The following is a 56333-nucleotide window of genomic DNA, read 5'->3' as shown; positions in this document are numbered from 1 at the left end:
TGAATTTTTATTTATAAAATTTATACAGGGATTGAAATTATTTTCAAATTAATTTGTAATATTTTAGATATAAACTCATTTATATTCCGATTGAAAAATTATATATGTTTTTTTTTTTTTGGGGATATGGACTGAAAGTTTTTTTTTTTTTTGAGCCCACAGGATTGTAAACCAAGTTCAAAAACAGTTCAAGTAGCCAATACAAAAAGAAGCCCCTCAGCTCACTTGATAAAATAAATGATAAAATTATGGAGGAGAATTGAGATTTAAGTTGGTTTGGATCTCAAATTCATCTCAATATATCATTACAATTTTTTTAAATTTTAATATAAAATATAATAAATAATTTAATTTTTTTAAATCTTAAAATAATAATATTAAAAAATAATATTTTAATAATATTTTATTATCTCACCTCAATTCAGTTCAATGAATTATTTGAAATTTCTACTCGCTTGGCTTGTGTACTGTTTCATGGTTTAATTATATGGAGTGGCTCCTGCGATCAGTGTGTGGGTTAAATTTGTTGAGTATTTGGAGTCTGGTTCACGCCGCTCGAGCGAATACAAGTCAGAGAGCTTCGCTCGAAGAGAGCTCGACAGACTGCTCGAGCAAAAGCAAGTCAGAGAGGTTCGCTCGATGACCGCTCGACTCACGGCTCAAGCAGAGGGAAGTCAGAGAGCTTCGCTTAAGGAGCCGCTCGACTCACGGCTCGAGCGATTGCGGGAAACAGGTTCGCTCGACGCGGGCTCGACACGCCGCTCGAGCGAACATCATTAATTCTACTCTTTTAGGGTTTCCGCCGTACAACATATAAATTGAGTTGTTGTTTGACTTGTACTGTATGACAGTGAACAGTAGCTGTTCTACACCATTGTATTGTGATTCCTCAAGTAATACAAATCCTCTGCAGCTCCCGTGGACGTAGGCAATTTGCCGAACCACGTAAATACTGTGTCGTGTGTGATTGCTTGTTTTTCTCGTGTCTAGATTCACTTTATTGTCATCGTTTTTCATAACAATTGGTATCAAGAGCCAAGGTTAGGGTCTGAGAAATACGATGGCTGGAGAAGAAGTGAAAGTATCGGGGATCGAGAAGTTTGATGGCACGGATTATGGGTATTGGAGGATGCAGATAGAGGATTACCTCTATGGGAAGAAACTCCATCTTCCATTGTTGGGGAAGAAGCCGGATAGCATGTCAGTTACTGATTGGACTCTGTTGGATCGACAGGTCCTGGGGGTTATTCGTCTAACCCTGTCGAGATCCGTTGCACACAACGTCATCAAGGAGAAGACGACTGCGGATCTCATAGCGGCTTTATCAGGTATGTATGAAAAGCCGTCAGCAAATAATAAGGTACATATGATGAAGAAGTTATTTAACTTAAAGATGTCGGATGGTACGTCTGTTGCACAACATCTGAATGATTTCAATACTATCACCAATCAATTATCGTCTGTTGAAATTGAATTTGATGATGAGATACGTGCACTGATACTATTGGCATCACTGCCAAACAGTTGGGAAGCCATGAGGATGGCTGTTAGCAATTCTGCTGGTAAGTCAAAGTTGAAATATGATGACATCCGTGACTTGATTTTGGCTGAGGAGGTGCGTATGAGAGATTCAGGCGAGACCTCAGGTTCGAGTTCAGCTCTGAATGTCGACTCTCGGGGGAGAGCACAAGACAGGAACTCAAACAGAGGTAGATCAAAATCAAAGAACAGGGGCAAGAGCAAGTCAAGAACTGGTCAGCAGGCAATTTGTTGGAATTGTGGCAAAGCTGGCCACATAAAGAAGAATTGCAGAAATTCCAAGAAGACAGAGAATGATAGTGCTAATGTGGTAACTGAAGAATTACAGGATGCACTATTGCTTGCAGTTCATAGTCCAGTTGATGACTGGATACTTGATTCAGGGGCATCCTTCCATACATCTTCCCATCGGGAGATAATGTAAAACTATGTTGCAGGTGACTTTGGAAAGGTGTATTTGGCTGATGGAGAAGCTTTGAACGTAATTGGAATGGGAGACATTGACATTGCACTCCCTAACAAGAATAAATGGACCTTGCAAAAGGTCAGACACATTCCTGAGTTAAAGAAGAACCTCATCTCTGTCGGGCAACTTGATGATTGTGGTCACTCAGTGGTGTTCTCAGATAGCACCTGGAAGGTCACCAAAGGGGCATTGGTACTGGCTCGGGGTAAGAAAACTGGTACACTCTATATGACTACTGGTTTGAATAACACTATTGTCACTACCGTTGCAGAGAGCACAGCAGACTTGTGGCATTGCAGGCTTGGCCATATGAGTCAGAAGGGCATGAAAGAACTTCTGTCTAGAGGCAAGCTACTAGAACTGAAGTCAGTTGATCTCAGTATGTGTGAGAGCTGTATTATGGGGAAACAGAAGAAGGTCAGTTTCTTGAGGAGTGGTAGAACACTGAAGTCAGAGAGACTGGATCTTGTGCACACTGATGTGTGGGGACCTTCCCCAGTGGCATCCCTTGGAGGTTCTCGCTACTATATTACATTTATTGATGATCACAGCAGGAAGGTATGAGTCTATTTTTTGAAACATAAATCTGATGTATTTAATGTGTTCAAAAATTGGAAAGCCATGGTTGAGACTGAAACAGATTTGAAGTTGAAATGCTTGAGGTCTGATAATGGTGGTGAGTATATTGATGGTGGGTTCAAGGAGTACTGTGCAACTCAGGGTATCAGAATGGAGAAGACCATTCCTGGGACACCACAGCAAAATGGAGTTGCTGAACGTATGAACAGAACCATAAATGAGCGTGCTAGAAGCATGAGGCTGCACGCTGGGCTACCACCTACTTTCTGGGCAGATGCAGTTAGCACTGCAGTATACTTGATAAACAGAGGGCCATCAGTTCTTTGGATTGTGGATTGCCTGAGGAGACTTGGAGCGGGAAAGAGGTCAAATTTTCTCATCTTAAAATATTTGGCTGTCTTTCTTATGTTCTTATTGATTCTGATGCTCGTAATAAGCTTGAGGCCAAGTCAAGGAAATGTTATTTCATTGGCTATGGAGACGAGGCATTTGGCTATCGTTTCTGGGATGATCAGGGTCGGAAGATTATAAGAAGCAGAAATGTGATCTTCAATGAGAAGATTGTGTACAAAGACAAGTCTAGTACAGTTGCTGAAGCAGCTCCTCAGGAGTTTGAGTTTGTGAGTTTGGATGATCTACCAAAGGTCACAGTGCAGTGCAGAGATGTGAGTGACGGGGAGAGTGGGTCCAGCACACCCATTCCCATTATTCCGCAGTCAGATCCAGAGCCGTCCACTCCAATAGCTGCAGTTCGCAAGTCAGGTAGGACTATTTGTCCTCCACAGCGTTTTTCACCTTCTTTGAATTACATTTTGTTGACAGATGGTGGAGAACCACAGAGTTACCAAGAAACATTGCAAGATGAAAATTCTAGCAAGTGGGAGTTGGCCATGAAGGATGAGATGGATTACTTGTTAGGGAATCAGACATGGGAGTTGACAAAACTTCCATCAGGGAAGAAGGCATTGCACAACAAGTGGGTGTACCGGGTGAAAACTGAGCATGATGGCAGCAAGAGGTACAAGGCCAGACTTGTTGTAAAAGGCTTTCAACAGAAACAGGGTATTGACTATTCTGAGATTTTTTCTCCTGTGGTAAAAATCACAACCATCAGGCTAGTTTTGGCTATGGTTGCTGCTGAAGATCTATTTTATGAGCAGTTAGATGTGAAGACAGCTTTTCTTCATGGAGATCTTGAAGAAGACATCTACATGCACCAACCTGAGGGGTTTGTGGTACAGGGAAAGGAAGGTTCAGTTTGCAGATTAAAGAAAAGCTTGTATGGCCTGAAACAAGTTCCCAGACAGTGGTACAAGAAATTTGATGGTTTCATGTGTAGTGCAGGGTACAGCAGATGTCAGCCAGATCATTGTTGTTATGTCAGACAATTTGACAATTCTTACATTATTTTGCTGCTATATGTGGATGACATGCTCATTGCAGGGGCTAGTATTGATGAGATCAACAGTCTGAAGAAGCAGATGTCAGAGCATTTTGCAATGAAGGATTTGGGAGCTGCAAAGCAAATCCTTGGCATGAGAATTGTTAGAGACAGAGTCAGAGGCACTTTGAGACTCTCACAGGCTGAGTATGTGAAAAAGGTACTCAACCGATTTAGTATGGACAAGGCCAAGTCAGTTGGCACACCCTTAGGAAGTCATTTCAGACTCAGCAAGGATCAGGCACCAAAGTCAGAAGAGGAACAAGACTATATGAGTAAGGTTCCTTATGCCTCAGCTATTGGGTCACTTATGTATGCTATGGTTTGCACTAGACCAGATATTGCCCATGCAGTGGGAGTTGTGAGTAGATACATGAGTAATCCTGGAAAACAACATTGGGAAGCAGTGAAGTGGATTTTGAGGTACTTAAAAGGCTCCTCAGAAACGTGCTTGTGTTTCTCAGGAGAGGGCTTAGAGGTGCAAGGCTATGTTAATGCTGATTTAGCTGGAGACATTGATAGCAGAAAAAGTACCACAGGGTTTGTTTACACTTTGGGTGGTACTGCAGTTTCATGGGGTTCTAATCTACAGAAGACAGTTTCTTTGTCTACTACAGAAGCTGAATATATTGCAGTTTCAGAAGCTGCAAAAGAGATGGTTTGGATACAGGGCTTCTTGGAGGAATTGGGTAAAAAGAATCAGAATAGCACTCTCTACAGTGACAGTCAGAGTGCCATATTCCTTGCCAAGAACCCAGCATTTCATTCCAGGACTAAACACATTCAGATCAGGTATCACTTTATACGATCATTGTTGGATGATGGACAGTTGCTACTTGAGAAAATTTGTGGAAGTAAAAACCCTGTTGATATGTTGACAAAGGGTGTTACACTTGAGAAACTGAAGTTGTGCGCAACTTCAGTTGGTCTTCTAGCATGAAGACAGGAGCTGTGAGTTGCAGAGGTGGAGGATATCATGTTTGAGGCAGGGCCGACAATGTGAGTGTACCAGTCTCCAAGTGGGAGAATTGTTGAGTATTTGGAGTCTGGTTCACGCCGCTCGAGCGAAGCATCTAGCCGCTCGAGCGAATACAAGTCAGAGAGCTTCGCTCGAAGAGAGCTCGACAGACTGCTTGAGCAAAAGCAAGTCAGAGAGGTTCGCTCGATGACCGCTCGACTCACGGCTCGAGCGGAGGGAAGTCAGAGAGCTTCGCTTAAGGAGCCGCTCGACTCACGGCTCGAGCGATTGCGGGAAACAGGTTCGCTCGACGAGGGCTCGACACGCCGCTTGAGCGAACATCATTAATTCTGCTCTTTTAGGGTTTCCGCCGTACAACATATAAATTGAGTTGTTGTTTGACTTGTACTGTATGACAGTGAACAGTAGCCGTTTTACACCATTGTATTGTGATTCCTCAAGTAATACAAATCCTCTGCAGCTCCCGTGGACTTAGGCAATTTGCCAAACCACGTAAATACTGTGTCGTGTGTGATTGCTTGTTTTTCTCGTGTCTATATTCACTTTATTGTCATCGTTTTTCATAACAAAATTAACAAAACAAAAAAAGTGCTGGGCTGTTGGGTAAACAGATGACAAATGGTTTAGCCTTTCAATTTTTCAAGCTTATTTCCACGTATAAGAGAATCTCTTAAGGTGAGTTTGAATAAACAGTTCAGATAAGATTTTTTTAATTAAGATAAAATGAAGTAGTTTGTAAAAAAATATATTTGGATAGTAAGATGAGTAGAGATAATATAGTTTTGACTTTTTAGAATTTAATAAAGGGGTGGGTCCCACTGTTTTATAGAGTACTTGAATTGTGTATTGTTCACGCACTGTTCATTGTTCATGTCAGTTTTCATTGTTTTATATTGTTTATTTACTGTTTATTTAAGTATATGTTTTCAAAACTTAAGAGATGTAATATTATGTTTGAATAGTCAAAACTACTGTACAGTATAACTTCAGATAAGATATTTTCATCTGAACTATCTATCCAAATCTATGGTAAACAGTAAAATAGGTAAAAACATAGGGTAGACCCGATCACAGGATCATAGTATCGTCGAAGTTAAAAAAATATATGAAATTGAGTCGCCACCAGAGACACACTCGGTAGTTGTGGAGGGGTTTAAGGGGCTAGATATTATACCTAAGAGGACCAAGAATATAATGAAGTGGTGCATGTAGTGGGTTTGAGCTCTGATGATGAGTGGCATGTCGCGCTCACGTATCACTTTGAGTAGCACGGGAGACATGCTTGTCCAACGTTTTGAGACAACTTCTTGGACTTTGGTTGTTTGGTTTTAAAAATGGGTTGCGATGAGATGTAAATAGTAATAAAATTTGTGAGTTAAAATTAATGAATAATAATAAATAGTAATGAGATGAGTTGAGATGGATTGCGAATACAAACCTCTCCGAAATTGGTGGTGCATCGTGTGTTATTCAGAATAAAATATTATTATTGTTTTGAAATTTAAAAAAATTTAATTGAAATTTTAAAAAAATTGAATTAATTATTATATTTTATGAGAGAATTTGATAAAGTTGTAATAATGAGATGGATTGAAATGATTTCTCAATCCAAATGTGGCCAAGTTAAATCACCTCATTTATCTTAAAATTTTTAAATAAATATTTTTTCAATTTCATATATTTAACTTTTTTTAACTAATGATTACTTATTTATTATAATTTTTTTAAAATTCTAAACAAAACACAAAAAACCAAATAACAATTTCAAATTTTAAAATAAAAATAATATTATAATAATATTTTTATTTAAATTTTTCTTTTTCATTTCCTTACACTCTTAATTACCAATAAATTTTCATTGTCATTAATCTTTAAATTTTTACAACGTCTCTCGATCAAGATTTGTTTTTTAATTATTTGCATTTTGGATATACATGTGCGAGGCCTTCGTTGCCTGGTCGATGTCGGGTTGTGTCACACGTGCGGATCTCTTTCTTAACCTCACCGTCACAGTTAGAGGGACCCAGCATCAACCAGCGTGTGTGACCCAAATCGACGGCCACCAGCGCGCTTTCATTTTGACATATCCTGGTAGCTCCCCGTCATTCTAGCATTCACTTCGCATCCTCCTGACCTTCGATAATTCAATTAGTTCAATTCCCATTCAACGGAATGCTTCGCTAAAATGCGCCGTTCTGCGTGACTCACACTCTCTCAAATCTCTCTCTCTCTCTCTCTCTCTCTCTGAGAAAACTCGAAATCCAGTTGAAGCAAAACTGCCATGGCGAATTGGATCTCGTCCAAACTCAAAGCCGCTGAGAGCATACTCCAACAGGCAATTCTTTTGCCTTCTTCTCTCTTCGTTTCGAAACGTTTCTTATTTTTTCTTTGTTTTCTGTGTTTGATTCTTGAGAAGACAGAGAAAAATAAAAGCAGTTTAATTGATAGTGTCTAACATTTTTTGTCCAATGCATAATGGTGTTAGTGCATTTTTCTGATCCTAAACGAGGACTTTATTGTTGTTTTTGGCTTCTAAGTGTCGATATTCTCAGAGATCAGATGCAGCACTATGATATTGTTCATATATATATATATATATATATGTATATATGTTTGTGGATGAATAAATATATTATTCTATCTTTAAGGCTTTTTTTAATTTTTCAAAAATTTGTGTCTAGTAATTATATTGGTATTATTTGTGTTTGGGTCGATTCAGATCGACCAGCAAGCTGCGGACTCGCTTCGCAAGAACGAACGGCCTCCTGCGGACGAACTGAATTTCGATACGCCCACAAAAACCGGCGGGGTTTTGCCGCCTCTTAAGGATCAATTGAAGAAGAAAACATCAGAGGAGAATGAATATCAAGGAAAATTGGGTAGTGACCCAAATTTAAGCACATTTAATAGTAGGGACAAAGATATTTCTAATGCTCCAAAAATCTCTCCCAAACCTAAGTCTACGCTTACCGATACTGACTGGACCGAACTCCTTGGTACGGCTAATCAGAGCACAAATTCTGCGGCCAATCGCAGTAATGGGGGAAGTGCAATTCGTGGGTTGAAGAAGAAGGATGGTAAGGGACAGGGGAGTGCGGGTTCAAATTTGTTGCCATCGGATGTGAAGAGGAATCAGAAGGGTGGTAGCAATAGTTTGAAGCCAGGACGGAGGTTGGGAGAAGAAAGTAAGTTAAATGTGAAGGCAGGTGATGGGGAAGAGTGTAGCTCTTCAGATTCACCTGGGAGGACTTCCAGTGTTGATTTGCAAAGTGATGGTAAGTATTTGGAAAGGCAAGAAAGTGTTAGAAACGGAACAGCTGGGAAGTTTGTGGGAAAGCCAAATAATGAGAAAAAAGAAGAAAATGGTGGGCATTACCTTAAGGGAATTTCGTCAGAGAATTCGTCACGGTCACTGGGCAAGAATCAACCTTTGGAAATGATGTCGGTCTCGGGGAAAATTGATGGGTTATCTGGTGTGAAGATGGGGGGGCTGGATAATGCTCAAGATAGGTTGAGAAGCACCATAAGGGGGAAGCATGAAACCATTGTAGCCTCCAGAATTTCTGTCTCTGATGATTTAAAGAGAGGTTCATCTTCAACAAGTCACAGGAGCTCTGATTCAGATTCAGATTCAGATTCGGGTTCGGGTTCAACTTCTGACTCCGAAAGTGAACACGAGAAGGAGGAAAAGAAGAGGAGGGAGAAGATTCTGGCTGAGAAAATGGCAGCTAGAGCTGTGGAGGCTATCAAAGAAAGGGAGAATAAGGTTGCCAAATTGGAGGGGGAGAAGCAGAGCTTGGAGAAAATACTAGAGGAACGAGCTAAACAACAAGCACAAGAGGTAACCTTTCCCCATCTTTGTTATCGATATCATTCTTATACTTGTTGTCTTTATATTGGTGACTAGTTTCATTGATAACGTGTTTTGTTCTTGTTCTAGTATTTTTAGGTCTTTCAACTTATGGGCATAAGTATGAAAAGTGATGCACCTTTTTTCTATCAACCATTTGGCTTGTTTCTTATAAAGAAAAAAATACGCTCACAGTGCATCATCTCTTAAATGTAATTGTGTTATACAACCGTCGTATTTTTGTTGATAACATTATACTAAAAACAAAAGGGTGGAACTCTAGTACACACTAAGTATACGAGAGACACCGAAAAAGAAAGTGAACATTGTCAATCTAGAATGAACAAAAGTTAAAATCACCTCCCTACATGTCTTTTACAATTTCTTTTTGTTAATAACTCTTAATACAAGGCATCTTTATAACTTGTTTAGCTTCAACATAGAAAAAGAAAATATTGTTTTAAATTTTAAATCTAGGGGCTACATGGTTGAAGCATATTTTCCTTACAGAATCACACTTTAAAGAAACCTTTGTGGTGGCAGTTCCATTTGGAATTGGGGCAGTTGGGGGTAATCAATAGAGAGCCCGGGTGGATTTAGGATAGAGATTTCCCTGCACTGCACTGCCCACCTATCAGTTTTGTATAGTTAAAATACTCTGTAACCGTAATGTGTCTGTATTTAAGTGCACTGACAAGTCACTATAAAGAGCGTCTTCTTATGTCATTTTAGGATAGGGCACTGGCTTTGTTAATTAAATTTCACCCCTTCAAAATAGAAAATATAGAGATGAAGGGATAAGAGACAAAACGCAGAGGAAAAAAAAAAAAAGAAATTGTGCTACTTCACATAGAGGAACCAATAATTTAGATTAAATTTTTTTCTTTTTAACAAAAGCAGAAGCTGCCATTTTACTATAAAGTGAGCATTTCTAGTTAAGATACTTATGAGGGCAAAAAAGATAGGCCAGTTTTTGTTGAAAGAGTCTCTTTGCATATACCCACATGCATATAACAAGAGGGACTCAAATAATTGAAGTGCAAATTTCTAACTGAAAACTTACTTGGTTAACTATGTTTAAAGTAAGGACGCTATGTACGACTGCAACAAGGACAGCGTGTGCACAATTGGGTAAATTACAGTTTTCAGGCTTCATCTTGGGTTGAAAACTCTTAATCCAGCCCAAGATTCAGTGAAAATTATTAGGTACTCCCGAAGTACTGTCACATGATAGTCTCTTCCTATCACAACATGCCATGTAAGTATTAATTTTAATTGACATGGCATCCTATGATAGGATGGGTGTACCATGTGTCTGTACTGCAGGAGTACCTGCTAATTACTCCAGATTCAGGGCTTGGATTGAAATCTCAAAGACATGACCCTGGCCTTCACAGACCTTATACAGTGAGACATTACATACGCATAACTACACAGCCAGAAACGCACTCAAACACAGAATGCACACAGATATGCATGCCATTGAATAATTTGCCAGAAGCAAGTAATGGCATCACCGACAGTATGATGGAAGGGCCATGTTTTTTTTTTTTTTTTGATTGGCACTGCATCTTTGATAACAAAGTCCCGACTAATCTCGGGGATGTACAGGCCCTTGGGAAAGAGTTTCCCACAAGTGCACCTCTAGTAATTCAAGGGAAAGTCTCCCCAGTCCAGTGGCCCCTAGAAATTGTTCGCACACAAGAGGATTCAAACCTTAGACATGGAGGGAGTGTACCATCAAGACCAAGGCCTTTACCACTTGAACCAACCCCTAGGGGTTAGGGTCATGTTGTAATGAAGAAAGGAAGATGTTGGAAAGGACTTTGGACTTGAGTAATTTTTGTTGAATGAAGGCCATAGCCATACTGCAATCTTCCTCATATGTCTCTTTTTAACCTCAATAAACCTTTTACTTTTGGGATCCAGTATACTTGGATGCTAATGCAGTTTTGGAACTTCTAAAGAGAGTACTTTTTGGGGGTGTTGTTAGAGAGTTTCAAGCAGTTTGTTTTGTTTTTGTTTTTTTGTTTTTTTTGTTTTTTGCTTTTTTTAGAGAGAGGGGGGAGGAGGGGGGGGGGGGTGTAGGATAGCTAGAAACAAGAGTTGTAAGTGCTGACTCGAACTTTTAGTTCTATTGTCAATACCTTGCGATTCTCCAGTCAACCCATCTGATCCAACTGAATATGGCAAAATCCCAGCTCTAAGATTCTAGATTAATTTTGAGCTTGGAATGAGCAGGGCATCAAAATTAAGTTGCATTATGGGTGTCCCATTTTGAACTTGGGGTTGAGCTTGGTATGACCTCTGACCTGACAACCTGCCTGAGTTGCTGCCCCATTGATGAGGTCAGTTATGAAACTGATTACTAAAAGCTCATTTGTCTTGCAAAACAATGAAGCACAGAAACAGTGGTAAATCAAATCATGCTTGACATATTAAATGCATTGTGCATACTCCACTGCTAGTTACACAGGAAAACACCTCTTATGTTTTATCCTTTTTGTCTCTTTCTCAGATATATAAGTTTGTGAGATTTTTTAAAATGTCCCTTAAACTCATGCAAATACTTAGTTTTATCTTCTTTCTTGCTTCAGGCTTCAGAGCTGCAGACAACTATGATGGAAACACTAGAAGCTGTTGACTTTGAGAAACAGAAGCATAATAATACTAGAAGGGAAGCTTTTGCCAGATTGGCTAAACTAGAGGTAATTTAACCTATTTCGGTGTCTACGTTTTTCTGTCCCCCCTCTTTCTCTCAGGGTATATCTTCTAGATATCGTAGAAAATGTTCCCTGCTTTATTAAAGTTCAAGCACTGCAGTTATCAGGTCATAATCTTGTTACTAAATGTCAAAAGTTCATGCAGACTGCTAATGCTGATCTTGCAAGATCCCTTGCTACTGTGCAGTGGAATCTTGAGGCGCAGGTATGATGAGATTCTTGATTCAAATGAATGTTAATCCAATCCATGAGGTCTTAACCGAATTTCTTATTGGAAGAATTTTGATGATAGTGGATGAGAAAATGTTTTGGAAACTTTAATGACTTTGAATTTTTTGGTTAGCCTGTCTTTTAATTGTCTTCGAAGTTTTGTTATGTGTTTTGTTCTTAACTCTAACTACTCCCATAACTGTGTTCTTTGGATTGGGACTGCTTTTGTTGTTTGAACTCATATATCGCTCATGCCATTAAAAACTCAAGTATTATGCTTCAGAAATCTTATATGATTATTTTTAAAATCATAGGTTTTAGGTCCTTTAAAATTAATGCTCTAAGTAGCAATTGCTTGGGGAAATCTACAATTGCCATATAACTCTAGTTTTGGATGTAAATAAATATGTATTCACTAGAAAATGGAAATTGCTTGACCAGATACCAAAAAAAACTGAAGTTGCAGGTCTACAAATATCTTTTTTTAGAAGTAATAAGAGAAATTTATTGATAAGTAAATAGGCATAGCCCAAATACACAAGAAGTATAGAAACGAAAACACCTAAATACAAGCTAGCAACCCGAATAGGCTAAGGGCCCATTTGGGAACACAACTGTTCTCAGGTATTCTCAGATATATCCATTCCAAACATTACTCAAACACAAAACAATTTTCAATTTCAAATTTTCAGCTTTTTCATCTAATCATTACCTAATCTTTATAACTTTCCCAAACTTCCCAACAAAACACAAAAAATAATACAACTTTTTCAAATTTCAAAACAAAATAATATTAAAAAGTTTTATTCAAACAATTTTTTAACTTTATAATAATTTTGTTCAACCTTTTCTGTTTCCTTTCCCAAAAATTCAATAAAACATCTTAACTCAAACTATTTCACTATTATTCATAGATATTATGAGATATTCTTACTTATAAAAAATATATATATTCTGAGATATCCTTAGTATCCAAACGAGCCCTAAAAGCAAATCATGAAGATTATCTCTATTCAATACAAGAGCCTTTGCCCAAATACACAAATTACGAAAGAAAAATTCTCTAAGTTCTCCCATCGAGCATTATCTATCTTTATAGCACCGCCCATTCCTTTGACCCATCTGATGTAAAGAAGACTATTCATATAATTTAAATTTGCAGAATGTTGATACTGCCATGGAAGTGTTCTGAAAACTTTTATATTGTAACCATTAATTTGCAAGCTGAAAACAAGTTCCTATCTTAAAAGCATATAGTTGACTTCTTGCATGGCATTTCTAGGCTAAGGGGAGGTTTGGATAGTGAGTTGAGATGAGATGAGATGAGTTGAGGTGAAAGTTGAATAAAATATTGTTAGAATATTATTTTGTTTTGGGATTTGAAAAAATTGAATTGTTTATTGTACTTTGTTTGAAAATTTGGAAAGGTTGTAATGATTAGATGAGATGAGTTGAGACAATTTTGGTATCGTTCTCTTGCTTTTCACAATGTCCATCTGGCCAATAAAAGAAACCGAAAGAGAAGGCCTGATGAACTCAGATAAAAGTGACTCTTTAATGACAGTTTTTGTTCCCAGATGATTTGCAAAATATCTTAACACTTTTGAATATGAATCTATTGGATTTGCCTTAGCTTTAAAGTATTACATATATAGGGATGTGGCAAATGCTTGAAAATAGTTATACTTTTGCTTTGTTATTGTTTTTATTTCTATTTTTTTATTAATGCAGTCATGTTGTATATTTAGTGTGAGTTATTAATCTCTAAATAGAATATTGTTTCCTGATTTTTTTATGTCAAAGTCTTTTGTGTTTGATCTTTTTATCATTATATATATATATATATATTATATTCTAGCAACAACTGCCCATGTACTAGTATAATTTTGCTTATTTGAGACTTATCCTTAATGTTCTTTTTCTGATTATTGGCCACATATATCTTGTAACAAATCCATTTCATTTCAGCCTTTACCCATTGTTTTGTCATGGAAAACTTTCGCTTCAGTAATACATATAATGTTTAAGACCAATGGCCTTAGATATAATGCGATGTGGTGGGATTAGGATAGTCAGAGTTTCAAGTCTCAAGTCATGAACAAGCAAATCTATGAATAAGCACAGAAAGATTTATACTTCCTATTTGCATGCATTTGGACCAGGTTAATCAGGTAGCAGAATTACGTCGACAGATTCAACTGAAAGAAGCAGCCCATGAAGGTATGCATCATAAATTACAGTGCAAAAAACTGAATGAACTTCTTTTCCCTTTTGATTTTGCTTCTCTTTTCTTCAACTACAGAGAAATTTATTAGATTTGTGGTCTAAGGTTAGTTTTTCGTGCAATTCTAAGACCCAGGAAAAAAGTGGTTTTGGGGATGAACTGTGACCCATGCAAAATAATAGTGTCTAATGGAACAACCTAGGCAAGTTTTCCTTCGATAATGGTCAATGAAAATACTTGATTTTATTAAATTGGCACATAAAACTGTCAAGCTCGAAATACTTTGGCTTATTGATAGCTTGTCCCTTGGAACTTTTTTATTTTCCTGTAGAGCTCAGGAGAAGAATCTCAAATTCTCGTCAAACTGGAACTTCTCAAAAACAAGTGAGTTTATGTTCTGCCTGTGATGTAACTCCCTGTGTACTTGGGCTATGCCTTTTACTATCGAGTAATGCTACATACAGTCATGGAGTGCGCAAGTGCTATGCAATCGTTTTGAAAAAGAGTGGGGTCCACTATTAAAAATTAGTTTTTTTTTCTTGTGGATCCCATATTTACTCACTTTTTCCAAAGGGATTGTGCGGCGCTTGCACAATCCATGATTGTAAATATCGTTTCTCTTTACTATCAATAAAATTTTACTTATAAAAAAAATGTTCTGCCTGTGATGTTATTGACGCATAAGTATATGTTGGAGGGAGTAGATAGAGATATGGGGGGCACTGCCCTGGGGGTTAGGGATTTCTTGACTTTTTTTTATAATCTCTACTTTAATCTGAAAACATTGCAGTTAGCAGCTTCAAAAGGAATGGAATTTGAACGAGAGATACTTGAGGCGGAGTATTCTTTCATGGTTGATAAAGTTGTACAATTGCAAGATAAGGTTCGCTTTTCAAGTTTTTGCTATATTGGTAAAGTAATTCTGTTTCTAATTAAAATGCGCACACAAAAGTTCTTGGATACTAAGTATTCAGGACATGATCTGCAATCACTTAGGAAAGCATGCTAAGTAATGCTTAATTTTCATGATTTTATTGTTTCTATTCCTCCTTCCTCTTAGCTAGGTGTCTCTCTTGTATGCTGTCTTGTGTGCTCAGGCTTTGCCTACATTCTATTAAAAAAATTCTCTATTACTTATACATAAACAAAAAACAAGTAATGTTGTTTTTGAAATTACAACTTTTGAAATTGACCATCATCTTATGGCTCTCTCTTTTGCAGTATAAAATCTTAAAAATCTTGAGATTTGCTGCTTTTGGTTCTGAGGCTCAAATGCTAGTTCACATGGAAGCATTCTCTGACTCCATATTTATCTAAAGAAGAAAATATCCAATTCATAAAATTTATCCATCTTTTGCAAATATCTGAAAATCTTATTTTTAAACCTTAGTGATATTAATAGCCCGGTAATTTTCTGAAATTTAGATTCTTGATTTTTTAATGTGGGACACGTGGCCCCTGGGTACTATTGATGATATGACATAGTATGGGTAACGTTGTAAGACATGTTTTGGAAACTGTAGTTGCCAGAGACAAGGCTACTTGTATTCATGGAGGAAAGACTTGGTCCATATCCTGTGAAAACTTATGCATGCATAGAAATATTGGATTAATATCCTTTCTTCATTACTAGACATTTCAAGACACATCTTCTCTTATCCCCCTTTTTGGTTACCAATGTAGTTTGTTCATTTTGCTTATCAAAATGTAATTTATTCATTTTTAATATACTTGGGGATGTGATGGTTCCGGCACCTCACAACTTAACTCTGGTATGGTCCATTGAAGTAGGCTTTTATGGAGATGAAAGAAAATATGATCATTCGATACGCACTCACGTGTGTATACGCATACATGCGCCACACACGGGCGCGCGCGCGCCCACACACACACACACACACCCTTACCCCAACCCACACACACCTGTAAACATCCATATCATCAAGTATGATTCTGTTTTTGAATACTAGTCCCATCTGTAGAAGATGCAGGATTAACATCTGATATACTGCCCATGTGAGAATCCTTTGTGGAAAAACCCAATAATCACTTCTGCTTTCGGTATATACCACCATAGAATTTTGAATCATAGCCTAAAGCTCCAACTCATTGACAACCCCACAGTCTTGTTATAAAATGCTGCTTCCAGGCAAAGGTCAGAGAAACTAAATTGAAAGTAGCCCCTCCGTCACGTCCATGTAATTGCCAGGTGCTTATGTTAGTGATTTTATGATGTTACCCTTGCGTTAGGCATTGGTTTCAACAACAGAAATAGATTTAGTCTATAAAACCAGGGGTTCCTTAGCTAATAGTTCTTCAGCTTATGCATGCTCTACTTATGGTGGTGCCTTTATGTCTCTCATGCTGCTTTTATCCTTGTAACCTTTCCTCACCCCCAATGTTAGGGTATAAACCGTACTCTCATTTCAATTTTGTATAATACACCCATTAGAATTTGCGGTTGGCACAATGTGACTAATTGGCCCTCTTTGGCAGTTAACAATGCATTATCTAAAATAGCTCGAGATAAAAAAGTCCCAGGAGGTGAAAAATTGTTTACAATTCTTCTTTGCATCAATTAGAATTAGGTTTGAGATCATTTTTTCTGGGTAATGTCCTTGAGATAGTGAAATATTTATGTTTCACTTCCCGGGTAAAAAGAACACCCAGTTAAGTGATTGGGAATCCTTTTGCAGAGATACCCGAGGTGTTCTGCATCAAAATCTTCCGAGCCACAGTTCTTTTGCCTTGAGAGAAAGAGAACACAACTAGCTTATTAATTTGCTGGCCTGATGAAGCATACACACGTCCTTTTCTATTTCACATGCTTTCAGCATGCCTCTAATATGCTGAGCTTATCTTGATGTAATACCTCGAAGTGTTCTATGACATCCAGTTTTTTTTTTTTTTTTTTTTTTTTTTTTTTTTTTTTTTTTTTCTGATGTATACACTTTTGCTGATGGGATTTTTATGGGTTTACTTTTAAGATCTAGGTTTAACCAATAGACAGCATATTCAATTTGGACAAGAAATTCTTATTTTTGGGGTTTTCTGATTGTTTTTCAAAATTATATTTAATTTTACATATATTTTGACATATACTGCTGACATAACTATCTTCAGTTTGATCACTATCTTGATACTGCTTTTTTTTAATATATATATATATAAGCTTGTCCACTGACAGCAGCATCTATATTCCAGGCAAGGATGCTGGAAGCAAACATTGAAATAACCAGGAAAGAGATGGAGGACCCAACTGAAGTAGAAATTGAGCTCGAGCGAAGGCTTGGTCAGCTGACCGACCATTTAATTAAAAAACAAGCCCAGGTTTGCCTGCAAACATCTTTGATGATACATAGGGTGAATTCTAGTATTTAGGTCTGGTGGACAGGACCATTTGATACTTCAAGGTTAGTTGAAGGCCTTGCATATAAAAGATGAACCAAATATGTTTTAAAATGGGGGTATAAAAGTAACATCACTTTTTGGCAGTAGTGTGGAAGATGATTCCATTGTATATTATGTGGTGTATTTGGTCGGAAAGGAATGAACGGTGCTTTGAAGATAAGAAGCATACAATGGCGGAACTTCAGAATTTTTTTATACACACTTTAATGCTTTGGTTTTCAGCCATTGTGCTTAATGGAAACAATGCTCATGACTTCTTGTCCTTAATCAATCTATCTTAGAATGTATTTAGGTGTTCTTTTGTATACCTCATGTGTACACGGGCTATGCCTATTTCATTCGTATCAATAAATATACTCTTTACTTAAAAAAAAAAAAAAAAAAAAAAAAAAAAAAAAAAAAAAAAACAAGTAACATCACTTTACATAAATACCCCCATTTTAAAACATGGTTGTATAAAGGGTCGTACATGTATTGTTTAAAACATAGTTATATAAAAGGTTGTAAAAAAGGTTGCATGTCTATCATTTTCCATCCTTAAATACTGTTCTGCTAAGCTGCATTTGAGTTTTTGGAGCTATAAATTTTCTTTTTATCAGTAAAAAATATGCTCATTGACCCATGGGCACTTACCACAAAAATATGCTTAGTATACTGTACCAAGGTTTAATGTGTCGAGCATTTTTTCGAAGACCAAAAATTGTGCCACGTGGCCAATGTTTCATTGATCTTAATGGTCAGATTTTAGCCGAGGGTGCAAACTGAAATATATAGGTGCTAGGGTGGAAAGTGTAATTTCCCATTTATCTATAATGAAACTGATTGTGGTTCCCGGTTTTCATTAAGGGCCGTCTCCTTATTATCAAGGCTCCTGGTCTGATTTATTGCACGTTTGTTTCATAACTCGAGTGTTGTTGCCAGCATGTTACATTATGGGATCAGGGCCGTCTTGCGTATTTTATACTAATGTTTATGCTTCTCTGTAACACAGCGATCAGCTAATTTAGAACCTATGTGTGATCTGGTTTTAGTCTTGGTAAAAGAAGACTTACTCAAATTACATAGAACAGCATCATGTTTGATTTTTCTTTCTACCAATAGTTTCAAGGTGCATTTGGTTGAAATGAAGTATGTTTATTAGAATGAAATGTCAGTGGTATGAGAAAGGCCATTAATTATTTTATTTCTTATTGTTGAACTAGGTTGAGGCCCTCTCCTCAGAGAAGGCAACTCTTCTTTTCAGAATTGAGGTATATTGTCGCCCTAGAGTTATTTCCTTCTGCTACCTATATATATCAAAGAGTAATACTACATGCAGTCATGAAGTGTGTAAGCACCGCGCAATTACTTTAAAAAAGAGTGGAGTTCACTATTAAAAGATTATTATTCTTTCATGTGGGTCTCGTATTTATTTACTGTTTTCAAAGTGATTGTACAGTGTTTGCGCACTCACGACTGCAACTATTATTTCTCTATATCAAAATAAAGGATTTATTTCCTACTGCATATTTCAACATAAACAATTACAGTGATTTGAACTTTATACCTTAATGCATTCTGTAGGCGGTTTCTAGGTTGCTAGATGAAAACAAGTCTAGTACATCATCAAGGGACTTGGAATCAGGAATGTGGGCGCTCTCAGAGTCAAAGTTGGGGCCTATGTTTCATGACAGGATCCGTTCAGGCAGGAAGCACTTGGGATCGTTGCTTCAGCAGTTGGATGCCATTTTCTTGGCTGGTGAGGTATTTCTAAGGAGGAATTCCAGAGCGAAGGTGTGGTCTCTGGTTTACCTTGTCTTCCTTCACTTCTGGGTTATTTATATTTTAATGTCACATTCTCAAGAATCTAATGGGCCCAGATCTGGTGCTATCATTTCCTTGGAAAATATCAATAGCACTGCAGGTATTTGATTTTTTGATCTTCTCTTTGTTCTTTATTTGATTGCCTCATATTTTAGGAGGTATTCACTACAAGGGGTGTACAATGTGCATTTGTCCCTCTAGGCCCCAACATCCTGTAAAACTGTTATCTTTAGGGATGTTATGAGGCATGTAATTACCAACACGTGAAAACTTCACATCGATATGAAGAAAAATATTTTCCTACTGTATCTTATCTCAGTACCTGAAAGGTCTATGAACGCCATTCTAATGATAGTATGTTGCCTGAATTTGTTCCTTCACTTTGACCGCTCATGTATTTAAATTTTTTTTTTAATTTTTTTTTACTTAATGATTAAGGAAGTGACTTTTAGTGTACTGATGTATTTTTTAAAAAAAAAATATTTAAATATGTTAAAAAATTATGAAAAGAAAAAGAAGAAGAAAATAAAAATGCAAATTTGTGCTAGCATGACTCCTTTTATTTTTCCTCTTAAGACTTCACATTGACAGAAGTGTATGGGAACAGGTTGGGCAATGGTTTCCTATATATATATATATAGGTTGGATAAAAGTTTCCTAGTGAACTTTCTTTCATCATTTCTTTTTTTTTGTAGAGAAATAATATTTGCAGTCGTGGAGTGCGCAAATATCGTGAAAATAAAAAGGGATCTGAACGGACACTATCCACTCCACTTGTAGTATATTGGCTTTCCATACAAGTTCAAATGATTATATCATACGTGTATCAAATTTCTGCATCACTTTTCTTTGAGTTTTGCTAGATATAAGCAAGTTTGCGTACCAATCTGCGTACTAATGTTGTTACCTTTATATTCTAAATTCAAATTAGCACTATTTTCAATAAAATCTACTTTTTGACTAATCATATTGAATGGACGAGCATATTAGTGAGCAAAATCGCTTACAATTAGATTTTTTCCTTTTCTTTTTCTTTTTTTTAGGGCACTAGTTTTCTATTTTAAAATAGAGTAATGTTATACATCATACTTCAATCTCATTTTTATCCCACTATGTAAGATGTAATACATTTATCATCATCAGATAATAAAGATTAATCTTATAGTGATAAATGTGTCACATTATATATAATGAGATGATAATGTGGTATATAGAATTTTCTTTTAAAATATGACAACTACAAAAGGTTGATGATAAAGACAGTCAAGTGTCTACTGTCTATATGTGAGGAGTTATTTTATTTTCAAACTAGTGTGTAGAGCATACCATTCATATCACTTAAGCTATAAGATTGATTTATAAGATTCAAGTTTTAAAATTTCTCTTGCAAATTAAATTATGTTATATAAGTATTTTATTGGTTGTGTTTATCTATACGACTTATAAATATAATTTTTTATATGAGAATATTTACAGTACCTTCAGTAGGAGGGAATAGCAAATATCATTGTAGAGTACTAGAAGTTGGTGCCTTGATTGAGCAAATCCATCATTCAAAACAGTGGGGACGTATGCCAACTCTACGTATCTTGGCGAGTATGGAGAAAACAGCTTTGACAGCTAAAAAGAGGCTTGGCAAGTATGGAGAAAACAGCTTTGACAGCTAAAAAGTGGATAACCTTACCTCGTGCTTCTGTCGATCAAGTAGATAAGGTTTTCCTGAAATAATTTGATTAAATTGAAAATCCAAAAGGGAAGATCACATTTACAGAGCCCCAAATTAGGGGGGTAACATTTAACCCTAAAATCGGATTGAACCGGTCAGTTCCCTTAGTTCCAAAACCGGTCAGTACCGGTCCCGTTTCCGTTCTATACTTTTTGGGATTGGACTGGATCAGACCGGACTGATTCGCTATTTTATATATTTTAAATTAATTTTTTTAATATTATATATATAAATTATATATAATAATATAAATTATAATTATATATAAGATAATGTTATTATAATTTATAACATAAAATTTTAATTTTAAACATGAAAATTTATTTGATCATATGCTTTAAACATAAAATAGAACAATGCTATATACAGTCTCCGTTTGGGGATTACAATACAAGCCTAGGCAATTTTATCTTTAAAATTTTTTAAAATTACAAAAATATCCCTCATAAAATGATGTTTTTTCTCATTTGATAAAGAGTCTGCACATACAATCCCCAAGTGGAGACTGCAAAAAGAATTTTTCCATAAAATATATATATTAATAACATTTTATGGCCTAACAAATTTGCATTTTATTAAAACCGGAAAACCGGACCGGAACCAATAAAACAGGAGATACCGGTTTACGAGGTTAACCGATATGTAATCGGTTTTCGAAAATGTAAAACCGGTGCATACTGATTTGGTCTTAAAATTTATCCAAAACTGGACCGGACCGGTTATACCCCTATACAGAGGTGTTACGATCGGAAGCCATATTTTTAAGCACAGCTGAGAAACTTATCTTAGCTTTTGGAAAGAAAAACCAGGTGCCAAAAGGCCAAGAAATGCCTTATAAAAATATCATTGATGTTATTATCGAATTTTGTCAACAAATCATATGATAATGTTTGACATTGAACCTTTTTGGGGATAACAGGACGTACTTGAATTGAAAATAACCATATAGAATTCCATTTCATCATGGTTTGTCACGGAGGAGAAAAAACAATAAACTATCTAATCCATCACAGAAGAAATGAAACTTGGCAAGTCAAAGAATCATCAAGCACTAATGCATCTTCAATACATTGCCGCGCCCGCTTTCTACCCGGTTCACTCTATACCTTGCACAGATAATAAAGTAATAAACCCTTTAAAACAACCTCAAAAGTGGCTAAGTTCACAAATACAGTAAAGTAATGCAAAGCCAAAACCAAAACCTTGAAGCATAATTTGACATTACCACTCGACTATCATTATTTCATTCAAAATCTCCGTTCGAGTTCTTGTAAATAGGGTACTAAGAATATATAACTTAGTTTGATGAGAATATTATAATTGTAATAGTATTTCCAAGGGACTGCAGTCAGTCTTCATAAATTGAGCTAAGAGCATTAGGTAAAAGGAGGGAGATGGAGGGGGAGGAAACAGATGACAAGAGAAAGATTGGGAGCAGCTTCAAGCATATTGTGAAAAAACATTGGCAAAACCTCAACACCTATCTGTTGACTGAATGATTTTCTTTCGAGTAACAGAAAGAACTCTAAGAGACACAACCCTATTACAAAGGAAGTAGGCTAGAGGAACACCTGAAGGTTGAAAAAACGACTCATTAAGATCCAAGATCTCCACAAATTCTAATGAATTAAAGGAGGAAAAACTCCAGCAGCATTTATTGAAAAAGTTTGTCCTAGATCCTATATTGACCAAGATGATTTATGTTCTTTTTAAGATGGGGAAGAAGACAATTTAAGGCTCAAATATTAACCTTCAAGAAACCAAGCAGTTAAAGATCCCCTCCATAGAGAGAGAGAGAGAGAGAGAGAGAGAGAGAGTACAAAGAAGATGGAAAGTCTTTAAGACAATATGCAATATGCACCATATACATATATAATGGTATACGGCTACATGATCATTTGCCCAACAGAATGTATATAAAGCATCGAGCATTGTTAGATATTCCATGAATCTGAAGGTGCAAATAAATAACTTCACAAACCCAAGATAGACAAAGACTGAGACTGTAGCATGAGACTCTTATCACAACCAGAAAATTTTAGTCTCACCAGTTTAGCTCTTCTTGTGGAAGACTACGACTGTAGAAAGGAAATTCAAAGAGAAACGTTGTTTTGAACCATGAGGGCAAATTCCCATATACTACTGGTGGAAGTAGAATTAGAGGGCTGCAGAATAATATGTTAGGGGTCAGTTATTTTCTCCTCCAAACCTCACTCAAACAAGTAACAGAAGAAGAAATGAGGATAACCTAGTTGTACTTTTGTAAAGCCTATATTGACCAACATTCCCAAACTTCTTATCGGCTGATTCCTGTTTCAATTGAAACAGTATATTATAAACAGATTCACGAACTGGTGAATATTGAAACGAGGTTAGAAGCAAGGAGACACAAACCTCAAGCATAGGTAAGCCACTGACGAAAAGAAGTAACAATGTTAGAAAAATTGGCCCAAGAATTACAAGCCACTCAGCACCTTCCAGAACAGGTGTGGAAGCTACGAAAATTCCCCACCAGAGGAGAATCTGAGGTCAATAGACATCAAAGTTCCATTATTCGACAGAAATGAAACCAAAAAAGAAAAAAATCTAATCTTTTATAATTGATTTATCCATATATGTATTCTATTCGTCTGGTATGGTTTTCTGAACATGTGATATGCATAAGGCAAATATATGGAACCAGACTCCTCAAACCTCTCAAAAAAGTTTTATAAATTTATCATCAAAACTATCACATTTGTGGTAGTAGTGGCATTCCACATTTCTAAGAGCATCAAGAACAGCTGCATGTGGCTCCAGCTGCAGAACGAATGGCATTTGAATGAAATGAAAGCACTAACCTCACCGAAATAGTTCGGATGACGAGAGTATTGCCATAGTCCAACATTGCACCATTTCCCTCTATTTTCTGGGGAGTTTTTGAATACCAATTTTTGCTGATCAGCTGTTGCTTCAACTAAAAAACCCACAGACCACATAATCCAGCCAATTATGTCCGCAGCCTGAAGAGATGGATTTCTGTTGCTTGAATTAACCACTGTGACAGGCAAACTAACCGTCCACACCCAGACAGCCTGCAGAAAAGAGAAAAAACAAAGGGTAAATTATATTTTGAATGTCAAGTAACCACCATGCCAACCAGCTACCATAAATAAAGTAACCAACAGACAAAAAAGTAGCTAATTCAAAAGGCAATGGAGAAAGCTAAAAACCTGAAATATCCAGAATATTGCCAGCCTTCCTAAATTACTACGCATTTCATCAAAACGTCTATCCTCCCCCCACTGCAATATCCTGAAAATGTCAATGAGAAAATCAAAATCATATATAAACTTAATACCTAGGTGATGCTGCAATAAACAGAAGTCAGGTCATCAAGCTTTGGCAAGGCTCCAGGGTTAAGATTATGTTGAGATTTTTTGTGCAAGTATATAAACTAAATTTTAAAACACAAAATGGGTGCAACCGAGCTAACAATTAAGTCCAGCAAACAATGTAGATTGATGTATACAAGAGAAGACACCCGCATTATGGAACTTTTAGAAAGAACCCAAATATTTATAGGAAAGATAAATTGCAGGACCCTCCCAGAAGCTATCACTCAAAGCTGAATTGTTAGGAGTTGCCTCTGAATCAGAGGGGGCGTTAAATGACGGATAAATTCACGACATTAGCCCCATCTAAGCAGGTGTCAATGCACCAGGGAAAAGAAAAAAGAATGATAGACTAACATAACAAAGCAAAGGCCCAAGGCCCGAGGTAGAGGAAAATGGTTAAGAATTTCATCGAAGAAATGAAAACGAAATAGGATGATTGTTTTATGCAATGCTACATTGATCATACCTCATTAATAGAAACAGTGCCAGACGAAGACCCCATATCACTACAAGCAAAGTCAAGACAACCTGCAAAACAGAACAGCAAAGCAACATATAGGGAGTGAGTGTTCAAGTTCAATAACACACTGGACCAGATGAGCTATATTGTGCGCTTAAGAAATATAACTTCCAATTATTTATCAAAGCACAACCTTAGAACAAGTATTTATTCGAAAATAAACATGTATTAAAATTCCATTACAATCACGATTATGTACATACATGCATAATTAAAGCCAGGAATTATTACCTGTCTAAAATTCCATGAGCCTTTCAGAATCAGAGTCAATATCGCAATTATAATGAAATTTGTGCTTCCTGGAAATTAAAAAAAAAAATAGAATTAAAATTTAACTTGCTGAGCTGAAATTATCATATGGTAGACAACCCTCCCATCATTTTTTGTCTTTTGTTAGACAAGTTCAAACACAGCAAGATATCAAGTTCATTATCATTTTTTTTTTCCTACCGTTTCTCAGCAACCAAACTGGGAGCCAATTGTTTGTCTAATTAAAAATTGGCCAATTTAAATCCCAGAAAGCAACGAAAACCGTAGATGGTAAGAATAAGAACAAGATACCCGCAAAATCAGTGACTTTATCGAATCTGAGAAGAGCTGTAACTATAAAGAAAAATAACTGATACACCACCTGCAATATCCAGACTTCTCTTTTTAGTTTTCAAGACTAAAAAACTCATACTTCAAAGGCAGTCAAGAAAAAGCAAAGAATTTCAGAGATGAGAAATTTTACAGTGACAATGGCAGTGAAGCCCAAGAAATGGGAGTCGATAACGGTTCCCATGAAGATGGCGCTCTCTCTTCCGCTAGTCTAATCCCTCTGCAGTACAATGCTGCCTGCATTTGTTGCTTTAGTTTATTATATTTGATTCATTATTTTAATTAAAATCATTTAAATTTATTTATTAAAAAATAATATTTATAAAAAAAAGTTAATTTCTAATCGAGGACTGCTCAGGTAAGTTTATATAATTATCTTTAAAAAAAAATTAAAATTATAATAATATTCATTTTAAAATAATTATTTTTTTTTATTTTATCCACATTTATCAATGAGACTGTATACGTAATCCCCTACTCAAGATTACAAATAAAATTTCTCTTATAAAAATAAAATATTTCAAGAGTAATAAATATCTTCACCTAGTTTCTGAATTATTTACTTATATATAAAAGTTTTCCACCACAAGTAATTATAACGTTATATGTATGTGTGTGTATATATATATATACACACACATACTTGAAAGAATATGAGATATTTAAAAAGAATATAGACGGTTACTTTGTTCGTCCATCAAAATTAATCGAAGGCATGCAACACTTTTACAAATAATTACAGGAAAACTTTAATTTTTTTTTTATTTTTTAAATAGTGAATAAAGTTTTATAATAAGATCAAAGTTCTATTATAATTAAAAAGAATTAAGCTATGTAAAGAATTGAAACAACCATCCAATGGTATCTATGTGTGGAGCATTCCCCCCAATGGGTTATATAAAAGCCATTGTGAATGTAAAATTTGAATAAAATAGCTCAAAACACCCATCCAAGGGATTGTGTATTTTATAACCAATTTACAGTTTGCTAGAGTATATTCTCCTCATCTAGTGGACATTGTACACAAATATATAAATTTTTAATTCATTTATCTCTCTTCTTTTTTGTCTCTCGCTTGGCCTCTTGAGGTAAAGCATCTCGTTCTCGTAATATACTTTGATAATATTTTTAATTTAAAATTGATAAAAAATATAATATTTAAATAATATAAAAAAATAGATAAACTAATATATGATATATTGTAAAAATCAGTATGTAAAATAAAATAAAAAAAAAGTTTTAGTAATGTATTTTAAAAGATATGATAAAGAATTTATTGAGACTGCTCTATAACTAAACCATAAACTCTTATAAGAACCGCATTGTGGTGGCTAGAATTCGACCACCACGGGTGTCCCGACCTAGGCCACCCTCGATAGTTCGTATTAAAATAAAAGTTGTCACGTGCTTAGATTAGAAGATGGATGGAAAAATTGAAGGAGTTGTTTCGTAAAAAAGTTTACACCCAATTATTCCATGAATGTATTTTTGTTTTTCATAAGATGTTGGAATACAAAACTCTCAAACATCAAGAGGAGAAAAAGAATGTCACGGCACATTTAGCATTTGACCAAAGAATATAGTTTCCTACCACATACTGTTTTAAGGGGGTGGGACTGTACGTGCTATCTTATTTTCCCGGCCACTAGACTTGTGTGGTTAGGATTTCAGCACGTCGGGTCCTACAAAACTTGTAACCTTTTACAAGATTCATCATTTGAATAATATTCCACGCTACCATATAAGGATTTTTCTTCATAATTAATAATAATTTAGATCAAGAATGATTCTCTGTTTACTATTCAAATATATGAACAAGAATATAGAAATTGAAAAAAATTTCAATCGTATTTTTATTTTTAAAAAATTATATTCTAACAATATTTTAAATTTATAATTTTTTTATTCTATTTTTTTCTCTCATTTTTTTATAACCGAATAAAACATTTTAACTCAAACTATTTTACTATTATTTACAAACTACTTCACTACTATTCACATATTTCTGTTTATTTCATTCCCTAAACATCCTTTTAGGCCTCGTTGTCTTGTTGCTTGTTATATTCTGAGCGCAATATTCATGTGACATCATTGGCATGACAATATTGATATTTCTTTTATATTTAATTTAAAAGAAGATTTATTAATTTAATTATTCGTCATTATAGCGATAGATCATATATGATTTATTAGAGTTAAAAGGTGTTAGCAGTTGAATTTTTCTTCTTCCTGGCCATTTTCTCCTCTTCTTTATCTTCTCTTCTCTTTCTTTCATTTTTCCTTTCTTTTTTCTTGAGATGCAAAAGCTCACCCCTTTCCCAAACGCACCTTTCAATAACTAAGGCTGTGTGGTAGGGCTCCGTCTCCTACCCACCCACCCCACCATGTTTGGCCCCCGCCTGGGTGGGGCGGGAGCCCCTTTAGTTGGATGTGGGCAACAGGGTAATCCACTCACATTTGGGCACACCAAAGGTGCGGAGAGTAGTTTGGGCTGGGCCCCTGTCTACTTTTTTTCCCGCCCCTCGCCGCTTTTTATATATATATATATATATATATATATATAAAACTTAAATTTATATTAAAACGGTGTCGTTTTAATAAATTCCTAAAACTCTCTCCCTTATTTAGACCTCTCTTTCAACTCTCTGATTCTCTCTCTCTCACTCTAACACCCTCACGTCGTCACCTTCTACAACTAAATCCCTCTTCAGGCGTCTCCTTGCGCTCAGTAAGTATTCCAAGCATTTTTTTTTAGTTTTTCAATGATTCATTTGGTTGGACTATGGAGAATGAGATTAATGAATGGATTTAGAAGGTGAGAGTGTGATTTGTGTGTTGTGAAGATTGGATTGTGATTTGTGTGAATTTGTAATTGTATTTCAAGTAGTTTGTGTATGTAAAATTAGTGTTTCAATCTAAAACCCTAAATTAGTTTAGGGTTTCAATCTGAAACCCTTTGTTAGTGTTTTGGGGTTTCAAAACAGTTTGGGGTTTCAAAACTGAAAGCCCAATCTCACATTCCCAATGATTTGATCTTTCCCAACCCTAATCCCAATTCCCCAATGATCTAATCTTGAATCCTTGATAGAAAGGCCTACAACCAAAAGCTTATGATCTAATCTTGGTTTGAACTTGTAGTTTTAAGTTTTTAATTTTTTGCATATATATATATATATATATATATATATTGTTTGTAATTCTAATTTGTTTTCTTATTAATGTTTCAAGTTATATCATTTCACAGTCTCATTTGCCTACCACCCCCAAATTCCAATCTCACGACTCAAAAGCATCTTCCTACAATTTGTAATTTCATCGAACTGCATTTAAATTATTTGACAATTTGTATTATTTTTAAGATTAATTTGTAATAGTTTTAGATTAATTTTTATTATTGTAATAGTTTAAAATTATTAGTTACAACTTAGAAGTTACTAACTTAATAGTTAGAACTTAAATTTTTATGTTTTATGCTTCAACAAATTTTGTTTCATTTTATGTAATATGTATAATATTGTTTTAAAATTCTTTTTGTTTTAATTTAGGCAAATTTTTTTTTTTTAACATTTGAGCTTAAAATGGCACAGAAACAGGTTCTAGGCCTAGTGGTTCATTGGTCCATTTGGACCAAACATCGGGGGTTGGATGGACTAAGTGTCCAAATCCGCCCCTGGCACCCAGATGGGGAGTCCTACCCCCAGGATGTAGGGCCGGATCCCGGGGGGCAAACCCCACCCCCGTCCATGCCGAGGGTGGGGTGCAGGAAGGGGGCACTTTTGCCCCAGGGTATAAAAATGCCTAATTCTCATTGGTCGCAACAAACTTAGATTCATCATCAGTCACTTCAATCATATATACATTCTAGCTTAGATATGTTTTGTACTATTATCAATAAAAAAAAAGTATATATTTGGAAAGAGAATATTTTTAACGTACTTTTATTGGTATTTGGAAAATGGTGTGGTTGAGCCTAATTATGATGTATTATAGTTATAAAAAGATTTCATAAAAATAAATTTATAAACTGACACAACTTCATGTGATATATTAAATCTACTTTACTATAAAAATAAATTTACAATCTGACATATGACGTCAAGTCATGTTAGTTTGTGAGTTTAGTTTTATGAAATTCATTTTTGGCTAAAGTATTTCTCTTTTGTGGAAGATGATATTTTTATTTTTGTAATTTTTTTTTATTTTTTATGGAAATTAACCAAGACTATAATTAAAGAGATGAACTTTTTTTGGGCAGGACATTGGATGTAAAATGGAAATCCCTTCACATAAAAAGCTTCAGCAACCAAGAGTCAAACCCTGATTATTTCATTTAATTCAAGTGCTAAATCTCACTTTGTTACTAAATTAATGATATAAATGTTTGTAAAATAAAATTATCGTTACTAAATCAATAAAAGACTATCATAGAAAAAAAAAATTATTGTGTTTATTGGTAGGTTTAATTTAAACCTAGTGAAGCCAAGAGGAAAAGATAAACAATGATCCAAGTGGGTATTATAAACAAGAAAGAACAACAAAAATCATTTAAACTAAGCCATAATCTCACAATGATGATGTTGAAATCAAGCCGGTGCAATGGAGACTTTTTCAACCTCTACAATGTACTCAAGAGTTGCAAATGGGGGAATCTGCACACCAGAACCTAACTCTGCTCCATTCTCCCTAAACCCCAAACTTGGAGGAATTATCACTCTCCTTTTCCCCCCTGCCTTCATAGATCTTAGAACATATTCTATTCCTTCACACACTCCCTTGCTATATGGCCTGGATCCCATCACAAGAGCCAATGGCTTCTTTTCACCACCAAATGTATCCACAAACACTTCTCCACTGCCCTCTACCTTTCCCTTGAGATCAATCACAACCAAGTCTCCTGGCCTCGGAGAAGCCCCGCCGCCAACTATCAACTCGTAATACCTGACCAAAGTAAGATGACGACAATTATGCACTTCAGAGGTCAAGTTATGGACAATGATAAAATATATATACCTTATGCCATTAGGCAAGACCACCTCCTCTTCCTTCTCAACATTTCTGCAGAAGATAAACTTTGGTTACTGATTGCAGTTTAAAGGACAACATTACACAGAGTTTGAAATTTTCAAATAAAGTTCATAGGCAATGGAATTCAGTCATCCAATCACTCAATTGTGAGGAGGTGGGGGGATAGGTTTTAGATATGGATGCTCATAGCCAAATAAAATGAACACACCCAAATTTCAAGCTTTTCCATCACAATGTGAAGAACTAATGGTAAAAAGTTGAAATTTAATTGTTGTTACATCAGTATTTTACAAAATAAGTCTTGACATGTTGCCAGAATTTGAGCATTGGCTTTGGACGTAAGGTCAAAGGTCCTTTAACCACAGGCTCTATGACAAGGTTTGATTTTTCAGTTCTCTGCAGAAGTTTATCAAGTACATCTAAAGCAAGCCAGCATGGTTACCAATGTAGAGAGGCAATACGCCAACTAAATGATCAACATTACTGTAACTAGAATCGTCACAATCGCCCTCGAATTATACACTAAAAAGCACATTTCAAGAAGAACAAAAATTATCCAGAAAAATTGCAGGAAATTTGATCAATTCCAGAACCTCTTCTAGGTCTCTGAAAAGCTAGGAAAGGAGAAATGACTAATTCTACACGAGCAAATTAAGAATGTAAAATTATTTCACAAAAACTGCTGGGAAAGGAGTGTGCGAGGACTATTTTACAACAAACAAACCTAGTTTCTGCTTCTTGTTGGGAGACTTCGAGGCGAGTCTTAATCTGCTCCGAGATTACACCAACAGCAAGGAAAGCAGCCCATGCAAGGCCTGCACCAAGCCCGAACCGCCTGGTTAAGGTGGAAGCTATCCAGTCCGTGGATTCAGCCGTGGTTGCAGAAGTGGAGCGTTTAGTGGGTTTCTGTTTTTGAACTTGAACTGTGGCTGGAGCTTGCTGCTCTGATGAAGTTGTACTTAGCTGTGGAGATGGTTGGGAAGGCGGAGTTGGGGGGGTAGGAGGAGGAGGTGTTTGTGATGACGAAGAGAAGTGAGATTTTGTGAGGGGGTGGGAGAGAAATGGTGGAGAGCCAAAGATGGTAGCCATTTTCAGCACAGAAGAAAATAGAAATCTTGGTTAAGATACAAGCAATGACTCATATGAGCCAGAAAACTCATTTCTTATCTACAAGTATGATGGGTGCATGTGTTTTAATTTTTGGAGAGTGGAAAGCAAATATGAAATAATAGGTACTATTGAATAGAATAGAATGGATAAGGTCATTTTCTACTCTCTTTTTTTCCCTTAAAAATATGCATGGATATTATGATAAATAAAAGAATTGAAAGATTAAAACATATATGATTTGTACAAACTTCAAATATACAAACTTTGCATAATTTCTTTGTGAAAAAATAGACGTCACCATGGAAAAATATTATTTTTAGTGTGACTTGCTTTTTTCACAAAGAACTTACGTATTGTTTGTACACTTTAGACTTGTATCTAACATTACTTGCATTATATATACATGATTAGTTTTTTTTTCAAAAATAGTTTTGTTATTTTCAATTGAGCTAGGCTTATTATATTAATACTAAACTCAGTTTTATTTACAATAATTATATTAGCCCAAAAACTTTAGTTTTGCTGAAAATATTTATGGGCTTAATTTATATTGTCAAGTATTAATTTTGATAATAGTAATAGTTTACAAGATATTTTTAACATTAAGAATTATTAAATTTATTTTATAAAAAGGATACTTCCACTGTTATTTTTATTTAATAAAAATATGTTCTTTTCAAAATTATAAGTGGATGTAAAAATATACTATTTTATTTAATTAATTTTATGATATTATTAGTAATGATTTTTGTACGAAGCATAATAATTATTATATTATTCTTTTTGGTGTTATTTGATTTATTAGAATTTTACGACACGTAATGTTTGTAACATTAATACTTTTTATTGGACGCGAGCTACGAAGTAATTTCAGAAAAATAGCGCTACGTATACAAAGGTAAGTCATCTTCTAACTTACGAATGATTCTTAATTGTAACACGACTGATAATAAGTACTGCACTCACAATTATGTCTGAAATATAATGTATTTCAGATGATTATAATATGTGCCGTGAATAGGGGTGTAAAAACAAACCTGTAAACTGATAAATCGGACCGGAACGGACCGAATTGGTGGGTTTGGTCCGGTATTAAGTTTGGCTCGATTCGGTATTATTTTTATTTTTTTTAAAACCGGTCAAAATTAGCCTGGTTCCGATTTTTCTTTTTCTAAAACCGAACCGGACCGGTTCATATATATATTATAATTTTTATATTATATATATAATATATAATTATATATAAAATAGTTTTGTATTATACGATAAATTACTAATTAATATAATATTAAATTTTAAAATCTTATATCACTATAGTCTATAATATAATATATCACCATAGTATTATATACTATAATATATTATTATATATATTATATAATATATAATATAGTATATTAAAACTGGACCAAACCAGACCGGAACCGGTAAAACCGAAAATACCGATTTAGGGAGGTAACCGGTGCGAAATCGGTTCTTAAAAATGTAAAATCGATACATACTGGTTTGGTCTTAAATTTTGTCAAAAACTGGACTAAAAATATTTTGCATTGACCCTAAAGATTAGAATGAAGAATTATTCTAATAGAACTCTTATATCCACTTTAAAGTGTTTAACAATGAAATATAATCCCTTAAGTTGACAAAAAATCGTCAATGGGCTTTGTAAAGAATCAAAAGGTTGCCGGATCGAAACCATTGCACCTAACTCTAGCGGTGCTAGTTACACTATGGTAACCCATAGGATAAGACACCAAGGACCCAATGAGATAAGGATGTATTCACAATTAGTGTACGAACCTGTGATGTGATCCAATAACCAGCAGACGCACACAGTTTTATGGGAAACCGTGAAGCATCCCTACAATGTAATAAGAAGATGAATAAGAAAGAATGAAGATGATGATGATGTTTTATGAAAGCAATAAATTCATGTTTTATGAAAAGATGTTTTATGAAAGCAAGTGTGTTCAGGTTAAAAGATGATGTCTCAAGTAAGTCAAGCACGCATCCTTGATTCAATGTCACAGACCTACAGAAATTTGTTCCTTGTATAGCAACGTTGGATATAATATTGGCGTACAAGTTTGGCACAATGGTATGGTTTTGAAATGGAAACTCTGTTTATAGACTGCATCTAGGACAACACATAATTCATGTGTTCTTGATATTCGCTTATTCTCTTTCTTGAATAAATTTACAGAGGGATTTGTTGGTCTTGAAGATCTGTCATCCAATTTAGAGAAGGCGTGGTTGAGTCTTCACATCCAGGTATATTGTGGGTTTACTCATCATTAGTCATCCCTTATGAGTGCATTATGGGACTGTGTTATCATGTTGATGATTGGTCATGTTTGAGGATCGATCTTGAATCACTGCTCTTCATAGGAAGATTGTTATACCCTTTTCAAGACCAACTAAAATTGCAAATATATACCTTTAATTCACATTTAATTGCAAATTACAATACATTAATATTCCCTTTGCATTTTACAAATTGCATATCAGACCAAATAAATGAAAGAGTACTGCTAGCACGCCACCCAGATTTGACTACTGGTCGTGCCACTAGCACAAAAATCGCTTTTTTATTTTTATCTTTTTTTTTATTTTATATTTTTTTAATATATTTAAATATTTTTAAAAAATAAAAAAATATATACTAATACATTAAAAATTACTTTCTTAATTATTAAGTAAAAAAATTTTAAAAAAATTAAATATATGAGCGGTCAAAATGAAGAGGCAAACTGCATACTGGCATATACTGGCATTTTCTATATATGAAACCAATTCCGTTCTTTTTCTTTCCTGCGCAGGCTTATGCATCTGATGATTTCGTTAGAGAATTGTCTACTTGCTTGATCCTACAAGAGAAGTTTTCTGTCACAAGCACTTAATTTCAGAATGCGGAAAGACTATGTGTATGAAAAACAACCTAGTGGGTTTGGGACTTATGATCTAGACGAAACCCTTTTATCCTCGCCTGCAGACTGGGCAATATTAATGGGAATGGAAAGGCCACATTGACCATGATGTGCATGTTCAGGTCTAATTTTACCAAATTAGAAGCATTTGGGAAAAAATGATAGAAACCTTGAATTTGATGTGGGACTTATATGGCATTGTTGATGGAAAAGCATTATTATAATATGGATGATATTGGTCCCACCGCTTCCAACTCCTGTTGGGAGCTACCGTTGGCATTTTTTTTATTTTGTGGGAACTAACGGTAGTTGTAGTGCTACCTTAAAAATTAAGAAAAATGATATTCTTATCACTGGTTTTTACAGTTCAGTATTACTATTGAAATTTTTTATTTTATTTTTTAAATTTTTTCTTAGTGATTAAGAAAATATTTTTTAATAATATTGTAATTTTTATATTTTTTAAAAAAATATTTAAAAGTGTAAAAAAATACATATAAAAAAAAAACAAAAAAAAAAGATCAATTATAGCTAACAGTAGCTCTTAGCGGGAGTTGGGAGCAGTGGACGTAACACCTTCCTTATAATATGGTTGAATTTGATGTGCATGTGTAAATCATGAATGCCATGATTAGCTTACTATTAAGGAATGTTGGGTATTGGGGCTTTCTACTATATAACACAGAATATATAGCAGATACAGTTAAACATCGTTATTTTTTTTAAGTAACTTATCCAAAAAAAAAAAAAAAATCTTTTGGTTGTCCATCACTATGTAAGCATAAAGCAGCATGAGCGTTTATAACGAACTACATCATGACTTAGCCACACACACATATCTATTAGACTATTCCTGTATATAATAGCGGAGTTATCTATTGCTTATGTGTCATTAGAACCGTTAATTATGATCATATGTTAATTGTAGGCTTGACACGTAAGATAAGGAAAAGAGGCAACATAAATAAAAAGCAGAGCCAACGCTTTGAATAAAAAATTGTGTAAATAAATTTTGTTTAAAAAAAAAAAAGGCCACAAAATGAGGAAAAAGTGAAAAATACCAAGCGGTACACAAATAAATTAACGAGCCAAACGTCAAGCAAAGCAAAAGGAAATATACCTTATATATAATAAGCGTCAATAAGAAGGTAGCTCTTCGTTTATTATTTTTTTCTTTTTTGTCCCTCTTTTTACATTTGTTTTTCCTTTATGTCCCACCTCTTGATTTATTTTTTTTCATTTTTATCTCTATTTTTTATATTTGTTCTATATTATGTCCTTTCTTTTATTTTTTTCACCCTTTTTATCCCTATTTTTCTGTTTATTTTCTGTTGATGTCCTCCTTTTTTCGTGCAATACTTTTTTTCCAGAATTACCCCTACTTTTATATTTGTCTTCCCCTTCTATCCTTGGATTCTGTAGACACCTATTACTATTTCCATTTTTGTTTTCTTCTGTTTCCAATTTTATAATTTTATCTTTTTTTTTTTTTGGCATTCCATATCTTTCGCGTAGCTTCTGTAAGATTCTGGATTTTTTCCCTCCTATCTTCTCACCGTTTCTTTTTTTCTCTTATCTTGCCACTGCTTCCATCTAGATTTTTTTCTTCTAGATTTTTCTTCTCTGATCTTTTTCTACCGCTCGTATGAGAATAATTTTTTCCTCTTAATTTTAACAGCTTTTTTTTTTTTTTGCAGATTGTGATTTTTGCTTTTAGTGTTTTCCACTGCTTCCACCACTTTCTGCTACGAATAAAAATAATATTCATCTTCTTTATTTGCTACAGTTTTACACTTATCAGATTCAGATTTTTTTTCTAATTCGCTGCTTTCACCGCTTGCCACTTGGTTATTTACTATAAATAGACTCCTCGCATTACAACATTGCTCACAAATATGTCTCTTCGCTCTGGGTTTTAAATTTGCCTCTCAGTTTTTCAGTTTCACAAGTAAGTCTTCTTATGTTGATTATTCCCTTCTTTTATATTCATTATTCTGAACTAAATATTTCTGACTATTTATTCAGTTATTTATTTATATGTAATAATTAATTGTTAGAAATAAATAAATAAAATAGTCAAAACAAAAGAACAACAATAAAAAGTTACATTAATATTTGGAATAACAAATCTAAATTTAGTTATGAATTTTGAAATCAACTAAGTATCTTTCAGTTTGTATTTGTGCTCGGTTGATTATGAACTTTTCTATACTTTAATGAAATAGTACACATGTAATTAAATTTCAAACTAAAAAACAAAAAAAAAAATTAGCTTCAATTATTTTAGACCAAATACTTACAATCTAAAATTATAACGTAAATTCATAACATAGTAAACATTTACGTGACAAAGAAAACATAAATTTGAAGTAAAAAAAAAAAATCTAGGTACGACTAATAATATAAAAACTAGAAATTACAGCTACAAAAAACAAAAACAACATCTGTAAACAGAGTGGGTCATTTTTTATATGCAATATATAGATGAAATGTTATATAATATATAGATGCACTCACTCTGTTTATATATAGCACTCAATATTTATAAACAGATGAATAATTACCTAAACGTATAAAATAAAGTTCTCATCTAAACAGATGTGTTAAAATCCAAACCACAAACTTTCAAATTAAAAAGTTACAAGCTGCAAACTACTTAAAATACAAACCATATAGTGTTTATCAGATAGTTGCTACACATGCACATTAAAAACTTACAGACTACAAACTAGAAGAATAAAACTTTATATGATCATCTCTAAAACTTATAAAATAAAATTCTCATATAGACAGATGCTAAAATGCAAACCATAAAGTGTTTATGAGATAGTTGCTACACATGCAACTTAAAAAACTATAGACTACAAACTAAAAGAATAAAACTACATATGGCCATCCCTAAAATACAAACTACAAACCATTTATCAGATAGTTGCTACATATGCAAGTTAAAGAAATATTAAGGAAATATTAATGACAAAAGGGCCTTCAACGAAAGAAATCATCACTGCAACTCAAAATAAGATGAAAACGATAGTTGTTAAAAAACAGCTACTTAAAAATATATAAAAACAAAATAAGAAAATATTAACATTTTTAAATGAGCAGAACAGATATACAAATTTGTAGGAATTTGGAAAAAAAAAGCTCTTCAACGAAAAAAAAAAAAAAAAAAAAAAAAAACTGCAACCCAAAACACAAAAATAAAACAAAATGGCAAATAAAAAAAAAAGGAAAATCAAAGGAATACATTATTATGTCTATTGAAAAAAAAAATACTTGCCAACAAAAAAACAATCGCAGCGATAGATCCGAAGAACAGATCAAGAGATCTTCATGCATTTAAAAAAAAATAGACCTGCAACCAAAATAAAAATCAGAAGATAGAATCTAAAATTTGTGTCGGTTGAGAAAAAACTATTTACACAAAGTGAAGTAACGATCACAGAAAAAGAGAGAAAACAGACCAAGAAGAACAAACCAGCACACATCAAGCGAAAGAACAAAATTATTAAAAACAAAAAAACCCAATCTGAAAGATGGAGCTTCAAATTCGTAGAGTTTCAGAAACTTGGAAAAAATCATAAAATAAAAAGGAAGACAGAGATGGAAATTTTTACAGATCTAGAGATATATATAAGCATCCGTAAAAAAAAAAAAAAAAAAAAAAAAAAAAAAAAAAAAAAAAAAAAAAAAAAAAAAAAAGCTTCTGCACAAAATATTCGCCACAGCAACCCATGGGACAAAAAAAAAATCGAAATGTGAGAAAAAAAATCTCAGATCTGTGCGTTCACAAAAAAAAATATGCGAAATAAATAAACCACCACAGAGAAAGGAAAAAACAGATCAAACCAAAACACATCAAAGAAAAGAAACAAGAAAAAAATTCCTTAGATCTGAAAGATGGAGCTTCAGATTCCTAAGATTTCGAAAAACAAAGGTGGTGATTTTTGTTTCTCTGTTGAGAGAAGATGTAGAGATCAGCAGGAACAAGAGAAAGGAGCTGTGAGAGATTAGATGGAGAGGGAAGAGGAGAGAAGGAAAAGAAAAAGATGTGAAATAAAAGGAACGGAGAGAGAGAGATGCAAGAAGAAGAGAGACGAGTTGCGAGAGAGAGATTAGACGGAGAGAAAAGAGGCAAGAGAAGGAAAAGAAGAAAGATGAGAAAAAGAAAGAAAGGGAGAGAAGTGGACGGGAAGAACACTCTGGAATGGACGAAATGGAGGCAGACTCAAGTAAGGATATATTTATAGTGGTAAATGTAGAATTAGGGTTTCCTCTTAATGAAAACGGTACCATTTTTGAATTGGGATGGAATGAGTTGAGCGGCTTTTTGCTCATAACGGTGCCATTTTCAATGATTCTATGAGTTTAATAATAATAGTTTTATTAATATAATTATAAATTTTCATAAAGTAAAAATATATATTTTATTAATATAAATCTAATATTTTCTAATGTATTTTTTTTTTTTTTTACAAATTTGCTGCTTTTGTTCTTACTTAACTGTTCCTTGTTCCAGTTGTTGTCAATTTGCTCGATTTCCACTGTTCTTTTACTCCTTGTCTACTTTCTGGTATGTTCTCTTCTACATCATTTAAGAAAATGTTATTCAATTTATTTTTATTTATATAAATGCACCTATAGTCAAAATAAATTGTTCACATTGTATTCTTGTTGTATGAATATTTCTTTTTCTGATCATATTAATTTCTTTTAATATATTTGTTTTATTTTAAGATATACTATCTCATTTAATTCATTTAATATAATATGTATAAAATTATTTATGTATAATTAAATTAGTTAGCACTTAGCAATGTACTTTTGTTTGTCCTCTACTTTACTTTCTGGTACTCTTGTTTCTTTTATAGCTTTTATTTAAAGTATGTTTTTTTATATTTATTATGTAATATTTATTTTATTTATTCATATGCCATATTTATCTGTCTAATACATTATTGTTTAATTCTTAGATTTGTCTGTTAAATTCATGCAATGTCAGTAATTTGCCATAACAAATGACAAATGATGAAACGATATGGAGATTAGAGGTTGGTTGGGATGAAATGAAGATGAAGGATATGAACTTCTGAGTTGTGTTGTGACTTTAGAACAGTGCATGTTGTTAAATTTAAAATATTGATTGTTTGTTACGGTTCAGTTTTGATTTTTTTGGAACAATTTTAATTTTTTTTGTGTTTTTTAAATCTGTAGATCTGTTATTTTACTCATTACATTTGTTATTATTTCAAAACATCTAAGATTTCAGGTTTAAGACAATAAACATATATGTCACAAACAAATAAATCTCCACATCTCACGAAAAAATAATATTAACATCTCATAATTCAACTTAGGATTCAGATTGGCTACTTAATAACCATAACATAAAAATTTTAACTATAAATTGACAAATTTATGTCTATATTTTTAGAATTTTTTTATTTTGTACAATACATATTACACATGATTTGTATAATATTTACAACTATAATAGAATAACTTAAAAAAACTAAGTCACAACTTTGAGATGTATATGATCGACTTTTATAATGGTCAAGCATCCCAACTTAGGTATTAAAGCAGCTGAATGAGTTTTACTCCTGATTTTCGCCATGCTTATTCACACCAAAGTTCCACAGGTTGACTGAATGAATAGCTATATAGTCATATCATACACTTCAAAATACACTTTAGATTTAAAATGTATATAGCTATTCATTCAACCAACATGTCGAACTCTGGTGTGAATAGGCACGGCAAAGATCAGGAACAAAATCCATTCAGCTACTTTGATAGCTAGGTTGGGATACTCGACGATTATAAAAGTCGGTCGCATACATCTCAAAATTGTGACTTAGTTCTTGTAAGTTGTTGTATTATAGTTATAAACATTATGCAAATCATGTATATAATATGTATTGTAAACAATAAAAAATTTAAAAAATATAGAGATAAATCTGTCCATTTATAGTTGCAAAAAGAAAAATAGAAGAAAAAAAAAAGTGATTTAAAAATAAGATGATAAATATTATTTTTATAAGAAAAGATCATGATGCATACACTCAAAGTTTTATGTCATGCATACATGTCCATACATTTATTTGTGTTTACTTTTATATGCTTATGTTATCTGTGGTATGTTGTTTGTTTACTTATTAAAATTTCTCGAAATCTCACTGTAGTAGTTTTCACTACTATTTCTCATCCGGAATGATAAAAGTTGTAACGGGATTAAAAAATCTTGATGAAAAATTGCAAAATGACAGCAAATCCTCCGAAAAGGATTGTGCCTAAAATGATTATAAGCTCGCCCAAGCCCTCCATCTTGGAATGTCTTGAAACAATTGACCAGAGTATCACATAGATACTCAACGATATAGAGGATTTCAAACGTCGTCACAATCGAGATAAAGATTGGAATCTAGAGAAAAGAGTGAAGTCCAAAACTTAAGATATTTTATCGTATTTACTTTTTGAAGAACAATATTTTGATAAATCTTGTGTTTGTATTTTAGATTTTAGACTGTGCATATACTTAAAATTTTATTACATCAATCATTTTATTACATATCATGTAAAAATTACAACAAAAGAACTGAATATGGAAAAAATAAGAATGTTTTATGTTATAATTAATATATTAATTATTAATATCAATAAGTAATAATTTATTTATTATTATTAGATATCAAGTTTATTTAGAAACTTATGATGATAGCACATTAACTCCAATAGTCGCTTTTAGATCTGCAGTCATGGATATTTTGCGGATAGTATATGTGATATTTTTTATGATCAATGAGAAAATCTTAAAATATAGATAAAACTATTACATTTCATAATTATATATATTAATCTATTTTTTTATTACATATTTTTACAGAAAAATCTTATTTTTAAAAATATATTTTATATTTATGCAATTGGGCACACGTGCAATGCACGTGTTTGCCCTTTACTAGAGTGTATATATATATATATATATATATATATATATATATATATATATATATATAAAATAGCAGATTACTAAAGACCACTTGAAACATATATTTATCATTTTTTTAAGTATTTTTTTAACATCTTTAATCATTAAGAAAAAATTAAAAAAATATATAATTTTACTAATAGTCACTTTCTTAATCATTAAGTAAAATAAAAAATTAAAAAAATTAAATATAAAAAAGTAATTAAATTAGTTAGAGAATAGTAACCCTATCATTATTTTTTTTAAAATACTTACTTTTTAGATTCACTCTTTTCTTCTTCAACCCTGTTTTATGTTCATTCTCCAACAATGGCGGGTGTGCTTAACCCATTTGTTTAAGTAAATCTGCACCACATCTGGAGGTTCTCAAACGTTCGTTTAGGCCGTTTTCAGAGGTTTGGTTTGGACAATTTTGTTATGTGTCTATGGTTGTGACTCTTGAAATGCGATTTATGTCTGAAATGGGTAATGCGGTGTCGTTTAATTTGTTGCTTTTATCTCTTTTGACTGGGTCTCCGTAGTGGGCCAGTATTATTGTAGTGGACCAGTTAGTATGTTAAGGTTGTTAGTGGGTCAGGCTGGATTTTGACGTTGAACTGAATTTAGTTGAATTGAGATAATAAAATATTATTAAAATATTATTTTTTAATATTATTATTATTTTAAAATTTAAAAAAATTGAAATATTTATTATATTTTATCTTGAAATTTAAAAAAATTATAATGATAAATTTGAGATGAATTGGAGATGAATTGAGTTGAGATAACATTCAAACTGGTTTGAGATGTTATCTGGAGTCAGTTTATTTAGTGGGTAGTTACTCTGTAATCAATTTAGTTGAAGTTTTTCAGTTCATCAGAATACATGCCAAATGTATGTGACCTGATTGGCATAAAATCTTAATCTTTAAAATAGAAGTATTGGATTCAAAACCCTCCTCTCCAAATGTATCCAAAAAAAAAAATACAGGAATTCTTGGCACTTCGAATGCGAATATAATTTTACAAATTATTTCTATCTTAATTTTACACTTGCATTTTTTTAATAGGTACACAATTTCTTTGATCTATAAAAACTGGTGTGCTTAATAGCGAAGTTATCTATAAAAGTCAAGTTGCTTACATGGTATTCCAACCGCAAAAATCGGCATTACAATATATGTAAAGAAAAAATATTTGTAGCTGTGAATTGTGCAACTGTGATGTAATCATTTTTAAAAAGTGAATAAAATATGAGATCCACATGAAAAAAATTAATTTTTTAATAGTGAACCCTACTTTTTTTTAAAACGATTACGCGACGTTTACGTACCTTGCAATTGTATGTAAAATTACCCATATATGTAACTATATGTTTTAAATGATACGTACCATTTATTTGCACTTGAATGACACCAAAAGAGGCCACAAACTCTGGAAGATAAAAACAAAAATGATTTTATGTGATATTATGAATCCAAACAGATTCTAATCTAGATTATTCTTCTCTAGATTCATAGGAACAAAATCAGGAAGTAACCGTTTCACAAAAATCTGTTAAAAAAATATGATTTTTTAAATCCACCTTCTCCAACTCCAAGTTCTTTTCGCGTTGAGAGCAGTTCCCTGACTTTGAAGGAAACCAAACAGATTCCAATATGGATAGATCTTATTGATGGGAACAAAATTAGGAAGAAAAAAATAAAAGATATTTGCAACCGTGAATTGTGCAGCCGCCGCATAATTGATTTGAAAATGAATAAAATATGGGACCTACATGAAAAAAAAATTAATTTTTTAATAGTGGATCCTATTTTTTTTCAAAGTAATTACACGGCGTTTATACACTTCACGATTGTATATAGAATTACTTAAAGAAAAAATAGCCACATGATGACACCCAAAAAAAAAGGCAACAAAATCAAGAAGAAAAAATAACCATGTTTTTCCAAAGAAGCGTAAAAAAAAAAAAAAAAAAAAAAAAAAGGCAAGTGAAGAAAATGGGAGAAAAAGTGAAATGAATAAATGGTATAAAACATGCAGTTTAAAACTTTATAAAGCCAATAAAAAAGGTAACAAGTAATTAGACCGTATGTTTTGAATCAGATTTTAGATTTATAATGGTTGTATTTTTTATTCTTCAGTCAATTCGCTGGGAGTGTTGATCAGGAGACTTTACAAGTACTATACTAGGAATAGGCCGCCAAACATAATGATTGAGGAAAATGATATTATGACTATCAAATATGTTCATTAAATGTGTCTATTCATATTTTTCATTTATTTTTATTTATTTTTAATAGTTAAGTGATTATTAGTGAATTTATATATATATATATATTTTTTTTTTCTTAATAGCTAAGAATGTTTAAAAAATGCTTAAAGAAAAAAAAAAGAAAAATAAATAATAATAAAACTCATTTATACTAGTGTGCACATTTGGTAGTTACCCTAACATTGTCCAATGATTAAATGTTTTATAGATACACATCTTGAGAAATTCTAAAAAAAAAAAAAAAAATCGATCAGAGACATTTTTTTTTTCTCCGTAATTCCCATAACTAATCTATGTATGCTGTGTAATCTTTTATGAATGTACATGACAACCTTAACTTAGTCGAATTAAGCATTACAAGGGCAGCCTTATGTTAAGCCTCCTAAGCCATACTGAATGCAGCACCATGTGTATTACATCATATGGCTTAGCTGGTCTATTGAGCGTAAAATGTCGTTGCACCTGGATTACCCGCTTTTGCATTGCTAAATACTCTTCTTCTGAAATTGCTTGCAAAATCTTCTTCATTTCGGGTATCTTCGAACTGGGAATATGAACCGAAAATCGGCTCCAATCAAGAACATCACTAAATGGTAGCACATAATTATCAGATATGATAACTGGGATGCATCCTGCATGTATGGACTCAACCACTCTAGGGCTTGCAACTTCCCACCCACTAGGGCACAAGCAAAACTTGCTTTCACCCATTAGCTTTGAGTAATTTGCGGTTTTTGGGAGATATTCATGCACTTGGATATCTGTGTCTTTATTTTTCCAATGCTTAAACAATATCTTCCTTACTTCCCCGTGATCCCCACCAGCAAAGAAGGCAAAGATCAAACGTTTGTTTGGGGGTTGGCCTAATCTTGGGATATCCAAGTTTTTATTATGTATATGAACTTCAGGTAAGGAGACGTCTCTCGTAATTTCGAAGCCTTCCGAAGTGTTGGCATTGCATAGACCCCTGATAAAGTGTTTGAAAAGTTCAGGGTCGTTTGCTGAAACTTCTGGTGCCTGAAATGTCACATAATTGGAGGAATGTTAGTGAATTAATTCATTTACTATGATTTCAAAATTGTCACCAACTTTTATCGATATATATATATAGATAGATAATTATCTTTTTGAATATTTCATCCAAGATGAACAATCCCCCATTCTTACATATTTGCCTATATATTCTAATAGTTCATATTTCTCTTTTATAGTGTGCACTTTTCTCTCTTTTGCAATTCGTTTCCTCCTTTTACACCCTATATATATATTAATATATTATACTAACGATTTTTCCCTCTCTTTATTTTTATGAAGAGAGAATTTGCCTTTGAGCTACAACTCAACTGATCTATTGATATATATAATTCAAATGATCCAAATGACATTTTTTCTTTTATTCGGGTCAACCTGTGCACATGCGGCTTAATCCGATAAAACTCGATTGTTAATCAGGTCAAATTCAGGTAAATCTGAACTGACCATTTTACCCAACCCTAATCCTTTTATTAGATGATGGTTTCACAAGTGAAATACAAAATTGACAGTCCTAGTCATACGTAAAGTTTTCCAAGCGTTGTCCTATTGTTAAAATGTTGTCCTAGTGTATGTATATATATATATATATATGTTATTTCTACGTGTCCCAACATGCCTACGTCTTGATCAATAAGAGTTATCAATACAGTTGTTGATCATGGCTAACGTTGATTCGAATGTTGTTAGATAAATCATTAAATTTACTAATTAATTCATATATATTAATATCACCTTAAACATTTGCTACAATTGTAATTAAGTTTGGTAATTTGACATGACTAGTAATACTACTCATGATTACATGATCATGATTTGGTACATGAATTGTTATGTGCATGAAATTCCTAAATGGTTGAGTGTATTTGAGACTGTACGTATACGTACCAACTCTAACATTAATATTTGTGGAGTACTCACAATACAATGATTAACACCTAATTAAAAATACTATTGGGTAAAAACTTGTTCGCTATCATGAGCTCTTCTACACATCATCATTACACCACACAGTTGCTAAGGGAAATAAAAAAATAATAAAATAAAAGCAGTTGTGTGGTATAGGCCAGATGATTAGTAGAATTTTTCATTCGCTCGCTCTATTATGGATACGTTTGATATTTATATATTGGTGGAATAGGGTCGTGAAATTGTGTTAATAAGCTGTATATATATCCTAGTATATATATATCATATGATCAATGCCTCTGTACGCATGTATGTATGTATGTAGTGTTCAGTTTGCCAACAATAATATTATAATGTATAACTTATAACTACCTTAAAGAAACGAAATTAAAGATCATGAATACACTCTGTAAGAAAAATAAGTATTTATCACGATCAATTATTTGCGACGATAATAAATTCATTTTAGTAAAAAATATTGATAATAAATAAGCAGTTTTCTTGTAATAGTGATATAGCATACGTACCCAATCATGACAAGAAACCATAAAATGGTCAGCCCCGCTGCTTCTATTCCAATATGGGTATCTCTCTGATATCCTGTGAATGTAGTCCTTTACAACGTTCTGTAGACGTTCGCGGGAATAATCGACGCAAGGACTACCATAGATGTATTTGATGATAAAGACAATGCTGACTGGAACAAAAAAAGCAGTGGCCTCCTCAGGTTCTCTTGCTAAGAATTTACTTTTTTCACTTTCCAATTCATCAATCAATTGCCCTTCAATTGAGTATATGTCCCTCATTGGCCCAACGTGAAAAATGGGCGCCTCTCCTTCCTTGTATGTCCAAACCCTAAATCTCTTCTCCATCTCTTTGTGGCTCCTGATGATCATCATCATCCATTAAATACATCAAACAACTTCATTAATATTGCATATATATAGAGTTTTCATTTTAAAAATATAATTTATACAGTTTTAACGTATGCAAACCAAGTTACAAAATTAATTTATTTTCTTTTAGTGAATTTCAGTTTTTTTATAAAATAATGATATATACAAGTCCAAAAAAATTTAAGTTCTGCTATTATGAAAAAGTGTGAAAATTTCTTTCTTTTTTTTTAATAATGGAGTCTATTTTTTACAAAAAACTTGCACAAGATTGTATATTTAGAGCTTGCCCTAACATTACTCGTATGATTAATGTATTTTAGGGTTTACTGATAAAATGCGGCGGGGTTGCGATAGATGACTCCGGAGGGGACGAAATCATCGCCGTTGAGTAAGGTAGCAGCTGAGAGCTTGAGCTTCGAAGCTGCTGATCTGCGAATTGAATATCGTGCTCGGGCAAGTCCTTGTTCGAGCTTTTGCTCTCTGCTTAGTTTCGCCTTCTGTCTGATCTGCATTATAGAGTACTAGAATAATTAAGCATGAACAAGATATAAAAGTAAAACCCATAAACTGATCGATCCAATCGATGAGCAAATTATTCAAATAAAAAACCAACAGATCACACAGATGAAGGAAGGGGATTTGAAAGTGTTTCAGTTTTTCATACGCGTGCACATATAATGCATGTGTGTGTGTATAAAAAGAAATATGAAATTCGAAGCAAACTCAAAGTGATAGAAAAATATGATTAAAATATATGAGCTCGCTTTCGATTTTTCGTCCGGAAACCAGTGCTATATATACAAAAAGTTTTATGTAGAGAGAGAGAGAGAGAGAGAGAGAGAGGGAGGCTGATACGTACAGCTACCATACGGTGACCGGACTGGTTCAAGGAAAAACCAGTACTGAAGCCGCCGGTACGTAGAGGTCGGTCTTGATCATCATAGGGAGTGACTTTCGTCTTCTGCATATCCAAATCTAATCCTGAGAAACTCATCTGCCCACAGAAATGGCCAAAGAGCATGAAAACAACGAAGACGGAAAACAAACAAAGAGAAGAAAGGATAGAAACAGAGCATCCACGGCAAGTTAGCATTTTCTGATGACTGGAGGGCATGGGTGCTGTTTGCTGCATGGCTGTGATTTTTTGGCTTTTGGGAGGAGGAATATGGAGGGAGGAGGAAGAACCAGACTCAGCCATGTTTAGGAAAAGCGGAAGCAAGATCGTAAAAAAGCGTAAGCTATTTTGGCTCACGATACCATGTACGTAAGATAACAAAATACGATCAATAGTTTTGGCAAAGATACCAAAACCGTGTGTAGTATTCAGTTTATATAAGCTTTACATTTGAGATATAGATTAAAGTTGTAGCCAGCATGATATGTGGGATATACATGATAAGAATACAAGTTCAAGTTTAAATATGAAATAGCAGAGTTTGTAGGAAACTAAATAGTAGAGTCTGTAGCAGAGTTTGTAGGGAGCACGGGATTGGTATCCTTATCTTTGATACCCTTAACAGGAGGGAGGGAGAGATATATAGATCGAGAGAGTCTTGTACGTGGAAGAAAGTGAAGAAGAGGATCAAGGGCTGTTTTTATAATAACAAACCTAACAAGAAGATAACAATTGGATATTTTATAAAACCTATCGAGTTCAGAAAAAAAAGGGGAGTTATCGTATCCTCTTAGGCTATCTATCGCCTGGAGGATTATTAGTGTTTTGTACGTGTTTTGATCGATCAGTGAAATATCCAAGTAAATATTGTGCGTGAGATATCCTATTATCCATGCAAGTTGGTGCATGTTTCCTGTGATTTTATAGTACCTGAAGAATGTCACATGATAGTAATTTTGTTCGTATCATGATCATTTTGGGCATGAAAATTCATCAAAACCTCTTCAAGAAATGATATCTACAACTATAGAGTATAAGCGCCGCACACTTCTTTTTAAAAAAAAAAAAAAGTAAATATGAGATTCACATGAAAAAATTAATTTTTTATAGTAGATCTCACTCTTTTTCAAAAGGAGTGCGCGGCACTTTCACAAAACATAACTGTATTTAGCATTATTCAACTTCTTCCTAATTATGTAATTTCATGTTGATTTGATATTATTTTTATCTTGATTTGTTTTTCATAATGTTTAATAAAGTTCTCTTCTCTTATCTCATCTCAGTATAATTACCCTGTAAATAGGGATGTATTCCTTAGATTCATCATCTCTTCTCCATCTTAATTTTTTTCTATTATATTTTATTTTCTATCACAAATTGGATATATCAAACTTTTTAAAAGGAAAATAGTAACAAATTAATTTATTAATGAGAAAGCTCGAGATAAGAAAAGAATTTGACTTTGAGATTTTATTGATTTATAAAACGAGAAAGTAGAAACTTCGCTCATTTAGAATATTCAACTTTTTTAGCTTGATTTAATTGGAATTTTCATTTTGTTTAGGTGGATTGGTTTAACTATAAGATTTAAAATCATCGTACTTTTCTTAAGTTTCTTGGCATGCAACGAAAGCGAGCAGAGGCTATGACAGATAAGTTACTTGATAATAGTCCGTAATCAAGAAATTACTGTGCCCTGCAATGAAGATAGGATATTAATTAATCTAGGGTGACTAGATTGAGTTTTTGTACATCATTTGAAAAAAATAAATAAATCAATTTTTTATTTTTGTTTTTAAAATTTTTGGGATGGTCTATAAATTTATTAATGTTTAAATTCTTTATTTTTGGGGGGTGCCCTAGTGGTTTTTTGGATGTCTAATTTATAGACCACCTCCAAAAATGACACATGTTGGGTTTGTGGAGCTTGATTCTGTTGGTGCATTGGCTCAATTTGATGGCCCAATCCAACAAGGATGCGTTATGGTATTTTGGCGAATTTTCAAGTGGAGGCTTGAGCCATGGAGTTAGGCAGAAAGTTCACTCGACACTCATGAGTTGTGTACTATTTGTGATCAGAAAAAAGGCCAGACAAAAATTTCACTCAACAAGTCCCTCGAGCGAAGCTTGGATAGAGAGTTCGCTCGATACGTGCTCGACATGCTGCTCAAGCGAATAACACAAAAAGTAAAAATTAGAGTTTCCGTCATCATGTGACACGATAAATATATACTTAATGAAAGTTTTGAGTGTTCTAAACAATGAGATTTCGTCCCAAATTGTATTTTATAATTCTCTAATATAATAAAATTATCTGAAGCTCTGTGGACGTAGGCACATTGCTGAACCACATTAATTTTATGTCTTGTGATTGATTTACTTTATTTGTCATTGTTGTTTTCACAACAGCATGCTATTATTAACCTTTTGTTCTCTTCATCTAGCCTAGACCATTTTACAAAAGAATATTACATCACCCATCTCTGGCCTCTTGTGTTGCATGCTTACCCTATCTAGTTATGTTATATGCTATTAGCGCTGCTTTTTAGATTTAGAAAATATTCATCATCTCTTTATTGGAATGGCATTCTCTGCAACATGAACAAATCAAACCCAGCTCGACACGTTTGCATGTTGATTAGAATTAATTAGTCAATTGAAATTGTCTCCAACATAATGATCATGGTTCTGAAGACTTTGTTGCTTGATCTTCTTCTTTTGAATGTGATTTCCTTTGTGGTGGTAAAGGAGCTCTCTATGCGTTTAGATTCCTATCTTACATTATGTGGTTATAACTTTTTAAATCATAGTCTTCTCTTATTCTGGGTTTGGTTTATATCGCATGCATATTGCAAATCCACCAACATGCTTGCCCAGCTGGTCTTGATAAGGAATTGCGGGGATTCATGTGAATGGAACTGCGAATTCTTTCCTGAGATTCCCAACATTAATAGGTGTGAGGTAGGTAGAATTATGACCAATTTGCCCATCCCATGTTCATCTGTTTCAACTAGAATGTAGAACTAGGAAACTTTTCTTATCTTAATGACCATCGCACTCTAAATCTTGGTTAAGCTAATGAGTCTCTTTGTAACTTCATTAATCTTAAATTAACAATGCCTAAAACCTATTTGTTATGGAGGTTTACATACAATATTATTTTTTTACAAGTACATATTGTGAAGAGAGCTATTCCCAGTGATGGGCCCAACTGCACCAACCCAGCCCACGCTGTATGGTGGGCCTAAGGATAGCCCAGTAAGACGAAATCAGTATAAGAAAATAGGATGGCCTAGGCCAGGCCACGAAGGGTGACATCGGCCCAGCAAACCCACAAGGAAGCAGTGAGGTAGCACGTGTTGGGCATGAGACTAAGCCAAAAGGCCTGACATGTCTATTGGCTGACAATTCTCATGCACAAGGTCAAGAACAACCCAGGTCCTTAAGCACCGATGGCTAGACAGACTTGGAAGGTAGGTGCGCCTGACTGAGGTCATGTCACATTTAATGAAGGATGGAGGCAGGCACGCCACAAAAAGGACCCAGGGTTTTCAGTGGTTGCCACGATCAGGCATGGATGGCCTGTAGCATGGCAAGGAGTTGGCAGAGGACATGACCTAGGTACGAAGTAGCACTACGACCCAAGTATAAATATCTCCCCCTCGGGGGCAAAAAGCGCTACAGACATCTACTTTGATTGAAAGTTCGCATAGATCACGAACTGAGAACCCAAACTGACTTAGGCATCAGAAGTATCCCCCATTACCCCGAGCTTTCATTTCCCATTTACGCAGGAATGGATCATCCTAGCATGCGGAGTTGCTCGGACTGTGAAACACGACATCAACATATACAATATTATTTTCTGAAGGAAAATGGAGTAGTCTCTGTGACTATGATTGTACATATCTACCTTTTATTTTATCTTTTCCGGGGCCTTCTACCAAGAATTCACTTGCATATAAATAGTGCAATGCTGAAGAATGGATTCTTAATTATTGGGATGAAAATGAAGGTTAGCTTTATTCCCAAATATCATCAAGTTTTGTTAGAGAGGCTAATGCATGAAGGTTTTTATGGTGACAAGTTTGGCTGAGATTTGTCCCGTTTGGATAGTAAGATGAGATGAGGTGATATGATCTATGAATTGTAGTGAAACGGTTTATAAATAGTAGTGAAATAGTTTGAATTAAGATGTTTATGGGATTTTGGAAAATGAGAGATAAAAAGTTGAATAAAAATATTAGAAAAATAAAAATTTATGGAGTTCAAACACTATAAATACAAACACTTTTCAATTTTAAATTTTTAACTTTTTCATCTAATCATTACCTAATCATTATAGCTTTTATAAACTTCCAAACAAAACACAAAAAATAATTCAACTTTTTCAAATTCTAAAACAAAAATTATATTAAAAAATTATATTCTAATAATATTTTAACTTTATAGTATTTTTATTCAACTTTTTCTCTTTCATTTTTCTAAAACCAATAAAACATCTCAACTTAAACAATTTTACTACTTTTCACAAACATTTTACTACTATTCACAAATTATTTCATCTCATTTTATTGTCCAAACGAGGTCTTATAATTAAATTGTAGCATACTGACATATATATTGCAATATGTATTTCTTAAAAGCAATACTAGATATTATCTTAAGGTGTCCGAGCCCTGCGCACTTGCCAATCCATTTTCCATTCTTTTCCTATGTGGAAAAATATCCTCCTCACTGTATGACTTATAGCCAAGCTGCTTCCTTCAAGCTCCAGCTAGCCAATCCATTTCTACTCTCCAATGCAAGACTATCTCCCGTGATATCACATCGTCGGGAATGATATTTACTAGCAATAAACTTTGCTGGAAAAAGTCTTCTAACATGGTGAACCATCTTTGTGACTATCCCACAAAATCGCAGGAAAAACACTATGATTTACGACTATCCAACAAAATCGCCGGGAATATGTGTGTGTGCGTGCGCACGCGCCTTCTAATAATTAAAAGGTTAAAAAGTTATTTTATCCACCTATGGGAAGAAGATCTAACACACCTCAAGTTACTTAAGAACAAATATGTTTGAAATTACTCACTTTGAGGGGAGCACCTCCATAGAAAAATGAAGAAGATGAGAAGAGAAAGAAAATAGACTTTTCATTTAGTTTCTCGATACCCCTTTCAGTAGCTACAGTAACTTTATTTGAAGGTCTTACAACAAAGGAAAAAGGTCTCAGCCTTAAACAGGACCCAAGACTGTTAACTAAACAAACTCAATAAAAGAAAGCAAACTAACAACTAAGTAAATCAGACTCTATTAGACTTGGCCCAAACCCGGCCCAACCATTCCATTCATGGACTGTGACAAACCATCCCCCATAGAAGCACCTTGTCCACAAGGTGCGGTATCCTTGCCCACAATTATCCCACCACCTAGGTCAAAAACAAAAATTTTCTTTGTACCAACAGCCACTTTATGTTTCATAATACTAACACCAACAAGGGGTGTTGCTGCATATACCAATCCCATAGTTCCAATGTTATAGTACCCATTAACTTCCAGTTGTGTAAGTTCCTTGCAACCAGTTGCAATTGCTTCCAAGCCCTTGTCGCTTAGGAGATAAAAATCACTTAGGATAAGATTGCCACTTGCCTGTAGATGCCTATTAGTAAATCTCTGTAAGTTGTATAGAGCTAGCAACTCCAGCAATGAACAACCAGTGCCAACAGCTGCCAAAGTCTCATAAGTAACATTAACACATTGTAGCTTCAAAATTTTCAAAAGAGGACATCCCTTGGCCATAGCATTTAACCCTTTGTTGCTTATGTACTCTGAATCCAATGACAAGGTCTCTAAAGATTTGCAGTGTGACCCAACTGTTTCTAGTGAGATGTTGGTTATTTTTGCACAAGCTACAACAAAACACCAAGATGCCTCTGACTCATCATCCGTTACAAACAATATTAGGGACAAGGGATCACTCATACTCTGGCAGTAACGAAAATCGAAGTTGTAGAATGAGTATGTTTGCAAAATATTATGCATCAAATTCACATTTGCATTATCATCCCCCATCATAGAAGAAGAGTGACCTGTTAGTCCTTATCACATCCTTTTCAATAATTTTCTCTTCCTAAATTTTGGAAATTGTTTTCCCTGTTCAAGGGAGATACTCTGCCACTGAATCTTTATGGTCTCGTACTCTGTCTTTTTAAGGGACCTACGATATTCCCTCTCAGCATATGTTGAATCATAGCAATGGTATCCAAGCAAGAATGCCCATAACTCCTTTCGTAATCCATGCTCCACTCCCTCATAAAATATTCTCTTTCTTAAAGCTTTTGAATCCATGATTCTTCCTTCAGAATCCAAGAGCATGGACCACTCATCCGACCAGAAATGTGGCAGTCGTGGTTTTCCCCATACCAGTGTCAAGCTTGTTTTAGAGTCTATACTTGAGAAGTCATACCCAACAATTTTTAGTATGGCTAGAGCATTGTACGTGCTTGCCAAATGACTACCATCACGACTCAAAAAGCCTTTTTTGTCGGGATGAAACTGAGAAGTTCTTGAACAAACAGAACCCAATAATACATCAAAGGGCTTAAAAACAACTTTAAGTGGCAAAAAATCAAGCATATGAGGCACAAATTTCTTATCTCTTAAAACTTGCAAACCCATGAATATTCTCCCTCCACCATAGATTACAAGCAAGGTAGAAAGGACTTTATATATCTCAACCATACCTTCAATTGTATACTAAGCACTGGGATCTCGACCTAAACTGAGATGCACACCACCTCTCGGAGGGCCACCTCTGTCACTCCTCGGACCATCCTTTCCACGAAAGCAGCCCCTTCCTCCTTAACAGCCTCCACCACCTCTACTACCACCTCTGAATCCATTATAGACACCTCTAGATGTAGCTTGCGGCTATCCAGCGAGGAGATGGTTGGTGTTGAACTGCACCGCTACGACCTTGAGGAGCCCATGGTCGATCAATAGAAAGACCTTCTTGTCATTGTCCAGCCGAACAGATTGGAGGATCTCTATTCGTTTCGTGACCTCAGGACGTGAATCAAGACCTTCAGGTTTTGATTGCCCAAATATGGGTGGTTACGGTGGTCATGGGTGTCGTTGCAGAGCTCGATGGTCCAGGCCGTGAGGAAATATCGAGTGAAAATCATATATGTGGTAAATATCGGGGAGAGAGGATGTTTTGCTGAGTGGAAACAACATTGATAGAGATAGAGGTTAAAGAAGAAGAAACGTGAGGGTAGTAATCGGAGACCACCAAGATCAAATTTCCAACTAGTGTCTAGATTCATCTTGATGGTTAAGTTATTGCTAGGCTTGACCAACGAAAATGAAAGAAAAACGAAATAATTCCTGAGAGTAAAGGAAGGACCTAAGAGTCAACAATGAAGATCTGAGAATAGAGAAAATGGTCTACGATTTCTAATGGGATTTGTGGGAACAAGAGAAAGAGGAATCTGATCCGAGTTGACTACCTCTTTTTCTTCTACAGTTGCTGCACATTTTTCCTCTTTCTGCAAAACATAGAGTTGGTGTTCTAGATAGGTGAACTCTTCATTGAAGTTCTTCATGAAGCCTTCAAAGTTGTTATTGACATCTTTGAATGTTAGCAGAATAACTTCATAACGTTGTTGTGATTGCTCGACCAACTCTTTGATTTTGAGTAACGATGAGATAATTTCTTCCATTTTCATAGCTTGATAATACATAAATCAGTCTCTCTAATACCAATTGTAACACACCTCAAGTTACTTAAAAAAAAATATGATGAAATTGCTTGTTTTGAGAGGAGCACCTCTATAGAAGAATGAAGAAGATGAGAAGAGAAATAAAATAGACTTTTCATTTAGTTTCTCGATGCCCCTTTGGGTAGCTACAATAACCTTATTTGAATGTCTTACAACGAAGGAAAAAGGCCTCAGCCTTAAACAAGAGCCATGACTGTTAACTAAACAAACTCAATAAAAGAAAGCAAACCAACTAAGGCCCAACTATCTCTAAGATGAAATAACAACTAAGTAAATCAATCGTATTAGACTTGGCCGAAGCCCGGACTAACCATTCCATTCATGGACTGACAGAAGAAGAATAGAACTGCAAATGCGCCTACTCAAAAATTACATTTGCAAATCGGCATGAAAAACGTCCGGCAATGACTTTGAAATAAAAAGACTCACTTAGAGACCAATAAGCTGCTGTCATTGCAGTGCTGTTTTCGTGATACACATCTACTAAAAATCATAACAAAGGAATCATGAAGGATGTGTTATCAAGGAAAATGAAACTCATTTCGAGTAAGAAGCATCGACCAACTGGAAGGACTGCTCGAGTTTCGATGAAATATCACAGCTTTCATGAATAATCGTAATCTGGACTCTGGAGCTCCTAGAAATGTTCAAGAAAGTGTTGGCAGATTATTTTACTCATGACCCACATCTCATCAGTGTATCTCACTCCTCAATTCCCTGTTGTTTTCTCAATCCAACTCTGAATGTCTACTGCTTCAAACGGAGTCACTATTCCAGGTAGCCTAACGCTTTGGCAACTATTTGATAGAACTCCACGTACAGCAAAACTTTCACGCATTGATTACTTTTCAATTGATTTCTACAAACAAATACACAACCTTGCACTTGCCCAGAAAAGAAAAAAACAATACACAACCTTGAGGATAGCTGCACCATGAAGAATACCAAAAGAAAGAAAGGAGTTGAGGAAAAAGAATCACAATCTCCAATTAGATTGAGTTTTCGGTCATGATTTCCAGCCAATCACTTGCTCATGTCCCAAAGTCCCGGGCTACCTAG

At 34.2% G+C, this 56333-nt stretch overlaps 5 protein-coding genes across 10 annotated transcripts in view; 1 reads left to right on the top strand and 4 right to left on the bottom strand.

The window, feature by feature from the left end:
- Nucleotides 1-7125: 7125 nt before the first annotated feature.
- LOC121242745 (golgin candidate 2) lies at nucleotides 7126-19530 on the top strand. The gene is made up of 10 exons (XM_041140691.1): nucleotides 7126-7339; nucleotides 7724-8845; nucleotides 11452-11562; nucleotides 11723-11782; nucleotides 13950-14007; nucleotides 14343-14395; nucleotides 14802-14894; nucleotides 17216-17341; nucleotides 18625-18672; nucleotides 18986-19530. Exons 1-10 carry the CDS (start codon nucleotides 7286-7288, stop codon nucleotides 19331-19333), a joined length of 2073 nt encoding a protein of 690 aa, XP_040996625.1. The 5' UTR covers nucleotides 7126-7285; the 3' UTR covers nucleotides 19334-19530.
- A 2255-nt stretch (nucleotides 19531-21785) lies between these two features.
- On the bottom strand, nucleotides 21786-25741 carry LOC121243541. Of its 2 annotated transcripts, none has more exons than XM_041141668.1 (10): nucleotides 25582-25741; nucleotides 25410-25479; nucleotides 25080-25147; nucleotides 24795-24856; nucleotides 24164-24245; nucleotides 23792-24025; nucleotides 23346-23474; nucleotides 23200-23261; nucleotides 23000-23116; nucleotides 21786-22057 (listed from the first exon to the last, which is right to left on the bottom strand). In XM_041141668.1, the coding sequence occupies exons 1-10, from the start codon at nucleotides 25630-25632 to the stop codon at nucleotides 22003-22005; spliced, it is 930 nt and encodes a 309-aa protein (XP_040997602.1). In that variant the 5' UTR covers nucleotides 25633-25741; the 3' UTR covers nucleotides 21786-22002. The 2 variants fall into 2 exon arrangements, with proteins under 2 accessions (XP_040997602.1, XP_040997603.1); XM_041141669.1 differs by having other exon boundaries at nucleotides 21786-22051.
- A 4132-nt stretch (nucleotides 25742-29873) lies between these two features.
- LOC121243416 (peptidyl-prolyl cis-trans isomerase FKBP17-2, chloroplastic) lies at nucleotides 29874-31628 on the bottom strand. The gene is made up of 3 exons (XM_041141534.1): nucleotides 31198-31628; nucleotides 30459-30503; nucleotides 29874-30386 (listed from the first exon to the last, which is right to left on the bottom strand). Exons 1-3 carry the CDS (start codon nucleotides 31560-31562, stop codon nucleotides 30032-30034), a joined length of 765 nt encoding a protein of 254 aa, XP_040997468.1. The 5' UTR covers nucleotides 31563-31628; the 3' UTR covers nucleotides 29874-30031.
- A 12406-nt stretch (nucleotides 31629-44034) lies between these two features.
- On the bottom strand, nucleotides 44035-48166 carry LOC121242108 (probable glycosyltransferase At5g11130). The gene is made up of 4 exons (XM_041140020.1): nucleotides 47455-48166; nucleotides 46923-47101; nucleotides 46227-46584; nucleotides 44035-44775 (listed from the first exon to the last, which is right to left on the bottom strand). Exons 1-4 carry the CDS (start codon nucleotides 47791-47793, stop codon nucleotides 44113-44115), a joined length of 1539 nt encoding a protein of 512 aa, XP_040995954.1. The 5' UTR covers nucleotides 47794-48166; the 3' UTR covers nucleotides 44035-44112.
- A 7925-nt stretch (nucleotides 48167-56091) lies between these two features.
- Nucleotides 56092-56333, bottom strand: part of LOC121242576 (probable serine/threonine-protein kinase SIS8) — a 17017-nt gene continuing 16775 nt past the window's right edge. For all 5 annotated transcript variants that reach the window (XM_041140467.1, XM_041140464.1, XM_041140468.1 and 2 more), the window contains one exon: nucleotides 56092-56333. This exon is cut by the window's right edge and continues 218 nt beyond it. The gene's annotated coding sequence lies outside the window, so the exon portion shown is untranslated.

This window comes from Juglans microcarpa x Juglans regia, chromosome 8D (assembly GCF_004785595.1).
Source record: "Juglans microcarpa x Juglans regia isolate MS1-56 chromosome 8D, Jm3101_v1.0, whole genome shotgun sequence".
In the NCBI taxonomy this organism is placed as follows: domain Eukaryota; kingdom Viridiplantae; phylum Streptophyta; class Magnoliopsida; order Fagales; family Juglandaceae; genus Juglans; species Juglans microcarpa x Juglans regia.
The sequence above is the reverse complement of the archived record's forward strand: the minus strand, read 5'-3'. Positions and strand labels throughout refer to the sequence as shown.

Coding starts and splice junctions, on each gene's coding strand:
- LOC121243541 (XM_041141668.1), bottom strand. CDS start 25,632: ATGGGAACCGTTATCGACTCCCATTTCTTGGGCTTCACTGCCATTGTC. Junction 24,246..24,794: donor GCACTGTTTCTATTAATGAG/GTATGATCAATG, acceptor TGACATTTTCAG/GATATTGCAGTGGGGGGAGG. Junction 23,262..23,345: donor GTGGCTTACCTATGCTTGAG/GTTTGTGTCTCC, acceptor CAATTGAAACAG/GAATCAGCCGATAAGAAGTT.
- LOC121242745 (XM_041140691.1), top strand. CDS start 7,286: ATGGCGAATTGGATCTCGTCCAAACTCAAAGCCGCTGAGAGCATACTC. Junction 11,563..11,722: donor CCAGATTGGCTAAACTAGAG/GTAATTTAACCT, acceptor AAGTTCATGCAG/ACTGCTAATGCTGATCTTGC. Junction 11,783..13,949: donor AGTGGAATCTTGAGGCGCAG/GTATGATGAGAT, acceptor CATTTGGACCAG/GTTAATCAGGTAGCAGAATT.
- LOC121243416 (XM_041141534.1), bottom strand. CDS start 31,562: ATGGCTACCATCTTTGGCTCTCCACCATTTCTCTCCCACCCCCTCACA. Junction 30,504..31,197: donor CAACAAGAAGCAGAAACTAG/GTTTGTTTGTTG, acceptor TATCTTCTGCAG/AAATGTTGAGAAGGAAGAGG. Junction 30,387..30,458: donor GTCTTGCCTAATGGCATAAG/GTATATATATTT, acceptor TACTTTGGTCAG/GTATTACGAGTTGATAGTTG.
- LOC121242108 (XM_041140020.1), bottom strand. CDS start 47,793: ATGGCTGAGTCTGGTTCTTCCTCCTCCCTCCATATTCCTCCTCCCAAA. Junction 46,585..46,922: donor AACCCCGCCGCATTTTATCA/GTAAACCCTAAA, acceptor GATGATCATCAG/GAGCCACAAAGAGATGGAGA. Junction 44,776..46,226: donor TGGTTTCTTGTCATGATTGG/GTACGTATGCTA, acceptor GTGACATTTCAG/GCACCAGAAGTTTCAGCAAA.